We start from the raw sequence: 53,083 nt of genomic DNA, 5'->3' as shown, positions 1-53,083 counted from the left end.
AACTTACACTTTACTTTATTTACTTTGCAATAATTTGACTTTGGTTTCTAAGAGATTGATATAGACACCTCTTAGCTACATTTTTATGAGTTGTTTTTTTTTTGCAACTCAAAAACTCTGTCATATAATAAACTCTGATAACTGTTTCATACTATGTACACTAACATAAATATCATTGTTTTTTCTTGTTTACTTTATTATACAATGTTATATCTATGTGAGCTTATTTATGTATACAATTTTTTTGAAATTGAACAGAATTTATTTATCTAAACCATAATGCTTGCAAAAGAATTAACTTAAATGAGATGCATGAAAATGATGGAATAAGAAAAATTCAAGCAAAAGAACACGAAAACTACTACAAATGTTTCAGGGATCTTGACTAGTTTATTTTAAAACTACCACAAATGTTTCAGGGATCTTGACTTGTTTTATTCTAATACTATAAAAACACATGCAGTGGTAAAAATATTCTAAATTTTCAGCAGGACACATGTCCTGCGGGACAATGAACTTGCCAGACATTTGAAGTTTAGCAAGACACCTCAAAATTGTCACCAGACATTACTGAAAACAAGAAATCAAGTAGAGACAATTATTAGATAAAACAGAATCATTTTATTTATGGCACTGAAACATTATTTCAAAGCAAGTGGCATCAAGCCTTGTATCTATTAAAAATGACACATCAATCAAACTGGTAGATTTAGTCATCCAGCACTAAAACATCAGCTGATGTAGACTCAGTATCTCTTATTGTCTCTACATGTGTGAGTTTTCATGTGGACTCACAAATTGTCTGGTTTTTACTGTCCTTCCACCAAAATTCTACAGACTTGCACAGTAATTCTGTGCTTGCAAGATTACAGGTCTTATTCTAATTTTATTGTCATCAAGTCATTAAGAGAATCATTTATTAGTTTGGACTGCCAGTCATCCTTAACAACTGCCATCTGGGAAAATCCACGTTCTGGTTCAGCAAATGACACGGAAATCACCTGCATGAGGCATACCAAGGCCAACACTGTTGACCCAGGGAAAGGTTTATCATTGTCAACAGTAATTTGACTTAACATGTGGATTCTGGGTCCACTTAACATGTGGATTTGGCAAGTCTTGTGGCTTTGAGCAGTGTCTCATGTAAGTCAGCTTGGCAAATATCAGCTGCAATGTTGAAACCCTTAGCTTCTAGCAGAGCACCAGAGTGGTCCAATAGTGTCTGAAGTTCATTATGGCCATAAGATGACAATGCTTCCTTGCACCAATAAAATCCTTATCAAATTCTTCAAATCTCTCATTCAGATATGTGACAATTTTACCTATGAAGATGGCAGTTTCTTCAGCCACGGATTGAGCAACTGTCTCTTTTATAGCACTTTTGAGCCTCTGGCCCGCTTAGTGACCACTAATAGCAATCAACTTTCCTCTAAGTAACCACTTGCCAGTTTGTTCACATGTTGTGAGCTCTTTAACAATTTTCTGGGATCTCTCAAAATGATTCAGATTGCCCAGCTTCTCTTTGCAAACAGTGAGTTTGTCAGAAACAATGTTCACAGTAGCAGAATTGTCTTGCATTTTGACACTAAGAGATGTCAAAACAGGCAGAACTGCAAGAGTATGTCCATGTACAGGATGAATTTAAGGCTTGTCAAAGTACTGTATAATCCTGTAGCTTTCTGTCCATGTTCCCCATTTTCATGCAGCTTTACTTGATACAAATGCTCTGCTAAAACTGGCCAGTTATGAGAAACTTATTCCAGGGTGTGCTCTTTGTAGGCCATCCACCAGGTTCCTGTCCCTTTTGTTGGCTTTCTAACAACAATGTTGTTGGCCTTACCAGCTTCTTTGAAACCAGCCCAGTTCTGTGGCAAATTGTCATAAAACTTTCACAGGGTTTCTAAAAAGGTTTGGATACTATCAAGGTAATGAATATCCTTGATGGTCTTCTTAGTACAAATTCAATCTGTGACTAACACAATGGATCCCTATCAAATAAGGTTTTTGCACCTTCAATCTTTTGACAAGTCCTTTATTTGTGCCAAAATTGACAGCTGTCAGGCATACAATTGATTCAAGCCAGTTGGGAAACTTGCCATATATGGACAATGCTGCAAGTACAAAAAATTAGTACCCAATATCAGTTACTTTCTGAATAAAAAAAATGTAAATTTGTACTTCGGAAAATTCAATTGCTCCATTATCTATTGCGCTAGTTTTGCTGAGGTTAGCTCCAATTCTGTCAGTGGTAAATACATGGTTCTTCTTGGTTTAAATCAACTGAAAAATGCTTGAGTTTTCACTGTTGTATATTAATAATGGAATGACTATGTAAACTTGAATTAAAGTATTGTCCATTTTAATTTTTCTAAATTGGGAATTCAGGACAAATCCAGAAAATCCCCATCCCAGGTAATTAAGAAACCTTTACCTGAACTAAGTGCCTTCTCTACTGACTGCATACACAGGAAGTGGGTTACTAAGTAACAGTCACTGTCTAAGTATCTTACGTGAGACTATCTCCTGCTCAATGTTGGCAGTGTCTGTTGAGCCGTCAGCCATAATGCCAAGAATAATGAGGTGTGCAGACGAGATCTGACATTAATTCTAATTGTTTCTGCAATATACTTTGTAAAGATAACTGCTTGTTTGTCATTTGCCAATGTTCTGTTAAGTTCATACCAAAGTTGTGTTCCTACAGCAACAGAAGCTCTTGAAAATCATTGAATGATTTGGCATTCAAAACCATATAAAGGGCAGTCCTAAACAGCACAAGCAAACGATCTTTCTTAGTCTGGTTAAGTTTGCTCAATTCTTTCATTATGGGAGTTATATCAGGTGTTTCTTTTGCAGTCTTAGCTTGACAACTTGGACTGTGAGCACTACTGTTTTCACGCTCCTTAACATCACTTGATCTCAGGTTGGAAGATCATGTTATGAAGGTGTTCTTCTGCCTTCCACTACTTTGGTCATATTCTGACAAATTGAGCAAAACATCAGTCCGGTAGTGTTATTATACTCCAGCCATGGTCAGCCTCTATTCCATTCATCCTGGAAACGACGAGTAGGCTTAGGGCCAATACTAGCAGTAACAGTTTTTGCTTTAACACTTGGGCTTGGATCAACAATCTTGGGTTTTCACTCAGGGTTCCATAATATTGTATTCTGATTCATTAGTCTTGCTCGTGAAGCCAAACTGAAATAGTTTGTGAGACTTTCCCGTTTTTATACTATCAGATGCCATGGTCAGATTGTCGTGAACGTTTGGTAGTGACGTGACTATCCGGGATGGCACGGATAAGGCGATCTAAAAAGCACATTTTGTGAGCATTCACGACCGTTGTTTAAAATTTGTTTGGTTTTATTCTTACATTAAATCTCAAATTTTCCACTCATTATAGAATATACTTTTAAGCAAAATCTTTGGGCTATGCATACACAACTTTTGCCTCACTTAGTTTTGAGGGAGGATGTATTTGTGTCCGATATGTTAGGAATATGACCACCAGTGACTATGTCCAGTAATAGATGGGAAAGTGCCGGTCAAACTTGATTTTTTTAAAGGACATGTCCAGCTTTAGATAGAAAATTTTGAACCCTGATATGTGTCTACTTTATCACTTAGAACCTCACATGATAAACTTGTTTCAAGTTGATCATCTCCATAAATATCAAGCACATCTATTAAACTACAAGTTAAAATAATAATGATAAAAGTGTAAACTGAAATCAGTTACTGTTCACACCAACAAAGCTTTTATAACATAGCTGATAAAATATAGGATAAGATATTTGGTGATTTTCAACACGTTAAACAAAATAATAATTAAACCTGCAACATAAGACACAAGAAACATTCCTTTTAATGCTTCAGTAAAGAAGTACTTTAGGCTCAGTAAAGCAATGAGTTGGTAAACAACAATCTATATTTTTAATGAAGTGATTTAGTTTGGGGAGAACGTACAACGCTTTTCGAAAGAGTGTTGGTCTGTCTTCTTCAGATATGGTATTTAGCAAAGCAGTACATGGTATATATACAAGAGGTACAATAATTTAGAGTAAAAGAAGTGTTTCCATCATATGAAAAGATTATATATGAATGTCAAGGTTGGTAAAGTCTATGGTTGGTGAATGAACGAAGCGAAATATGGTTGATATTGCTAGAGACATTATCACGGTTTGGAGAAATGTCGTTTGGTTTGTTGATCTCTGTAGTTTCTAAAGAGTATATTTTCGTTTTCAGTTGCAGGATAGCGTACGAGTAAAGTGTACAGTTACAAGGTATTTTGTGACAAGGCTCAAATGGCTGGCATGTTAAAAACGATATCTGGAATTCATCCTTACTCATATGACCTTTATATTCTTTTTATGATTTAGTTACAAGAAATGTGATATTTGTCTATTATATTTCACAATACATTCCTATGGGATTCTACGTACATGATATATTTTGTTCCTTCATTAGTAGTTATTTAGGGTTAAAGAATAAGACGTTTATATTATTTCAAGTTTTAATATCATTTTCCATTTATAAAAGAGGCTGGTAATTTCATAAGAAATTTTTGGTATGAAATGGTTTGTTTGTTTCTGTTTTTAATTTCGCGCAAAACTACACAGTAGCTATCTGCGCTGCCATCCCTAATTTAGTAGTGTAAGACTAGAAGAGAGCATGAAATGGTATGCCGGTAGAATGGATTTGGTTGTTATAATATATTGTGTGGTTTTGAACGTTAATACAAGCCCTGTTATATAACTTTGGCCTAAACCTTTAGGTAGTACTACATTTTCTAAGTAGTGCAATTCAGTTCTAAATCTTCTTTGTGAGTTCAGTGATTGTAGGATTCTCTTCCTAAAACTAAAAAATGATCGTTCTATTCATAACTTACATACATGTATTTAAATATCTGTGTGTGTATAACATGGAATAATTCGCAAAGATACTAGTTAAAAATTTCTTAGAAGTCAAATTGTTAATGAAAACAGCTTTATATTATTTTCTCTTCAGGTTTAAAATCAGACAAAAACCAATCACAATGTTACTGAAAAAAAATTGCCTTTGTCAGGATACCACATTTTTTCCTAGAGCAATCAGTGACACCCTCTGTGAGCTCCAAGAAAAATCAGTTCCTCCAGAGATTGTGACAAAAGGGACGCTTAACACTGCATTTCGTAATGCCGTAATAATAGTAAAACGTGTACATGCCATGAATCACGAGAATAATTATACAATCTGCAGGATACAAAACAGAATGAAATACCAACTTGAAAACAAGAAATAAAAGCATTTTTTTACCTTCATTTTATTCTTATATGCTCTTGAAACAAAACACGTTAGAAGACTCTTCACCAAACGTCTAATTTACTAATATATTTCGTGAGTGCAAATCTAACTAAATATGAAGGAATGATATGTTCAGTTGATTAATTTCAGTTTCATTCATTAAAGGAAAACAAAATTACGGAGACAAATATAATGAGATGATTCTTCAGAAAATAATGTAACCGTTAAATTAAAATTGCAATAACAAACAGTTTGAACTAATAAAGATGCCACATCGAAGAACGAGGTTCGCCATGGCCAGGTGGGTTAAGGCATTCGACTCGTAATCTGTGGGTTTCGGGTTCGAATCCCTGTCACACCAAACATGCTCGCCCTTTCAGCTGTGGAAACGCTATAAAGTGAGGTTCAATCCCATTATTCGTTGATAAAGAGTAGCCCAAAAGTTGGCGGTGGGTGGTGATGACTAGCTGCCTTCCCTCTAGTCTTACACTGCTAAATTTGGGACGGCTATCAAAGACAGTCCTTCTGTATCATTGCACGAACGTAAAAAAACAAAAGGACAATACGATGTAGTTATTAAAGTCATAGTTTACCTCGTGTAAAAGCTGCTGTTATTGTGTTTTGAATTTAATTATTTAATCTAGCATATTCCTTACTAGATATCAAAGCAAAACTAGTTTAGATGTTATTTAATTTTGTAGAAATCAGTATTTTTTATCTTGACTTAGGTGAATCTTGGCCAATTAATGATACAATCTGGAATGAAGAAAAAGAATCAGTTCCTTCCGGGATGTTCATACCCAAAAGGTATGTATTCTCAAGTTCCTACCGGGATTTTCATACCCAATAGGTATGTATTCTCAAATAAATCCTGACTTTTATCTAAGTGGTTGCCAGGACGCTCTGCTCACAATACCCGGAAAGCTGTTTTGAGCTCCTGTCACACCAAACACATTCAACCTATTTAGTCGAAAGGGAAAATTAAAATATGACGGTCAATTTCATTATTCGTTGATCTAAGAGTAACCCAATAGTTGACAGTGTAAGGTGTTGACTTGGTGTCTTTCCTTTAGACTACAATTTCTGAAAATATGGTTGGTGTATACAGCCTACGTGTTGTTTCGCGCAAAATTTAAAGAAAACAAATCAAATAGAATAAGTGACGAAAATAAATTAAAATTATAAAAATATTTTAAAATAGTTTCTCAGTAAATATGTAACAGTTCATGTATATTATATATTGTTGTTCTTAGTTGTTTTATCTCACCATAAAACTTGTGTTTTGATAAGAATATGTACTATTGATGATTATAATCTGTTATCAAGCAGAAAAACTGTTAACTTAAAATTCAATGAAAAGTATGTAATCCAATGATTTAATTAGGTTTCATAGTTACTTACATAACCTATGTATTTCTTCAATACATTGCACCTTTGCTGCTTGGCTACAACTAGTTAAACGCTACCTGTCATAATCATCTTTGCGGTCAACATCTTGGAGAGTCGCTTTCACTTATAATTTGTTTTGGGACCTTAATTCTTGTATTTTTGATTCAAGCAGACAAATTTGGTAACATATGTTTTATGTGACCCTGTAATAACCATAATTCGTTATCTATTCCACCATATAAATATTCAAGTACGTTTAATAATCATTTGACAAACCTCAACTACTGTTTTCTCTATACACAATTGCAACCATTTTTCATTATAAGTAACTTTAACGTGGGTATTATAGTAACTTGTGAATGAGAGTAGAAAAGAATATGTTAATTCCATTACATCTGCAATATCCACTATTATCGAGCACCTCTATATAATAGCAGGACTCCACAGTTTGACTCATACACGACAGATCTAGTAGTTATTGAAATACTGTTCATACTGTTATACTGTCTAAACAATAATTGTTTTAGTGTGGATCGTGATATTTACCAATTTTATCTCAGTTGTTAACCATTAACATTAAGGTACTGATTTATCAATATAACACAATTCATTTAAATAAATATTGATCTTCTCTCATACAAGTCACTTTTGTGTAAATACAGTATGACAAATTAATTATTTGTAAGTATTGCTTCTATTCCAGTGACTTTGCCCCGCAGAAGAAATCATTGAAGGAGAGGATTGAGGACGGGTTTAAAATAGTTTTTTTATTGTAAGCATCAAACCAAGCAGGAAAGAGTCTGGTGTCACGACTCGTAAGTTCTAGGTTTTATGAATTAACTAGGATACCGTATTTTCATACTACATATACTCAACGTAATGTATAGCTTTACGAAAAAGTCTGACTGAACTTACCGCTTCTTACGGCCCTTTTAGAAACATACATTTCTTACTACACATATTCATGTAATCGTTTTCACAGTGTACAGTTTAGCCGAAGGATAAACACTAAAGCTTTGCGATAAGTGGCTTTGTGGACAACGTTGTGTGCCTTTTGTGTAATTTTTTCTGATCCGAGTGAAAGCTATACTGACTATTTAACTCTATTTTACCTGAGACTAAATATCTAGAAGGTGAATAACTTGAACATCAATTGACATTTAGTAGGCGTTTTCTTTTGTTTTTGTATGAAACTCTCGTACATTTCATCACGAATATTCTCTGGTTGAAAACTGAGAGTTCTTAATTTCTCAACTCTCTTGGAAAGTCTCTCAGTAGCTTGATACCGATATTTTCAATTGATGGGTATTTTATGCTCACAAGGGCTAAATGGCAAGTCAGAATCACTTAACATTCCTAATTCTAAACAACTGATCAACTACTCATTACCATAAGAAACTTTAGCCGTCTGTTAGGCCCGAAGAATGGGACTGACTGCCATTACTATAACCCGAGCACAACCAAACTTACGGGCTGTATTCAGCTGCATTGTGGCTCGAATATTGACACTGAGAAACGCAACACTGCATACTGAATATCAGTTATTGCTGGCCCGTCCAAGTAGAATATAATAAGTATAAATTTATGTTATCTTTTAATCTCTGAAAGGATCTGTTTGAAGGAAGAGTGATGTGAAAAATGTAACAGATTTTAACATGTCCCTAGGGTAATCGACGATTTCTAATTTAAAATACGTTTATATTAAACACTAACTTGTATTGACTTTGTACATCATAGAGCTTCGTTGGACTTCTTTGAACAACCATGTCGTAGTTTCTTTTTGTTTATTTCTTACTATCATCCGCGTGGCATGACAGTAATTGGATGTCTCACCTTTTTAATTTATGCTTGTATAAAAAGGAAACAACAATCTGTGCTTTAACAACATTTTTTCTCTCCAAAACACACTCTAGTAGCAATGATAATGAAGAAATCGAGTTGGATAGCTCACCAGTTGTGAATCACCCGACTGGTAGTGTCATTAAATTTGAAGAGGATGAAAAACGTGTTATAGAGATAATAAAGTCTAAAAATAAACCTCACGGATTTTGTATTGCTAAGAAGAAGTTAAAGAACAGTAATGGTTAGCAGTCTCTTGTTTGTATCAGAATAGCATTTCTTTTATTATTATTATTACAGTAAAAGATGACCTGGAGAGATCACCCATTTTAATCACTTACACCACTTTATGGTAGTGTGTTGTCTCTCTATAACTTAGTTACTAGACACTAAAATGTTGTCACTTAAGAAACGCTTAACATTGCAATTTGTTCTGCCGTGACGTTGGTGAATCGTGCACATGCCACGAATTACGAGAAAGATAATACAATCTGTAGGATACAACACAGCATGAGGTAAGAACTTGAAAAGCAAGAAATTAAAATATTTGTGACGATTCATTTTGATTTTATCTGTTCTTGGTACAAAACACGTCAGAAGTCCCTTCACCAAACATCAAGATGATTAATATATGTCATGAGTGCAAATCTAGTTTGTTTGTTTGCTGCTGAATTTCGCAAAAAGCTACACGAGGGCTATCTGTGCTACCCGTCCCTAATTTAGCAGTGTAAGACGAGAGGGAAAACAGCTAGTCATCACCACCCACCGCCAACTCTTGGGCTACTCTTTTACCAACGAATAGTGGGATTGACCGTCACATTATAACGCCCCCACGGCTGAAAGGGCGAGCACGTTTAGCGCGACGGGGATGCGAACCCGCGACCCTCAGATTCCGAGTCGCACGCCTTAACACGCTTGATTATGCCGGGCCGAGTGCAAATCAAAGAAAGATGACAGGATTATGTGTTCAATTTATTATTTTTAAATTAATTAATTATAGGGGAAACAAAATTATCATGGCATAATCCGACAGAAAATAACGTGACGGTTAATTTAAAATTACAATAACAACAGTTTTGAACTGATGATGATGATGTCGTATTAAAGGTCCATATGATTTAGTTATTAAAGTCAGGATTTACCTGGTGAAGAAGTTGTTGTTATTGTATTTTGAATTTAATTATTTAGTCAAGCAGGTTTTGCATTGTAACTGAAACAATTTTATCTTAACGTTTAAAATTTCACTTCAATAGTTTTGAGCCCGACTTGGCCAGGTGGTTAATACATTGAAATCGTAATCCCAAAGTTTCGAGCTCGAATCCCTGTCGCACCAAACATGTTTGCCCTTTCAGCTGTGGGGACGCTATAATGCGAGGTTCAATCCCTTTATTCGTTGATAAAAGAGTAGCCCAAAAGTTGGCGGTGGATGGTGATGAACTAGCTGCCTTCCCTCTAGTCTTACACTGCTAAATTAGGGACGGCTAGCAAAGACAGTTTTGGTGTATCTTTGCACGAACGTAAAAAAAAAGGACGATACGATGTAGTTATTAAAGTCATAGTTTACCTCGTGTAAAAGCTGCTGTTATTGTGTTTTGAATTTAATTATTTAATCTAGCATATTCCTTACTAGATATCAAAGCAAAACTAGTTTAGATGTTATTTAATTTTGTAGAAATCAGTATTTTTTATCTTGACTTAGGTGAATCTTGGCCAATTAATGATACAATCTGGAATGAAGAAAAAGAATCAGTTCCTTCCGGGATGTTCATACCCAAAAGGTATGTATTCTCAAATAAATCCTGACTTTTAGCTAAGTGATTGCCAGGACGCTCTGCTCACAATACCCGGAAAGCTGTTTTGAGCTTCTGTCACACCAAACACATTCAACCTATTTAGTCGAAAGGGAAAATTAAAATATGACGGTCAATTTCATTATTCGTTGATCTAAGAGTAACCCAATAGTTGACAGTGTAAGGTGTTGACTTGGTGTCTTTCCTTTAGACTACAATTTCTGAAAATATGGTTGGTGTATACAGCCTACGTGTTCTTTCGCACAAAATTTAAAAGAAACCAAATCAAATAGAATAAGTGACGAAAAAAAATTAAAGTTATAAAAATATTTTAAAATTGTTTTTTAGCAAATATGTAACAGTTCATGTATATTATATATTATTGTTCTTAGTTGTTTTTATCTCACCATAAAACTTGTGTTTTGATAAGAATATGTACTATTGATGATTATAATCTGTTATCAAGCAGAAAAACTGTTAACTTAAAAATTCAATGAAAAGTATGTAATCCAATGATTTAATTAGGTTTCATAGTTACTAACATAATCTATGTATTTCTTCAAGTACATTGAACATTTGCTGCTTGGCTAAAACTAGTTAAACGCTACCTGTCATGACATCTTTGCCGTCAACATCTTGTTGAGTCGTTTTCACTTATAATTTGTTTTGGGACCTAAATTCTTGTATTTTTGATTCAAACAGACAAATTTGGTAACATATGTTTTATGTGACCCTGAAATAGCCATAATTCGTTATCTATTCCACCATATAAATATTCAAGTACGTTTAATAATCATTTGACGAACCTCAACTATTGTTTTTCTCTATACACAATTGCAACCATTTTTCATTATAAGTAACTTTAACGTGGGTATTATAGTAACTTGTGAATGAGAGTAGAGAAGAATATGTTAATTCCATTACATCTGCAATATCCACTATTATCGAGCACCTCTATATAATAGCAGGACTCCACAGTTTCACTGACACACGACAGATCTAGTAGTTATTGAAATACTGTTCATACTGTTATATTGTCTGAACAATAATTGTTTTAGTGTGTATCGTGATATTTACCAATTTTATCTCAGTTGTTAACCATTAACATTAAGGTACTGATTTATCAATATAACACAATTCATTTAAATAAATATTGATCTTCTCTCATACAAGTCACTTTTGTGTAAATATACTATGACAAATTAATTATTTGTAAGTATTGCTTCTATTCCAGTGACTTTGCCCCGCAGAAGAAATCATTGAAGGAGAGGATTGAGGACGGGTTTAAAGAGTTTTTTTGTTGTAAGCATCAAACCAAGCAGGAAAGAGTCTGGTGTCACGACTCGTAAGTTCTAGGTTTTTATGAATTAACTAGGATACCGTATTTTCATACTACATATACTCAACGTAATGTATAGCTTTACGAAAAAAGTCTGACTGAACTTACCGCTTCTTACGGCCCTTTCAGAAACATACATTTCTTACTACACATATCCATGTAATCGTTTTTCACAGTGTACAGTTTAGCCGAAGGATAAACACTAAAGCTATTGTGATAAGTGGCTTTGTGGACAACGTTGTGTGCCTTTTGCCTATTTTTACTCATACGAGTGAAAGCTATACTGACTATTTAACTCTATTTTACCTGAGACTAAATATCTAGAGGGTGAATAACTTGAACATCCAATTGACATTTAGTAGGCGTTTTCTTTTTGTTTTTGTATGAAACTCTCGTACATTTCATCACGAATATTCTCTGGTTGAAAACTGAGAGTTCTTAATTTCTCAACTCTCCTGGAAAGTCTCTCAGTAGCTTGATACCGATATTTTCAATTGATGGGTATTTTATGCTCACAAGGGCTAAATGGCAAGTCAGAATCACTTAACATTAATAAATCTAAACAACTGACCAACTACTCATTACCATAAGAAACTTTAGCCGTCTGTTAGACCCGAAGAATGAGAATGACTGCCATTACTATAACCCGAGCACAACCAAACTTACGGGCTGTATTCAGCTGCATTGTGGCTCGAATATTAGACACTGAGAAACGCAAAACTGCATACTGAATATCAGTTATTGCTGGCCCGTTCAAGTAGAATATAATAAGTATAAATTAATGTTATCTTTTAATCTCTGAAAGGATCTGTTTGAAGGAAGAGTGATGTGAAAAATGTAACAGATTTTAACATGTCCTTAGGGTAATCGACGATTTCTAATTTAAAATACGTTTATATTAAACTTTAACTTGTATTGACTTTGTATATCATAGAGCTTCGTTGGACTTCTTTGAACAACCATGTCGTAGTTTCTTTTTTGTTTATTTCTTACTATCATCCGCGTGGCATGACAGTAATTGGATGTCTCACCTTTTAATTTATGCTTGTATAAAAAGGAAACAACAATCTGTGCTTTAACAACATTTTTTCTCTCCAAAACACACTCTAGTAGCAATGAAGAGATTGAATGGGATAGCTCATCCGTTTGGAATTACACGATTGGTCGTGTTGTTGAATTTAAAAAGGATGAAAAACGTGTTGCAGAGATATTAAAGTCTAAGAACAAACCTCACGGATTTTGTATTGGTAAGAAGATGTTAAAGAACAGTAATGGTTAGCAGTCTCTTGTTTGTATCAGAATAGCATTTCTTTTATTATTATTATTACAGTAAAGATGACCTGAGAGATCACCCATTTTAATCACTTACACCACTTTATGGTAGTGTGTTGTCTGTCTATAACGTAGTTACTAGACACTAAAATGTTGTCACTTAAGAAACGCTTAACATTGGAATTTGTTCTGCCGTGACGTTGGTGAATCGTGCACATGCCACGAATTACGAGAATAATAATACAATCTGTAGGATACAACACAGCATGAAGTAAGAACTTGAAAAGCAAGAAATTAAAATATTTGTGACGATTCATTTAGATTTCATCTGTTCTTGGTACAAAACACGTCAGAGGTCCCTTCACCAAACATCAAGATGATTAATATATGTCGTGAGTGCAAATCTAGTTTGTTTGTTTGCTGCTGAATTTCGCGAAAAGCTACTCGAGGGCTATCTGTGCTACCCGTCCCTAATTTAGCAGTGTAAGACGAGAGGGAAAACAGCTAGTCATCACCACCCACCGCCAACTCTTGGGCTACTCTTTTACCAACGAATAGTGGGATTGACCGTCACATTATAACGCCCCCACGGCTGAAAGGGCGAGCACGTTTAGCGCGACGGGAATGCGAACCCGCGACCTTCAGATTCCGAGTTGCACGCCTTAACACGCTTGGTCATGCCGGGCTGAGTGCAAATCTAAAGAAAGATAATAGGATTAAGAGTTCAATTTTTTATTTTTAAATTAATTAATTATAGGGGAAACAACATTATTATGGCATAATCCGACAGAAAATAACGTGATGGTTAATTTAAAATTACAATAACAACAGTTTTGAACTGATGATGATGATGTCGTATTAAAGGTCCATATGATTTAGTTATTAAAGTCAGGATTTACCTGGTGTAGAAGTTGTTGTTATTGTATTTTGAATTTAACTATTTAGTCAAGCAGGTTTTGCATCGTAACTGAAACAATTTTATCTTAACGTTTAAAATTTCACTTCAATAGTTTTGAGACCGACTTGGCCAGGTGGTTAATACATTGAAATCGTAATCCCAAAGTTTCGAGCTCGAATCCCTGTCGCACCAAACATGTTTGCCCTTTCAGCTGTGGAAACGCTATAAAGTGAGGTTCAATCCCATTATTCGTTGATAAAAGAGTAGCCCAAAAGTTGGCGGTGGGTGGTGATGACTAGCTGCCTTCCCTCTAGTCTTACACTGCTAAATTTGGGACGGCTATCAAAGACAGTCCTTCTGTATCATTGCACGAACGTAAAAAAACAAAAGGACAATACGATGTAGTTATTAAAGTCATAGTTTACCTCGTGTAAAAGCTGCTGTTATTGTGTTTTGAATTTAATTATTTAATCTAGCATATTCCTTACTAGATATCAAAGCAAAACTAGTTTAGATGTTATTTAATTTTGTAGAAATCAGTATTTTTTATCTTGACTTAGGTGAATCTTGGCCAATTAATGATACAATCTGGAATGAAGAAAAAGAATCAGTTCCTTCCGGGATGTTCATACCCAAAAGGTATGTATTCTCAAGTTCCTACCGGGATTTTCATACCCAATAGGTATGTATTCTCAAATAAATCCTGACTTTTATCTAAGTGGTTGCCAGGACGCTCTGCTCACAATACCCGGAAAGCTGTTTTGAGCTCCTGTCACACCAAACACATTCAACCTATTTAGTCGAAAGGGAAAATTAAAATATGACGGTCAATTTCATTATTCGTTGATCTAAGAGTAACCCAATAGTTGACAGTGTAAGGTGTTGACTTGGTGTCTTTCCTTTAGACTACAATTTCTGAAAATATGGTTGGTGTATACAGCCAACGTGTTGTTTCGCGCAAAATTTAAAAGAAAACAAATCAAATAGAATAAGTGACGAAAATAAATTAAAATTATAAAAATATTTTAAAATAGTTTCTCAGTAAATATGTAACAGTTCATGTATATTATATATTGTTGTTCTTAGTTGTTTTTATCTCACCATAAAACTTGTGTTTTGATAAGAATATGTACTATTGATGATTATAATCTGTTATCAAGCAGAAAAACTGTTAACTTAAAAATTCAATGAAAAGTATGTAATCCAATGATTTAATTAGGTTTCATAGTTACTTACATAACCTATGTATTTCTTCAATACATTGCACCTTTGCTGCTTGGCTACAACTAGTTAAACGCTACCTGTCATATCATCTTTGCGGTCAACATTTTGTAGAGTCGTTTTCACTTATAATTTGTTTTCGGACCTTAATTCTTGTATTTTTGATTCAAACAGACAAATTTGGTAACATACGTTTTATGTGACCCTGTAATAACCATAATTCGTTGTCTATTCCACCATATAAATATTTAAGTACGTTTAATAATCATTTGACAAACCTCAACTACTGTTTTTCTCTATACACAATTGCAACCATTTTTCATTATAAGTAACTTTAACGTGGGTATTATAGTAACTTGTGAATGAGAGTAGAGAAGAATATGTTAATTCCATTACATCTGCAATATCCACTATTATCGAGCACCTCTGTATTATACCAGGACAACACAGTTTCACTGACACACGACAGATCTAGTAGTTATTGAAATACTGTTCATACTGTTATATTGTCTGAACAATAATTGTTTTAGTGTGTATCGTGATATTTACCAATTTTATCTCAGTTGTTAACCATTAACATTAAGGTACTGATTTATCAATATAACACAATTCATTTAAATAAATATTGATCTTCTGTCATACAAGTCACTTTTGTGTAAATACAGTATGACAAATTAATTATTTGTAACTATTGCTTCTATTCCAGTGACTTTGCCCCGCAGAAGAAATCATTGAAGGAGAGGATTGAGGACGGGTTTAAAAGAGTTTTTTGTTGTAAGCATCAAACCAAGCAGGAAAGAGTCTGGTGTCACGACTCGTAAGTTCTAGGTTTTTATGAATTAACTAGGATACCGTATTTTCATACTACATATACTCAACGTAATGTATAGCTTTACGAAAAAAGTCTGACTGAACTTACCGCTTCTTACGGCCCTTTCAGAAACATACATTTCTTACTACACATATTCATGTAATCGTTTTTCACAGTGTACAGTTTAGCCGAAGGATAAACACTAAAGCTATTGTGATAAGTGGCTTTGTGGACAACGTTGTGTGCCTTTTGCCTATTTTTACTCATACGAGTGAAAGCTATACTGACTATTTAACTCTATTTTACCTGAGACTAAATATCTAGAGGGTGAATAACTTGAACATCCAATTGACATTTAGTAGGCGTTTTCTTTTTGTTTTTGTATGAAACTCTCGTACATTTCATCACGAATATTCTCTGGTTGAAAACTGAGAGTTCTTAATTTCTCAACTCTCTTGGAAAGTCTCTCAGTAGCTTGATACTGATATTTTCAATTGATGGGTATTTTATGCTCACAAGGGCTAAATGGCAAGTCAGAATCACTTAACATTCCTAATTCTAAACAACTGACCAACTACTCATTACCATAAGAAACTTTAGCCGTCTGTTAGGCCCGAAGAATGGGACTGACTGCCATTACTATAACCCGAGCACAACCGAACTTACGGGCTGTATTCAGCTGCATTGTGGCTCGAATATTAGACACTGAGAAACGCAACACTGCATACTGAATATCAGTTATTGCTGGCCCGTCCAAGTAGAATATAATAAGTATAAATTTATGTTATCTTTTAATATCTGAAAGGATCTGTTTGAAGGAAGAGTGATGTGAAAAATGTAACAGATTTTAACATGTCCCTAGGGTAATCGACGATTTCTAATTTAAAATACGTTTATATTAAACACTAACTTGTATTGACTTTGTATATCATACAGCTTCGTTGGACTTCTTTGAAAAACCATGTCGTAGTTTCTTTTTTGTTTATTTCTTACTATCATCCGCGTGGCATGACAGTAATTGGATGTCTCACCTTTTTAATTTATGCATGTATAAAAGGGATACAACAATCTGTGCTTTAACAACATTTTTCTCTCCAAAACACACTCTAGTAACAATGATAATGAAGAAATCGAGTTGGATAGCTCACCAGTTGTGAATTACCCGACTGGTCGTGTCATTAAGTTTGAAGAGGATGAAAAACGTGTTATAGAGATAGTGAAGCCTAAAAATAAACCTTTCGGACTTTGTATTGCTAAGAAGAAGTTAAAGAACAGTAATGGTAAGCAGTCTCTTGTTTGTATCAGAATAGCGTTTCTTTTATTATTATTATTACAGTAAAAGATGACCTAGAGAGATCACCCATTTTAATCATTTACACCACTTTATGGTAGTGTGTTGTCTGTCTATAACTTAGTTACTAGACACTGAAATGTTGTCATTTAAGAAACGCTTAACATTGCAATTTTTACTGCCGTGACGTTAGTTAATCGTGCACATGCCACGAATTATAAGAATAATAATACAATCTGTAGGATACAACACATCATGTTGTCCTAGTTTATATTTCGTTAAGGATAAGGCTGCTCTGAGTTGACCTAAGGTTTGGTTTTGGAGTCTGTTGCTGTCCTGTGTGCTCTGCTATACGATTGCTTTCGCTTCATTGGAAAACACTTCAATAGTTTTGAGCCCGACTTGGCCCGATGGTTAACACATTGAAATCGTAATCCGAGGGTTGCGAGTTCGAATCCCTGTCACACGAAACATACTCGTCCTTTCAGCCGTGGGTCTGTTATAACTGACGGTCAATCCCACTATTCGCTGGTAAAAGAGTAGCTCAAGAGTTGGCTATGGGCGGTGATGACTAGCTGCCTTCCTTGTTGTATTACATTTTAAATTAGGAACGCCTGGCATAGATAGCTCTCGTGAAGCTTTGTGCGAATTTCAAACACAAACAAACTTTATTGGTTTTATACTTTGCGCTTAATATGGTTTTAAAATAAAGTTTTTTAAAACAGTTAGGGTGAGCATAGGGCAGATAGACCTTTGCTAAGATTAAACGCGCACACACACAGATTCACTCCGAATTGTCGTAACAGATTGATTATTGTATGGCTTAGGATATTCTTCACTCAAAGCCACCTATGGAATAACTGCACATAGCAGTTCCAGGTTTTAAACTTATTAATAAGATAGAAGTTAATTACTCAATAAAACCGTTGTCCTTTTCAGCCTACTCCAGAGCAACATCCTGCCCATTTAACAGTTTCAATAGGTAAAAACAATTGTTCGATATGACCTAATATGTTGTCTTTCCTCCTGAAGTTAACAGCCAAGAACAAGTCCATAATTTGAGGGATAAGTAATGTAATAAATATACGAATTGAGCACAGTCAATGAAGACCAATTTGCTCAGAGCACGTTGTATTACCAACAGTTTTATAACAGAGTCTAGAAAAAATTGCGTTATCATGCCTACATAGTTGTGAGTCGCTATTCCATGTGTCTTTCATTGATTTGTTGTTACTTTAAGGAATGTTTTTGTTGTGAAAAGAGAAGAGGAAGGATTTTAACTGGTTAACGCGATCTAAATATTCAAACATTTTCTTTTCTTATTCGGACAATATGTTTTCAAGCTATTTTGTATCCGTGTCTTACCTCATTAACATTGTTAAACAAAGCAAGTTAGCAATTCATAGACGAATTTTAGTAAAGAAGATTGACGCACTAAATAGCAAAAAATTGCTACAAAGTGTACATATATGTATATATTTATTGTTTTAATAGTTTCAGGAGTCTTCGTTACTCGTATAAAAAATTTCGAAACATTTATTTCACTCACTGGAATTCTTGATCCCGGTGACGAAATTCTAGAAATAGATAGCGTTAGTGTCAGCCGAAAAAACATCAAAGAAATCAGAAATATGATAATAAATACCGACAAAATACGCTTCACAACCCGGTCATTTTGAATTTGGAAGGATTTCTCATTGTAAATAGTAATTTGTGTATTTATATATGTTATGTTTGTTGTTTAAAATTGTAAATTAATAAATTAAAAAAAGTTGAAATTGTATTGTTTATTTTATTAAATGTATTGCAAAATGTTGTATTGGATTTTATTGTTCAAATGATGAAATAACACCAACAGAATTCAAGACAGATAATACAAAATTGTCTGCTGGATTTTATTGTTCAAATGATGAAACAACAGAAACAGAATTCAAGACAGACTTGCTACAGAGGAATCAATCCAGAAAGAGATATAATTTTATGAACAAAGCTTCACTGAATATAATCAATATATAATTAATATAATCAGTTTAAATCAGTAATTTACCAGTTAATTAACTTTCCTTACCATTCAATTAAATCATCCTAAAAAAGGATGATACTGTAGAATAATTGAAACGAACTCTTAAATATTAAATTAACTCAATAATGATTTTCGGTTACATGATTACAATAAAATAATCTGGACATATTTATTTTTAACAATTTATTAATTTTCTCACAACGTAGATTGTGCAGTATGACCTACACACAATGACACTCTATTCACATAGTATTTTCGAAAAACATTAGTCAATCTCGGTTGTGTCATCTTCTAAACCAAATTAGAATAATTTAAAAATAATTAAAGCCAGTCGTTATCATTCATACACTTTTCAAGCTTTTTATCTGAACTCTTATGTACTGCTTTTTCAACGTCTGAAGATAACCCATTCCAAAGGCCAACCAAACTCTTAAATAATTAAAACTGCCTTAGCTGAAGATGATTCCTACCAGTCCATAAGTTATACTTGTGTCCCCTAGTTCTGCTATTTTAGTTGGCAAATATGGAAAAAAACAAACGATTATGCAACAGCATCTCCACGTATGATAAAACAATATTTTCTTTTCTTTTTGTGTGCTTTAAAAAAGTCTGTACTCTTAATTTTTTAATTTACAGTCAATCTTTTTTCATATTTTCATTTCTTGTTTCAACAACTTTTTTGATCTTATGAATCTCGTGTCAATTCAAATTTCTTAAATTTATGATGATTTTAATAAATATTATTTCTTAAACTGTTGCAAGTCAACCTGTTTATTGTTTCCTTGTAGCTACCATTTTCATTCTGTAAGGAATATGTTTATCTTGAATATTGAAGAAATTACCTTTAAAAAGTTTATACATGTGATCAGTGTCGCTAAATAACTCAGTTGACCAATTCAGAACAGATTATTCTTGTTGCATCCTTTCAATTTTTATTTTAAATTATGACCCTAATATCGTTGTTATTTATCTCTATTTGCAACAGAACATTTCACCTGATAGAGCACTTAGCATACGCATCTATACGTTCTCCAATTTCCATAATCATTTCTGTATTTGAAGTTAAAAATAAATTTAACATAGCATTGTTTGAAAAGATTCCTTGACTATTTCCTTATGAAGCTCAACAGTTTTAAAAAGCATTTCTCCCTCATGGTTTGACTTTAATATTACCCAATACATATGTTCCCTCATGGTTTCATTCAGAGCTGAAATCTTAATCTGATTGTAAAGATTCTTACTAACTTCATCAGTGCAATTGTGGTTTTTAAGAAATTCCCACTAAAAGGCCTTTCTTTTATATCCACTAATAACAACCAAAATCAATTTTATCTTCACACTGATATCCTTAATTTGACCATATATTACCATTAGGCATATCTTTTAAAAAACGCACTTTATTGTTGAATGAAAAGCGTCGTATGCAACAGACATGTCGAAATTGAAGTGGTTTGAATATTATTGCTATACATTATTCTAATTGTTGAAAGTTTTCATGGGACTAGATATAGTATTATAAATATAATATGTTTAACATTTATTTCACACGATAGGTACATTAATATAATCTCTCATTCCCAGCTTGATGTAAAAGTTTGAGTCTTCTTGCTGAACGTGATGTTGATATTTGTTGCGGTTGATACGTCTGCAGTCTTAACGAGCGTGGGTTGAGCTTGGCAGGATGCTGTCTTCTTTGGTTTGAGTCGCTGCTGAAAGGTAACGTCTACGTAGGTCGGAGAATCATTGTCTTTCTTCTTAGCATTAATTAAAGTATTCCTGCTTGCATCAGAGATAATTGGCATACATGAAGATGAGAAGCTTACTGGAATAGAAGTACTCTGATTGACAGACTTGACATTTTGAAGATTAGTTGATCGATGTTGGGGCGTTCGGCACTAAAATGAAAATACTGTAGGATACATCCGTGTTTAAGTATAAAATCAGCTACCTGTTTGTCTTCGGTCACAACTTTAACAAAGTTAGTTGGCAATGCCGTGGTCTTGGAATGAATTCTGTGAGCAGCATAGAGTTGCGTGAAAGTTGTTGTTTCCAGAGAATGTCGAATTCCAGCAGGAGTTAAGACAAATGAACGTTCTTAATAAATATCGAATACAAGCAACGTGAACTTCAGGCAGGAGAGCATTGAACGTTAATATCTACTTTCCATGGTTTACATACATATGCATGGTCCTGGAGTGTTGAAAGCTGCAGTAACATGTCTCCTCGCTGAAGAATTTTGGTTTTTCTAGGGTCAACTGAGACGCTAGGATTGAACTGATCGATGAAGACAACATGGCAGCGATGACTTCTCACGTCTAAACACTTCAGCTACTTGTCGAAGAATGAAACGAGGTTATTGATGTCAATTCGTCTCTGCATTTATACGCTTCTAACGGTAAACTAACACGTTATGTGATTAGTCTTATTCTTGATAGGTACAAAACTACAGAATGGAATACACAGGAATACCTCGTACAGGGCGGTTAATGCGTGGGAAACACAACCGCATTGATTGAATCAGCATTGAACGGGGAACAGTTTCAACAGGAAAAATAACGATACGTGGGTATCATAAGGGATTTTTTCATAGTAGAAATAATTAAGCCTGATTAGTTAGAAAAATAGAAATAGTTATGAGGTAAAATAAAAGCGATATTAATTTGTAAACTTTTGAATTTTTTGTAATTTTGAAAAAAAAAAAAAAAAATTAAAATGTTACTGATTAAAGAAAATCTATCTCTTCTTGGTTGCACCATTTTCTTTTTCTTTATTTCAATTCTCGGTAACATCGAATGACATTTTATAACCGCACTCCAGGTCTGAATCATGATTCATAATTAAGTATGTATCAGTTTCCACTGCCCGAAACATTGTTTCAAGTTCCAGTAAGATAAATCATTCTTCCTGCTCTTCACTGGTACCTTCGTTACACTCTGGACTTTCTTCTTCTTCCTGATATGCCCGATCTTGGTCTAAATTAAAGAGCGTATCATTGTCGAGAGTTTGAGAATGTGCGTAAATGCACTCTCGGACATTAGCCACAACCAAAGACTCGAAATAAATAGTGTGTCCAATTTTGATGACGTCTTCGGAAACATCCCTAATTTCGGACTCAAAGCTGAAGGAATGACTTGCGCCATCAGGCAAAACGTGCTTCCACGTCGCTCTCATGTTACTCTTGCTAACTTGGAACCATGCTTCGTTGATGTTTTCGACAGCACTTCTGATGTAATTTTTCCAGAATTCAGTCATAGATAGTGCAGCTTCTCTAGTTGTAGCCTTTCTTGCTTGAGAAAATGTTCGCTTAAAATAATAAGCTTTAAACGTCGCAATGACACCTTGATCCGTTGGTTGCAGTGGACATGTTCTATTGAGTGGAAAAAAGTGAATTTTGAGATTTTCGTAAAAAGTCACAATGTCCCGTTAGACGGCTTGGTGCATTACCTAATAAAAACAAAGCTTTAAAGTCCAAAGTCGTGGCTGTAAAAATTTGGCCAATGGATTAAAATAAAGCAATCAATTAATGGTTATAATAACTTTTTACTGATTTAAAAATGAATTTCAATTCCTCTTCACAAAAGTTATAACAAATACCAACTTATTTTATTAATGAAGCTATTTGCTCTGGTTATGTTTCTTACTCTACTTTTAGTTGTGTTGTAAAAATTATACCTGGTACTTATTTCCTACATATACAATATTACAATAATTGCTGTAATATAATGTTTAAGTATATAATTCTTAGGTAAATATACTTCTGACAACTTTAATTCTCATAAAAGATTGCGAGCTCACAATTCCCGTAGCTTGTAATTATTAAAATTGCTTTACTTGAAAGCATGTCCATATTACAGTTACGAGAAGTCTGTTTGTGGCCCCTGACTCAAAAAAGTTTGTGCACCACTGCTGTAAATACTTTACTCTGAACAATGCTAAACTTATGTTATGTTAACTTATAATTTCCTTGTATAAATACCAGAATTTTTAAAGTCAGATACAAGTAACTGACCAATATGACTCATCAAGAGTAAATAACTGACAAATTTTACTCAGAAACAATCATTTGGAATTTTTCTGGATACTTCAAGTCTCAAGTTTTTGAGAAATATTAATATTCAAGGTGATTCTCAATTCACACTTTATTCAGCCAGCCTTTTAAATTTATTACTTTCCATACATGGCTGCATGCTTTTAATATATTCTGCATAATGTACTGTATTAAAAAAAGTGCAAATATTTTAGTTTATAATGTAAAGATTTAAAACAAAATTGTCATCAAAGTACACTAGATGTGAATTCTCCTAGATGTTTCATTTTTTAACGTTTTCGAAGATTTAGAAAAGTTTCTTACACACCAAACATTCACAAATACTTTTTTTTAATTTATATTAATTAGATGAAGTTCTAAAACTTAGGTTTCTTTTAAATATTTAAGTAGTTTTACTTATTCAATTAGCTCTCAGGAAATTAGAATTTTACTAAAAAGTAAATATATTAAACAAGTGGTTATTACTGATACTTCTTCACTTAATATTAACAATTCCATTTACTTTGAATGGCCATAATGTTTATTTTAACTAACAATTCAACATTAACTGTCCACAAAAAGGAGATACAGGGAAAAATCTCAGTCAAGATGCTACCAAAAGAAATTCCAACTAAACTTATAATAGCTTGATACAGCATGTCAGTTTTTATTTATCTTTATTGAGATATTTGCCCAAAATTTACATTTTACAGCACAGAATCAGATTTTTTATTTGTTGTAGATATGTAATGCAACTTTTTTAAGTATTTCAAATTTCATATCTTCTGGTTTTGTAATAGGCTTTGTTCCATCATAACTTTCATCTTTCCATGCCAACATTGCAAGTCCACTAAAGACTTGTTCATAGTGAGTGCTGATGTGAAGAAGTAATTCATTATGTATTCTCTGGTAATCACATCTCAACAAGCTGCCTATCTCAATATTAGTCTCAGTTTAAAAATAAGAAATTCTGTTATAATCAAAGTCAGTTTAAATTAGATTTTATTAAATTAATACCATATATCTCACAGAGGTGCAAGTTTTTACAAAAATCTACTGAAGTGAATCCCATGCTTTCCCATATAATAATATGTGAAAAAAAACAACCGAGACTTTAATTCTAAGTATTTAATTAATTGAGTCAAAAATGTAAATAATGTATGGAACTGCAGATATAAAATAACATACAGTATTGAGAGACTACAAACTTTGACCTTCCTTCTCCCATAAACATCTTACTTCTAAACACTGTCATACGAATTAAATTTGCCAAATACCAGTATTATGTTAAAAGTGTATTAGTATTGTTTGTTTTTAATAAAGTGCTGTATAAATACACAATTATATGGCTAAGTAATAGCAAATATAAGCCAAAGTTGAATGCAAGTAGTACTTACCTGAACATAGGTGAGTGCTTTCTCCATTTCTTCTTTAGAGCAGTGACGAACAAGGTATGAAAATATGTATTTAAAATGGTTCATTAAGAGTTCTTGCTTCTGTATTCTCATCTGTTTGGCCAGTACTTTCAGCAACATTGAAGCTTCAGGAGAAGCTTTAGTAGCAAGTGGAGGCAACATGTAGCGTAAAGTGCTCTATTATTCAAAAGCAACATGGATGTACAAGTGATTTCTAACAGTGATAACAATGTATATATTTCAGTTTTAAAACTACATATACAGCCTTTCCCATTTTAAACCAAAGACTAACATACATATTTATGTGCTTGTTTTACACTTTCAATAAACAATACATTATAAACATGAGCTACTAAATACTTTGATCTTTACCTATGTAACAGGTAAAAAAATATATGTATTTTAAATATGTATTTAATATAAAATAAAAATAATATATAATATAATATAAAATATGTATTTTAAAGTGATAAGTACTTTTTTATGCTTGAACATACAGAAGCTAAGGTTTCAGTAAATTAAAAGAATTCTAAACTTAATGTACAGTATTGTGAAAAAATAGAACTATTAAACAAATAAAAGTAATAAATTGGTAGCAATTTACTGAATTAAATATTTTATGATTATAATAAACTACAGGGTACTTATTGATTATCCTATTCAAGTATCAGTTGAACAAATGTATTTGTACATAATGTTTACTTTGTGTTAATTAATACAACTTCTAAATTTGAGAATGGAATATCATTAGGCAATGTTTTGAAAATATTCTGAATTGAATCTCACTAAAAATTGAAAATCTATAATTAATTTCTACCCTTTTTCTCATTATATATTTATTAGTAAAGTCAAAGTTTGATATATGTAATTGAAAGTGAATCGTTAAAAACTTGGAGTAAAAAAAAACTAAAAGAGCCAAAGCAGGAAAGCATGCATTAATTATAAAGAGCATTGTACATACTAGTGAGCAAACAAATTTAGTCTGTCTGAAACACTTTACACATCAGCTACGTTCTGTCAAAAAAATATTAAGAAAACTATAATACACACTGTAAAACAAAATAGTAATGCTGATGAAAAAACAAGAAATGAAAAAATAATGGTAATACACTTGAAAAGGAAAAAAACTTATTATTAACTAGCCACAGAGCATCTATAACATTAACACTTTTATTTATTTGTGTGGAACTTTTCTCAGAAATTTCTTGAATGACAGCTACAAATTGCATCTCATTGTATGTTGGTTTTTAATTTAGACTAACCTTACCTGTTATTTTGCTTACTCAAACTTTTAATGAAATGACTATGGTATATGATAGCACAATGTCATTGTCACAATTGGACTTCAATTTCAACTTGTGTAAGCTATTTCACACAAACAAAACTTAACCAGTGTGCAATTTCCTAAATGAATGAATATTAAACTAAATACAATTTCCACAAGTATTCTTGACTTATCTAAGTCTAAAATCAGCATACACAGTTTATTCAAAATGACATGCTTATCTCTTCATAAACATGCATTCAAAAGTTTCTACACACTCAACTAAGTTTGTCTCCATTACAACTTTACATTTACTTTACTTTGCAATAATTTGACTTTGGTTTGTAAGAGAGATTGATATAGACACCTCTTAGCTACATTTTTTATGAGTTGTTTTTTTTTGCAACTCAAAAAACTCTGTCATATAATAAACTCTGATAACTGTTTCATACTATGTACACTAACATAAATATCATTGTTTTCTTGTTTACTTTATTATACAATGTTATATCTATGTGAGCTTATTTATGTATACAATTTTTTTGAAATTGAACAGAATTTATTTATCTAAACCATAACGCTTGCAAAAGAATTAACTTAAATGAGATGCATGAAAATGATGGAATAAGAAAAATTCAAGCAAAGAGCACGAAAACTACCACAAATGTTTCGGGGATCTTGAAAACTACCACAAATGTTTCGGGGATCTTGACTTGTTTTATTCTAAAACTATAAAAACACATGCAGTGGTAAAAATATTCTAAATTTTCAGCAGGACACATGTCCTGCGGGACAGTGAAACTTGCCAGACATTTGAAGTTTAGCAAGACACCTCAAAATTGTCACCAGACATTACCGAAAACAAGAAATCAAGTAGAGACAATTATTATATAAAACAGAATCATTTTATTTATGGCACTGAAACATTATTTCAAAGCAAGTGGCATCAAGCCTTGTATCTATTAAAATGACACATCAATCAAACTGGTAGATTTAGTCATCCAGCACTAAAACATCAGCTGATGTAGACTCAGTATCTCTTATTGTCTCTACGTGTGTGAGTTTCATGTGGACTCACAAATTGTCTGGTTTTTTACTGTCCTTCCACCAAAATTCTACAGACTTGCACAGTAATTCTGTGCTTGCAAGATTACAGGTCTTATTCTAATTTTCTTGTCATCAAGTCATTAAGAGAATCATTTATTAGTTTGGACTGCCAGTCATCCTTAACAACTGCCATCTGGGAAAATCCACGTTCTGGTTCAGCAAATGACACGGAAATCACCTGCATGAGGCATACCAAGGCCAACACTGTTGACCCAGGGAAAGGTTTATCATTGTCAACAGTAATTTGACTTAACATGTGGATTCTGGGTCCACTTAACATGTGGATTTGGCAAGTCTTGTGGCTTTGAGCAGTGTCTCATGTAAGTCAGCTTGGCAAATATCAGCTGCAATGTTGAAACCCTTAGCTTCTAGCAGAGCACCAGAGTGGTCCAATAGTGTCTGAAGTTCATTATGGCCATAAGATGACAATGCTTCCTTGCTTTCAGGCTAGTTGCTTGGTTCAAAAATTTGAAAGGCACCAATAAAATCCTTATCAAATTCTTCAAATCTCTCATTCAGATATGTGACAATTTTACCTATGAAGATGGCAGTTTCTTCAGCCACGGATTGAGCAACTGTCTCTTTTATAGCACTTTTTGAGCCTCTGGCCCTTGCGTGACCACTAATAGCAATCAACTTTCCTCTAAGTAACCACTTGCCAGTTTGTTCACATGTTGTGAGCTCTTTAACAATTTTCTGGGATCTCTCAACATGATTCAGATTGCCCAGCTTCTCTTTGCAAACAGTGAGTTTGTCAGAAACAATGTTCACAGTAGCAGAATTGTCTTGCATTTTGACACTAAGAGATGTCAAAACAGGCAGAACTGCCAAGAGTATGTCCATGTACAGGATGAATTTAAGGCTTGTCAAAGTACTGTATAATCCTGTAGCTTTCTGTCCATGTTCCCCATTTTCATGCAGCTTTACTTGATACAAATGCTCTGCTAAAGCTGGCCAGTTATGAGAAACTTACTCCAGGGTGTGCTCTTTGTAGGCCATCCACCAGGTTCCTGTCCCTTTTGTTGGCTTTCTAACAACAATGTTGTTGGCCTTACCAGCTTCTTTGAAACCAGCCCAGTTCTGTGGCAAATTGTCATAAAACTTTCACAGGGTTTCTAAAAAGGTTTGGATACTATCAAGGTAATGAATATCCTTGATGGTCTTCTTAATTGCAAATTCCAATCTGTGACTAACACAATGGATCCCTATCAAATAAGGTTTTTGCACCTTCAATCTTTTGACAAGTCCTTTATTTGTGCCAAAATTGACAGCTGTCAGGCATACAATTGATTCAAGCCAGTTGGGAAACTTGCCATATATGGACAATGCTGCAAGTACAAAAAATTAGTACCCAATATCAGTTACTTTCTGAAAAAAAAAAAAAAAAAAATGTAAATTTGTACTTGGAAAATTCAATTGCTCCATTATCTATTACGCTAGTTTTGCTAGGTTAAGCTCCAATTCTGTCAGTGGTAAATACATGGTTCTTCTTGGTTTAAATCAACTGAAAAATGCTTGAGTTTTCACTGTTGTATATTAATAATGGAATGACTATGTAAACTTGAATTAAAATATTGTCCATTTTAATTTTTCTAAATTGGGAATTCAGGACAAATCCAGAAAATCCCCATCCCAGGTAATTAAGAAACCTTTACCTGAACTAAGTGCCTTCTCTACTGACTGCATACACAGGAAGTGGGTTACTAAGTAACAGTCACTGTCTAAGTATCTTACGTAGACTATCTCCTGCTCAATGTTGGCAGTGTCTGTTGAGCCGTCAGCCATAATGCCAAAGAATAATGAGGTGTGCAGACGAGATCTGACATTAATTCTAATTGTTTCTGCAATATACTTTGTAAAGATAACTGCTTGTTTGTCATTGGCATAATGTTCTGTTAAGTTCATACCAAAGTTGTGTTCCTACAGCAACAGAAGCTCTTGAAAATCATTGAATGATTTGGCATTCAAAGCCATATAAAGGGCAGTCCTAAACAGCACAAGCAAACGATCTTTCTTAGTCTGGTTAAGTTTGCTCAATTCTTTCATTATGGGAGTTATATCAGGTGTTTCTTTTGCAGTCTTAGCTTGACAACTTGGACTGTGAGCACTACTGTTTTCATGCTCCTTAACATCACTTGATCTCAGGTTGGAAGATCATGTTATGAAGGTGTTCTTCTGCCTTCCACTACTTTGGTCATATTCCTGACAAATTGAGCAAAACATCAGTCCGGTAGTGTTATTATACTCCAGCCATGGTCAGCCTCTATTCCATTCATCCTGGAAACGACGAGTAGGCTTAGGGCCAATACTAGCAGTAACAGTTTTGCTTTAACACTTGGGCTTGGATCAACAATCTTGGGTTTTTTCACTCGGGGTTCCATAATATTGTATTCTGATTCATTAGTCTTGCTCGTGAAGCCAAACTGAAATAGTTTGTGAGACTTTCCCGTTTTTATACTATCAGATGCCATGGTCAGATTGTCGTGAACGTTTGGTAGTGACGTGACTATCCGGGATGGCACGGATAAGGCGATCTAAAAAAGCACATTTTGTGAGCATTCACGACCGTTGTTTAAAATTTGTTTGGTTTTATTCTTACATTAAATCTCAAATTTTCCCACTCATTATAGAATATACTTTTAAGCAAAATCTTTGGGCTGTGCATACACAACTTTTGCCTCACTTAGTTTTGAGGGGAGGATGTATTTGTGTCTGATATGTTAGGAATATGACCACCAGTGACTATGTCCAGTGATAGATGGGAAAGTGCCGGTCAAACTTGATTTTTTAAAGGACATGTCCAGCTTTAGATAGAAAATTTTGAACCCTGATATGTGTCTACTTTATCACTTAGAACCTCACATGATAAACTTGTTTCAAGTTGATCATCTCCATAAATATCAAGCACATCTATTAAACTACAAGTTAAATAAAAATAATGATAAAAAGTGTAAACTGAAATCAGTTACTGTTCACACCAACAAAGCTTTTTATAACATAGCTGATTTAAACAAGTTATCAGGTTTGGAATGCTCTAAACCTTTGTTTTCTTGGAATTATTGAAGCTTTTAAAACAGAACAACTTAGTTAACTAAAGCATTTGTTTTCTGTAAGCAGATTTGTAGAGTTACATCCTTGCCTAGTTGGGAGAGATATTTGACATGTCTAAAAAGTATTGATAATGTCTATACATAATTTACCTCCTTATTAACAAAGTGTGGTAATGTTAGAGTAAAATAACGAATATTGGACTAAAATATGTATCTTGACAGAAAATAGAATCACACTTATCTTATTAAAGTCAAATTTTTTTGAGTGGACTTTCTAAACATTACTAGTTTTGTCAAATAACATAGCATTTTTAAACAGCAAATCTTAACTAGTATCATCTTGAATTACTTCAAGAGCATGTTTATTTAAATCTAACACAACATCCTGATTTACACACGTAAGTAATCACATTTCACTTTGAAACACAATGTAAATCAAAAAAGTGTAATCACATTTACAATACAAACCTCTGTTTTCATCTTTTCACAAGCTTTTTCAGTTAACTCACAAATTTTCTTATCAACTGCATTCATTCCTGGAGATTTCCATGAGGAATTTCTGCAAGTATTCTCTTGAAATCTTAATAGAAAAAAATATACACTGAAATTTTCTTATTCATAATTACAAGTACATTAACTCCTTTTGTAAAAAATCATTTTGTTCTAATGTAAGAACTAATAATGTCATTATATTAATGAATTTAATATTAAGTTTTCCATAAACATCCGTTAAAACGAAAAAACTCACTTGTAGAGAAAATTATATATGTAAAAAACAGCTGGTTTTTTACATATATATAATTCTCCATAAACAATTTTCTTGTGAAATATGTCATTTCTTTAACTTCTAAAATGCTACAGCTCAAAATGTGATGAAAAGACTGCTACTGTTTCTTAAAGAAGTACATTTTCCAGTTCATGAACCTTTTCATTCAACTACGTTAACCCTTAAATATCTAGGTGCACTGACTCAATACACTTCTGCTGTTTTACTCTACTGCAAAAAAAACACCTTATTTGTTGATATTGTTTAACTTGAACTTTGCACACTTTATGTGGTTTCAATAAAGCTAAGTATTTTATTTTTATGTTATACTTTTATAAATTCAGAGCTTTTGAAATTAAAAACAAATTATTTAAAAATAATTGAAACTCATGCAGATTTTAAATCTCGTTTTCATGTCTTCTTAAATTATTTTATAATTAACCAGAAAGTTTTATTTTATACACATGTAAATGTTTTACCCAATGTCTCTCAACATTTGCCAGAAGAGACAAACATGCATCCTGAGCGATAAAAAAAAAAGCATGGAATAAAAATATCCTTTAGCATATTGGTTTTTCATAACTTTCAGTCATCATAAACAATTGAATCAATGGTCAGTTTTACCAGAATTGGACTTGAAAAAGTACATATATAAAAAAAGTTTTTCACTACACCAAAATTACAAGCAAGCCAATTTTGTTTTTTATCAGAAGGATTCATTTAATATCTTTCAAACTATCTTATATTAGTTTATATTTAACACTTATTTTTGGGGATTTTTTCCTCCACTCAGTAAGTTACTTAGGTAGATAAAACTAATGCAACAGTCATACTAGCCTTAAAAAATGAAATTAAAAAAAGTATTTTAAAATAGCATTTTCAACAAAACAGTTACCTTTTTAAAAATATCAAAATTGTTCTTTTCCAAAGTAATATTTGTTCATATTAACTAAATTAATATGCAAACAGTACTGTATCAAACAGTGACATATGCCTAATATCTAAGCAAAAAGCACATGTGCATGGTAAATGGAATACTAGATACCTCTTTTTTTTTTTCATCTACTGTCATTTGCTGCAACAATACTGTGTACACTTATTTACTTCTAGTATTGTTTTATATATTCTAAAGCATATTTATAACAATATAGGAGATTTTAGTGTTGTACTTACAGTTATGCAGTTACTCAAATGCACTGTAGTCAAAATCAATGGAAAGAAATACAATAATACATCATATTTACTGAAGTAAAAATTTAATATCTGAGATACTCTTCAAGTATCCTAAATTTAAAATCAAATAACATAAAAATTTGAATACAATCAAATCAGCATGTAAAATTAAAGTTTTGGTATTTATAACTTTATCTTACATTAGGGAAAGTATAAAAATACAAGTAGTTGGTCCATTTGTTTATGGAAAACCTACCGTGTATTCACTACCATTCCTAATTTCAAGCAGCAACTATTGGAAGCTCTCACCACTAACTCTTGGGCTATTCTTTACCAGTAAACATTGGATTGACCATTACATTGTACGTCCCCAAATATAAAAGCGCAAACATATTTTATGAATGGTTTTAATGCTGTTTCTCACTAACTGTGCTTTAACTGCATGATCAAAACTATAGTCTTTTCAGATAGTATACAACTATTGTGTTTACAAGTAACAAAACTGTTTAACTTCTTCCTGCTAGTTGATGATTTGTTTTTATGATGAATGAGGGTATGATACATGTCAACTTTCTAAAACTTTACTGTGCAACTCTGTAACCAAATTTTCAGTATTTTTCACACAAAAGGGACTTCCACATTAATAATGTAGTATTTCACATTAATCAATGTTGACTGTTCAGTCTTAAAGTAACTAAATAAAATTCAAACAATTCAAAACCCAGCCATCTGGTGGGAAGAGAAAAGAGGGTCATACCATCTTCACCTCAATTTCATAAAGAAATCTCCAACACCTCTGATCCATGAACAGACAAATGTGTTTTGTTTTAACACAGTGTGAGAAACTATACAATCAGTCTGGGAATCTGACATCAGGCATCAAAAAGATGCTTGTGTAATGTACATCATATCATATATAATGACAAAATCCACCCCAAGTGCAGGCATACCCTCAAAATAATAAACACTGAAGCATAGCTGATGGGAAAAAACAAACTGTACTGAGCAGCAAGTACTTCCATTAAGACCCACTATACAGGTGGAATAACAAGAGTATAAATGGGAGTTTATGTTGATTAATTCAACTAAAATCCAAAACCCAGACACTATGAACTGACATTCACATTGGGTATGATGATGGATCCTAATCAAAGAAGTGAGATGCAATTTTGACTGCTTGCTCCCAAGTTACATAGTGGAGAATACCTTGTCATCTACATCAGTAGAAATCCACAGCAGAAAAGGCACAGCAGAGATAGTCAGTTTTTTATTTCTACTTAACTCATGCAGTCCATGAGTAAGTATAGTCTAGAATGGACAAACTTATGAAATAAACCTATCAGAAGGATAAAACCTACAAGCATTCCAATGGAACACTATATTTCTAGAGTGTATGTTTCATAGCCATGAAATTATAATGGTTAAATCATCATGTCCTTACACCGTGGCACATACTAGTGTAGGTTCCAATTACTAATGAGCTAGATCCATAAAGAAAAATATGGGAAGATGTCCCTGAAAATAAGAGGTATATATACTAAAAAATAACTTAGCCAGTTACAGTCTCAAAAAACAGTGACAGATGGCAACAAGTGGATTATGGTACCCTGACAAGAAAGAAACAGCTACTTAAAGTAATGAATAAGAAATGAACACATGAGAAGTGGTTGACAGATGAAATACCTCCAATGGACAACAGTTTATACGTGTAGGAAAAAGACAAAGTGCATGATCTGAGTGAAACCACGATAAATAAAAGGCCAACTGATTCACAATTCAACAGATCAGGGAGGAAGGAAAAAAACCCATTGGGAAGGAAATTATAAGAGATGGATTCAATGGAAAACCTTGATGAAGCAACCCAAATCATGTACTGGACTAATAATGTTATCTGGAACCAACTGAGAAGAAATGTGGAAGATGGTAAGAAACAGAAAAGTCGAAAAAACATACTACATGAGACATGAAATGGAGGGAAATAAGATGATCCAGACAAAAGAAACAACTGAAGCAAACCAGCAGAGAAACCCTGATTCTTGCTGCCCAGGAAATCAATTATAGAGATCTGTACCAAAGTGACATGGATGAATAAATATTTTGGGAAGAAGACTGACTGAAGAAGAAAAACTAACATGAGAAACTGGATGTAATCCTGTCTGAACATAATAACAACCAAGACAGAAGAGAGGATTACTTGGGAATTTATAAAACAAATCCAAAAGTCAAGGCAGAAAAATTAGACCAAATCACATGGTGAAAAACTTAAAAATAGAAAATAAGAATGTGTAATGTGTCATACCCTGACATGCAGAAATTGAAAACCCAAATGTGATAAAAGACCCAAGTGATTGAAGTGAGACTGATCAATTTAGTACTTCAAACAGCATCAATCATACAAGACAAATGGATAAAACCCATAGATATGATAGATAAAGGATGAAAAACTGACAATAAAGTTGACAATATCTCAGAATGAAATAAAAAAAACTGAATACAGCATGAAAGATACCCCATATGGTTATAAATGTACAGAAGGATTCCAAAATATAGATCAGTGACAAAAAAGATCTGACTGAAAATCCCTATCAGCAATTGATAAGAAATAAATAGCAGTGTCCTCCCCAAGAAATTCCAAAAAGGAAAGATGCTACATGTGGAGAGAAACAAAGGAAAATGGGAAACCTGCCAACAACAAGGAGGAAAAGGTATATATAAAAAAAAATCCCTAAATATATGTGAAACACCTAAGAAAAAAGGTAAAAGGTAAACATTACTATGGGAGAGTAGATTGGATAAAACAAAACTGAAAAACTAGACAGGGAAGAAATCTAAAGGGCATAAAACCAAGAAGAAAGTCTCTCTGATGGTAAGCTAAGGCAAAAGGAATTAAATCTTATATATGGTGAAGCTTACAAGTGCTCTGTAACCATAGTACCTAAGGTAACTCAAATCAACTGTTATTTGAGATTTCAAATGAGACAAAAATAATTATAAAATAAACAATGCTAGGAAAATGGAATATACTGAAATGGGTTCAGCTGTCATAAAATGAAGGCAAGTGACAACAGAAGCAATTAGGGTGTACCTCATCCCACAGGGACCCACATAAATGAAATAATGGGTAACATATAAAAAGTATGAATTAAACAAAATGAAGGGTAAGAAAATAACAGACATTTGTCAACCATAGACTAATTTTCAGTTTATGAAAATATTAATTTCTACTACAATACTTTACACCTGCTCACTTAATAGCTGGAATCCCATGCTGAAATTGTGAATGGATTGATGCAAAAAGTTACCTAGATGAACAATTTTTGGAAGTTGTCTATAAAGAACCCACAGAGTGTGATAATTAGTGGGTTACTACACTAATTATGTTTCTTTTAGTACTTGCTAATTACAGTATACAACTGATTATTAACACTGCTAGTCATTTCTCCAACTGTTACATCGGTCTTGGTTCTAAAGCATCTGTTTATTTCTGTCATTTCTAAGTCCAGAAACATTTTGGTAAAATTTTTGAGACATGGTCTGAAACTGCCAAAAGAAAGTTAGGTTTCACAGTGAAAGAGGAGACTAGTTATTCAGCTCTGATCACAATATTTTCTGGTTTGCTATTAAGTTTTACAAAAAATGGGTTTGGTTTGCTAATTCCAGATGACCTCAAACAATCATTTTGGTGTTTAGTACTGCTGAAATGCTGTTTGATAACACTGTCACATAGATGAGCAATTGTAGATCAAAAACACAAACTATACATCTTGCATAATTCATACTCTTTGGGGATGATACAATAACACTGAACTTTTTTTTAAACACTTATGCCTGCAGTTTTATTTGCTATAAACATTTCTTTTCTTTGTTGGAATCATTAGGAATGAAACAGAACCACATTTTTCTGCCATTTTCTTCTCAAAAAATCATCAGCACACCCTTGATGCTAACTATTTATGTTCCTTCTTAATAAACTATTTGTAAGACTGAGATGTATAGCTGAAAGAAGTGAATTACTTATCAAAAATTATTAGAATTTAAACTACTACAAAAATTCATACAGGTATAAAATGATAAATAAATCAAAACAATTACATCTAAATCATAAGAATTGGCAGGTCTGAAAGTGGTTAGGATACTTCAGACCATATTTGGAGGTTCAACACCTCTTCAAGAGCAGTGAGCACTGAGCATTTGTCTTTTAGTTAGTGGTAGAAGGAAGGTCCTTACTGTCTTCTATCCCTAAACCTCACACTGGGCACATGTGCACAGAGCAAACCCCAGACCACCTGAAAACATAACATCCAATCAATAGTAGGAAGGAGAAATGCTAATGTGATGAGTAAACTCCAGTCCAAAACTAATGGTGCTAATAAATTTTTTTATGGTCCACAGTGGATGAATGATCCCTACCAACCACATATGTTAGGACTTGTGTTGGCCAGTCTTATGCCAATCCAACACCAGACTGACCAGGAACTAACATCTATACAGCAGTAGAATGAGAAAAATCCAAACAAAGGGGTGAACAGAATGCGGTGAATTTATCAATTTTAAATTCAAGTGACAGTGGGAATTTGTCTTTTCTTATAAGGTAGAAAGAGAGTATTCACCATCTAAACCAACAGAACACTACAGCCCTATTCCCGATTAAGTGAAAGCAATCTCACTCGGAAAGAAAAGCTACTTGATTCACTTCCCTAGTGGCTAGAAACTGGTAAATGGCAAAACTCCTTCAACTGTATGTGAGGGAACAATTCATTAGAATCTGTAGAAATACAACAGCTTAAAACTATGAAGAGTAGGTCAGTCCCAACATTGCTTTACTCATGATAGTCCATGACTTGATGCAATCTGTTACAGGTTTTGTGACACACTCCACCTAATCAGTAAGAATTACAGACCCGTAAAGTAATGTGGTGCAGATTTAAAGCTAAGTACCCCAAATAGGTATCACTTGCTACAGAGCAGAAGCAGGTATGTAAAAAGACTACTATAAAGGTAAGAGATAAAAATAGAGTGAGAATTTACCATTTGAAGTCTATGGATGTTATGGAGAATAGCAACAGGTTGCAAGAAATAGCCCAGTGAGGAAAAGATGTTCACATTATGAAGATAATGTATAACCACCATATAAAATAAGTTTCAGATACCAATTTGCATAATCTTCTCTAATGTACAACAGAAGAGAGCAGCCATGAAAAGGGTGACAAGACAGATCTGGTGAGAGAAAACTTGAAAGAAGTGACAAGAATTATTTGTCAATGATGTATAAACCAGATTAATAAGTTGATAAAGCCAACAGGTAAAGGTTACAAACGAGAAACCCTGTATAAAAAAAAAATGAGTTCCAGGAGATAAAAGACAGAAATAGGAGTAATGGAAAGAAGCAGTGTTGGTAACATAACAACAAAGAGTTTGCATGGGGCAAAAAAAATAATCAGGATCAGATTGGGAACAAAGATGCACACAGATGGAAGTAAAATAGGTGTGAAAGTCCTTACCTCTTCATGCATTGTTATTTCAGTAAAAACATTATGAGTGGGATAAAGAACATATAAATATCAATAGCAAAGCCAACCAATAACAACTACATGCAAACAGAAGCAAAAAATTAGTCATCAAGAAGAGATGGTGTATCAAATGAGAGGACAAAGGTTAAAATGGAGGAAAGTAAAAGTTATGAAGGTCAATAATGAAATTTCAATCTCATAGGGCAATTAAACAGTAAGGATGAAGGACATGAAAGGAATGAAACAGGAGAAAGTATGGGAGAGAAAACAATGTGGGAGAAATGAGAAAATGAAAAGTATCGGATAATGCTACTCTATAGATTAAATTGTAAAAATGGATGAACCATTGTCCAAGAGCTAAGTAAAAAAGCTAGAAGGGTGTGGAACATTCATTTGGAAAAGTCAGAAGTAGTAACATAAACACAAGATAAACTGATAAACTGGCAAAAAGGAAGGGTGAACAGCACAAGAAAGAAGGAAGGCTACCTGTGAAGAGTGTGGCTTTGGCTGGAGGAAAAATGGTTTATTTGTTTTGTATTTCCCACTTATTTAAATGAGAGCTATCTGTGCTGAGGAACAATGGAGAAATGATTTTGCCAAAGAAGGGATTGGGAAAGAAAAGAGGCATGAATGAAAAAGGTTGAAGAGATGAAATCACAACTGTGCTGGCCAGAACAGTGAGTTGAGAAAGACTGACATGGAGGAGTCTGAATAAGAGAGAGAACTCAGAGAAGATGGATAAGCATGCAGGTAAAGACTGAACCCATCTTGACTAAACATATCAAACAGCTGGAGCCAAAAAATCTGGAAATGGAGACCAAAAGATTGGGAGTTTCATATGGAGGTGAGTGGCCCCTTAATAACTGATATAATATGCAAAAAGTTAAACTGTCAGAACAGACCATATTGAAGTGCCACATACATTTATGCATCAGGACATTTTTCAGATTTTACATGTAAATCATATATAACCTCCAGGTAATCATAAAATACTTTACTTTTTCATTTTCACTGTTGTATCTCTATATGGTTTGAGTTGATTTGACTGACCTTGTAACCACTACAAAATTAGGAATTTTTCATTCTAGAAAGACTACAAATTATAACTCAAAACTCCAAATGTTTAGTCTAGATAGCTTAAATCTAATAACATTGTACACTTGTATATATTTATTATTTTTATTATACTGACCTTTACAAAGTGACTTGCTTGGCCATGTTTTTAGTGGACTAGTATTTCATAAAATACAGTCACATTTGAGTGTATTATTACTACTTAGAAACAAGTTCATAAACTAATTTTTCTTAAAACATAGAACAGTAAATAATGAAATACACCAAACAAGTATCTTTTCTAGTTTTGTACTTTGTACTCATTTGCTGTTAATCATAGGTTGCTAAGCCTTATCAAATTTTGCATGTGGAGGATGTGAAACAAAGTAACTTTTCTCAGGTTTTTAATATACATTTTAAGATAACATCAAACTACTATACTGATACAATAAAATTCCACTGTAATTTAGTTTAGTAACTAAGCTGTATTTGAATCTAATAAAATATGAAATCTCCAGCTCTCTAAAGTCTTACCTTATCATTCAAAATCTCCCATGAAAAGATGAATTTTTCACCAATTAGTCAAGAAACCTACTAGAAATAATGCTATTTTAGATTTATTAACATAAAATATGGAAATGATCAAAGGGTGAAAACTGAGGAACATCTGGGTGCTTTATTGGGTTCAATGTTTTGCTGCATATGGAGATAAGGAATAAAGATATTTTAATTATCAATTTAAGAAAAGTACAACAGATTTACTGTTATACATTTATTTTAGTACCTATGCTTGTTTCTCTATAACTTTTGTTTTGCACAAAACATATATTCTTGACTGTGTATTGTGCAAGTCCCATCTGTTCTTAAAATTGGTAAAATGTTCTTCAGTGTAATAACTGACAATGTACCAGGTGTATATGTATTACTAGTGACTGACAGCATTGTTGCCAAATGAACTTTGGTGTATTTTCTAGAGTCTCCTGTAATTGGTGTATAAAAACCAATGTGCAGAGAAACAAATATTATTATTATTGGACAACTACAGTCAGTGTGCTATAGGCCTCAGGAGCTATAACTGTGATAATTGCCTATTAATTGGAAAACTACAGCATTGAACCAGTAATGTTTATAGATTTAGACCATTACAAATGATTCAACTTCAGTGAATTAATGTTTAGAGGACGATTTTATAGATTCATCTCAGATGTTTTTTTGGCCTGACAGGGATCTTCCAAATAACTGTCCTACTGATAATTCATTGGTGAGTGTCAATAATGGACATAATGGTTCTAGTTCACCTGGTGAAGTTCCATGTGCTAGAAATACATTGATCAATGAGCAAGAAAAGAATCTGCAGACTTTATCACTCTTTAAATATGCACTCCCAAAAAAATGAACTGGAAAAAGTTTCATATTACTTTTTCAAAAATGGTGTGCTAATGAGAAAATGGAGAACACCAAATGTACCAGTGTTAGAGGACTGGGCTGTAATTTATCAAATTGCTGTTCCAAAAGTGTATCATTTTGACATAGTGAATGTAGCCCATAAACTCCCCATGGAAGGTTGTTTAGAAGTCAACAATGCATGTGATAAAATTATGAAACATTTATTTTGGCCAAAAATTAGGCAAGATGTTTCCTGGTTTTGTAAAACTTTTCACACCTGTCTGTGTAATAACTGATTGTGTTATTACAAAAAAGATAACATTTGTGCTCAAGCACTTTCACATGCTATGTAGTTTTATTATCATAAGGTTATTTGTATTAATTGTTTTATATATATATATTTTTATAATTTTTGAAGTTATATAATTTTTTAACAATGCATTGTATTTAATAAATTGTTATCAGTGTGCATGTGTGTGAGTGTATGTATATGTAACATCTTAATTAAAATTGTCTAATGCCAATCTTAATTCTCTAAAGAGAGGTGTAACAGATTTACTGTTGTACATTTATTTCAGTGCCTACATATGTTTCTGCATAGCTTTTGTGTGTGTATGTGTTTTGTTTTGTTTTCACAGGATATATATACTTGACAATGCATTGTGCATATCCCACCCGTTCTCGAAATTTGTAGAAGGTGCCTGAGCATAAGAATCAACAATGTACTAGTTATGTATGTCATACTAGTAACTGACTCTATTGTTGCCAAGTGAACTTTGGTGAATATTCTAGGAGTCTTGAGTGAATGGTATATCAAAGTAGACATGCTGAGAGACAAATATTATTATTATTGGACAGCTACAGCCCATATGACATAGCACTCGAAAGATATAACTGTGATTAACACCTATTAATCAGAAAACTGCAGAACCAGTAATGTTTATAGATTTCAACCATTATAAACAATTGAACTTCAGTGAACTAATTTCAGGTGTTAGTATTTTGTAATTCATATAAGACCAATCAAGCTAGCTAGCTTAAGTGATATGTGACACTATCAACTCAGAATTAATATGCTTGTCGTGGACCTAGATTATCAATAAAATATTCAGTTCTAGACCAATTATAAGAATTAGTATTATCTGTAAGTTCTAAAACTTTTGTAGATAAACAATCCTTTGTAATAAACTATTAATAATACCCATTATTATAAACTGTACTTTTCTTGTTATTGTTTGTATACTAAAACATATTTGTGTTAAAAAATGAAAGTTGTGAGTATTAATCTTCCAGGCAAATACCATAAATCTAATACATATTCACATTTAATTAACTTCTGAATTCAAATAAAAATATCTTGTTATTTGATACATTAATATACACAACATAATAAATTGGAAACCTGTCTGAACTAAACAATAATAGATACCTAAGGCAAATTCTGAAGGGGTGAAACAAAAATTATCTTTTGTGAAAGATTTATTTAAAGACACTAATTAGATGTGAAAAATGTTTAAAGACAAATATTTCAATATTCAAGATAAACATATACTTTATAGATCGAAAAGAGTAATTGCAAGTAAAAAAAACCAGGTTGGCTCACAAAGAGTATAAGAGGTAAAATTAAATAAAAGCACCATAAGTTTAAGAAATTTAAACTGACTGGTGCAACAAGAGATTTAGAAGATTACAGAAGATGAAGTTAAAGAAGCAGGAACATCAAAAGGAATTGTGTGAGAAAAGGTTGGCTAAAATGTAAAATTAGCAGTATGAATTTCTTTAAATAAGATAATGGTAAGCAAGTGTTAGGAAGAGGTGATAAAGAAAGGCTCACCATTGATAATTATGAAATGCTAGGTTTTTAAATTTTGCTTTGTCTTTAGTTTTTACTTAACAAGATTTAAGCAGTATTCCACATATTGAAGAGTTGGTAGATGAAAACAAGATGAAACAACATTACTGCATTAATTTACGAGATAGTTAAGAAAAAACTGAGAAGTTTCAAGAATGATAAATATCCTGCACCAGATAGTATTCTTCAAAAGATGGAGGTTACAAAATTAGCTGTGCAAGCCACTTGCTGCAATTTTTATCAGTCCCTGAACAGTGAGTAGGTACCAGAGGACTGGAAATTAGCTAATGTAACTGCTAATTTCAAAGGAGGTGAGAAAAACTGTCCCAGTAATTATGGACCTATTAGTCATATACTGTATTAAAAGATGCTTTGCAAAGTCATTCTGAAAAGCTGACAAATTGATGAGACGGTCAACATGGTTTTACTGAAGGAAAAATCTTGCATTACGAATCTTTGACATTCCTTGAAAAGGTTACTGCCAATGTAAATAAGGGTAAGTGTAGATTTGATATACCTGGATTTTCAGAATACATTTGACAAGGTAATATATAAAAGGCTTGTAAAAAAGTTCTCTCTGTATGTGTGGGGAATAAGTTAGCAAACTGGATAGACGAATGGCTGGACGGAAGAGAAAAAGAAGGTTGTTACCAAGTTCATCCAAAATGTACTAATTTCACAAATGGGGTACCTCAGGGTTCAGTCTTAGAACCTTTATTCTTTTTTATTTAAACAGGCATTGAACTGTTGGAAAGGGTTCTGAGTAGGTGTACTTTAATGACTATGTTGAAGGGGTGAAATCTCTCAAATCAATAAAAGCAATGATATGGCCTTTGATGCATGACCCATCTGAACTGAGTTAAGAATCTAGTTCAAATTGATGTTTATTGTATCAAAATACTAAATCTATAGTTTTGTATGAATTAGGGACTCAAATTACTGATATATATATTACAAAATCAAAACATCATATCTTTTATAATCGTTCAGATATGGTTTATGTACTGAATCATGCATAATGGCCCAATTCACCACTTTCCATTATTGGAAACAATATCTTATATAAGTAAGTATATTATATCTTATATAATATAAGTAAGTAACTAATTTCATTACACAGTTCACTGGTTAGAAAGGAAGGACAAGGCAGTATCTGATGAAAATCCCTAAATATGAGTGGAATGTTTAAGAAAAAGTGTAAGTTAAACATTATCCGTAGGAGAATCGAAAAATAAGACAAAGTTAAAATCTAGGTAGGGGATAAAATGGGTAGGATTAAGAGAGGGTTTTCCCAACACTGGCAACAGAGATCTCAAGGATATAGAATCAAGAAGAAAATTTGCCTGATGGTAAACTAAGGCAAAAGAACAAATGCCACGGTTGGACAAGGCTTGCAAGTACTCACTTCCAAAAGAGAGACAAAAATGCTCATTGTGAAACAATATCTAGAAAAGGAAGGAAATATTATACTGCAAAAACATGTCTATAAAAAATAATAAAACTGAGGTAAGTCTCACATATTCAGCAGTCAAGGTCTAGAAAGGCAAGCCATGATCAGGTGGAAGAAAATTAACATTCATCTCAATGGGTTTTGCTATAGTAGGAGGAAGGCAAACAATATCTGGAGAAAGTAGGATGTACCCTGACCCTCAGAGCTCCTCACAAACAAAAGTAATAGTAAAACATATAAATTATAAAGAACAACAAAAATGAAATAACTGATAAATTGTAAATGTTGAGAAATTGTGTGGTGAAATAAACATATGTATCAGATGTTATGCATTAAAGCAAATAAAATATTTAATTTAATTATTAATTTACCCCTGAGGTAGAAATATAGGTAATTAAAAATAACAGACTCTTTTAAGCCAAATTGAACAGTGAAGATGAAATATATCACTAAACTCTAATTTAAAAATACTAACCTGACAATAAGCATGTAGAATACTAGAAGTCTGTGTGGACCCTGGCTACAGGGTTCCACATAAACCAAGTTAATAGGGAAAAGTATACGAGACAAATAATAATGAAAATTAAACAGAAGTTATTTTTTAAAAGTAAGTAATTATATATAAACATTAAGATATGTATGAGACACGATATATGAAAAAAAAACAATATTGTTAACCCAATAATTGATATACCAGTAAGATAAATTACACGTAATCCTAAAATAACAAAAACCAATGATAAGCCTAATTGAATGGTATAGAATGCAGGATACAACTAAGCCTAAACCTAAACTAAACTCTCAGTACCAATCTACCAAAACTTATGTTATGGAGCCCAAATAACAACAGATAATGATACTAGCAATAAAAATGTTATAAACTCATAACTATAGATGTTTAATCTGCCCAAAGTTGGCAGACTGTATTTAAAATGTGCAGACCACCAAACTCAAGTCAAGGCACAACAAATGTCAGCACTCTGGAGAATCAATATAACAATGAAAAAAAGCTGATTATTTTGCAGTAGAATACCACCACTAGAAACCTGTATAAATGTGCTAATAGAAAATATAACTTCTGAAATGGTAACTTAGAATGTGTAATTCATAATTCAAAATGAACACATTACAACCATACTGACAGAAAGAAATACTTTTTGTAACAAAGTAACAAGTCCATAACTAAATAGAAATATAGAATAATTCCACTTCAAAATAATTCAACAAGTTACAAATATCACTACTGTATAATAAAGAGTAAACCTGTTGAGAGAAATTGATACAAATATGAGAAAAACAACAATAAACACATGAAACGAGAACAAATTAAAAGTCACAACACAAGAACAACCAACCAAGAAGAAATAATTCAGTGAAAGAGAACAGAGGGAGTTGCACATATCAGGAGCATGTGTGTTGCACTACTATTGGTGGGAAGGTTGTCACATGATAATCTGCATGCAAGACACACTTTACCATTTAACTGTTAGGCATGCTTTTTTTTTACATATAGATAAAAGCACCAAACTATTTATTGATGTGAGAGGAAGTAATGTTTGGTATTGGAAGAATAATCATGAAACAACTCTGGTACATCAAAACTAAGGCAATTTTCAGTTTGTTTTTATTCTTACCCAAATCCAAGTCTGAATACTAAGCAAACATTTGATAGTATCTGTGTTAAAATTTCATAATTTTCATTTTTCTCCACTAATTTGAAAATGATAGAATGTGTAAAAAAGAATTTTTGGCATAAACACTGTTATCATAGGTAAAATCATGTTATAAATTTTAATAATTCACAATAAACATTCAATAAAACTTACAAAATTTGATATATTTCTGTATTTATATTAATATTCATTATTTCAATGCCAGAAAGAAATAAAGAGCAAACATCACAACAGAAATTTCTTTCATATATTTTGTGTATTTTTTCATTTTATACTTAAAAGTAAGACAATAAAGCATTGTAATAGAAATGTTTAAATTTACATAGGGAAATACACTATCAAGATTTTAACAATCACAATTGAATAATAAAGATACACCACATGGCCAAAAGTAGGTGAATACCCATATGTGCTTGTTGAACATTTCATTCCAAAACATGGGCATTAATATGGAGTTGATACTGCCTTTGCTGCTATAGCAGTCTCCACAGGAAGGGTTTTCCCTAGATTTTGAAAGATGGATGTGGGAATTCACTCCTATTCAGTCACAAGAGCATTAGCAAGGTTGGGCAAGAAGGCCTGGCTTGCAGTCAGCATTCAATTCATCCCAAAGTTGTTCAGCAGGGTTGATGTCATGGCTCTGTGCAAGCCAGTCAATTTCTTCAACATCGACCTCAGCAAACCATGTCTTTATGGACCTTGCTTTGAGCATGGGGGCATTGTAATGTTGGAAAAAAGGGGCCTTCCCCAAACTGTTGCAAAAATTTTGGAAACACACAACTCTAGAATGTCATTGTATGCTGTAGCATTAAGACTTCCTTTCACTGGAACTAAAGAGCCTAGTTTAAACCATGAAAAACAGCCCCAGACCATTATTTCTCCTCCACAAAACTTTATAATTAACACTATGCATTCAGGCGGGCATTGTTTTCCTGGCATCTGCCAAACCCAGATTCGTTCATCAGACTGCCAGATAGTGAAGCAAGATTCATTACTCCAGAAAACGTGTTTCTACTGATCCAGAATCCAATGGTGGTAACTTTACACCACTCCAGCCAATGCTTGGCATTGCTCATGGTGACCTTACGCTTGCATGTGGCTGCTCGACCATGGAAACCCATTTCATGAAGTTCCCAATGAACAGTTCTTGTGCTTGCATTCCTTACACAGGCAGTTTGGAACTCAGTAGATGTTTATGCATTATGCGCTTCACCACTTGGTGGTCCCATTCTGTGAACTTCTATGGCCTACCTCTTCATGACTACAGTGTTTTTTTTTTTCTAGACGTTTTCGCTTCACAATAAGAGCACTTACAGTTGACCGGGGCAGCTCTAGCAGGGCAGAAATTTGACAAACTCACTTGTTCAAAAAGTAATATCCTATGACAGTGCCATGTTGAAAGACACTGAGCTCTTCAATACAACCCATTCTACTGCCAATGTTTGTCTATGGAGATTGCATGGCTGCATGCTTGACTTTATGCATCTGTTAGCAACGGGTGTGGCTGAAATAGCCAAACCCACTAATTAGAAGGATGTCCGCATACTTTTGGCCATGTAGTGTGTATAACAAATATAGAAAATCACAACTCACTTCAAAGGTTCTTCTCCTTTAATGTCATCGCTAGCTCTCTTTCTTTTGGTGGATAACCTACTTGTAGATGCTTGATGTTGAACAGGTTTTCCTTGAATTGTGGGATTATGGGCAGACAACTGCTTGAGCTCTTCTCTTTGTATATATAATAATGCAGTCTTGACACACTATATATAAACACACACATATTTAATTACAATAATAATTAAGAATATGTAAATTGAAAGAAAAATAAATCACAGAAACTTAAATTATATTTTTTAGAAAGAACACTGTGCAATATTTGAAATGAAGAAACCCAAGTAACAAAAAAAAATTTGATATTAATGTAACCTTATCTTTAAACCACAGTACATATGCACACAATTAAGCTCAGTCAATTGGAACAACCACATGACCTCTTTGTACCCATTCAAGGTCTTTATAGTTTTAAATACTTCCAATTTTCAATAGTGTACATATTTACAAAATTTTGCACACTTTCAGTTAACATCATAAATAATATTTTTTTTGTGAAGTAGTTTTAGTAAAATAAAATAAAGATTTGTCCATGTTTATATTAACCAACCTCATAACCCACCCCAAAACCAAAACAAAATCAATCTAAACAAAATCAATCTAAACTACCCTTTTCTGATTTTCGAATGACTCTAAATTGTAACACAAAACTACATTCATTTACCCTAAGTAGTTTTAAGGTCCTAACAGTGTACATCTATTTGTAATTAAAATTTATTTTTTTATATGCTCTTTGAATCCTGTCTAACTATTATCTGTGTCACTCAAGGCACATACAGCTCACGTTACAGTAATGAATCACATTAACTACAAGATACTTGCACGTGTGGCTTGTGAAACATTTTTATTATATTATTATTATTTTCTTTACATAATCTATTCTTAACTAATCTAAAAAGAGATCCACATTTTTACATTTTGATTAGTTTTAATAATAATAAATAAAGAAGAAACAAGACAAATATGAAATATTGTACTTTGTAGATTGTTGAGAACACTATATACTACTGTTTTTACACTAATGGTAGTAATGCATTAAATAATTTTCATTTAATTAAATAACGGACCAAAGAACATATACTGATAATATGTAAAAAGCAGATAATTTCTCCTAACACTCAATTTTTCTACCTTTCTACCTATGCAACAAAAGCTGTTGCAAATCTGTCCAAGCTAGCCATTAAATTTCCCATGAGAAAGAAGGTTGTTCTCTGAGTAAAACTAATGTTTATTTTTTCAGAATACAACATTATACAATACATCATTTGATAGATCAAAACCTTGACTTTCTGTTGGTTATAAATAATATATAAATAAATCTAAGAGAGAATAATCACCAAAACCTGAAAGAAAGGATATGACAGCTTGATGTGGCAGGAATGGGGTCTGATTTTTTATTTATAGCTTTGTAGCCAAACAAAATTGAAGGCTATAAAAATTATGGTTTGTCTGAGCAATGACAATTTTATTCTGAGTAATTTAAGTTTAATTTTGTACTTTTTGAAAGGGTGGTGAATTAAATAGGGAAGACAAGATACCTAAAGTAAATATGTCATGTGTTATACTAAGAGAAATTCAGGAAGTTTTTTTAAAATATGACCTCGTAGAATTAAAAACTTATAAAGATATGAATCATTAGCTAAAATTTTAAGCTTTTCTAAATAATATAACATAAAAGAAAAAATAGTTTAATAAAAGTTTAAATGTAAGACACTAAACGATACCTTGGGTGAGAAGATTAGTTAACCAAAGACTTTTAAAATGCTGGTCTTTCATTTTTGATTTGTTTATGAATTTTGTGGAAAACTATCCAAGGGCTTTACACGCATAGCTGTCTCCAATTCTGAAGTATAAGACTAAAAGGAAGGTAGCTAAGGAACAGCCAGTGAGATTTGATAGTTACACTTATTGCACCCACAAGCCCCACAGAACACACATTTGCAGTAATGAAACACAGATAATAAAATCTTAGATTCACAGTTTGAGCACATTAATCACTTGGCTGCACCAAACTAATGGTCCATTATGAAAGATTTTACAAAAGCTCCAGATAAAAGAATAATGTGCAGCAGTATAAAATATGAATGTAAATAACAAAAACATGATATGAGTATACACATACTTATCTATTCATTTTCTCAAAGTGTAATAGACATATAAAACTTTGTTAGCTAGTCTAATTTATAATGCAAAATACACTACAGTTCTACAAAACACCTTTATCCAATACATACATACAAGTTTCATATTTTAAAAACCCTTTCAACTCTACAGTTTATCTTACCTGTGAGTTCACCATTTTTCCACAATGATTTAATAGAACTTCACTCAGAGATTCAATCAACTTCTTGGGAACAGAAAAGTTTCTACTTTTAAGGTAGCTCATCAGGTAAGTAAATGTGTCAACAATTGCAACTCCAAGTTTTTCAGTTGTAAGTTGATACAAACCATACCTATCTAAAATCTGAAAGAATCAACTAGTTCACATACATTTAAAGACTCACAGAAATGGTTAAGTGAAATGAAATGTAAATGATAAACCTTAACTTTAAAAACTGTACTAGTGATAAAGTATTTTCTTTTCATAAGCCATTGTGCCAATATCTTATAAAAATAATTCAAAATAAAGAATCTGTAAAGTTTATTTTTCTTTTTTGTCATACTCTTTTCCTTTATATATAAACTCTCAGATCTAAAGTTTGCAATAGTTAATTTATTTGAAACCTACAACTAGCTAGTAGACAAGCAAAAAAAAGTTATAAAATAAAAAATTATTTTAGTTTACTTTCTGTAAATGTAAACATTTTATTGCCTGAAAAAAGACCAAAATAAAACCTGTGTGTTAGCCCGAAACACACTTTCAAAATTCAAATTTAATTCTGAATTTCTTTATGGTTTGGTATCAAACACTTTCAGAATACTTAGAACTAATTTTACTTTGTTTTGTTCCTACGTTTGATCAGTTTAACAATTATGCAACTAGCTTAAGACATATAGCTACTTTAAAAACAAATGTTTTCTTCATGAACACATTGGAAACAAATTATAACAGAAGTTCTTGGAAGGTTTCTGACTTGTTTGAATGAATAACTACATACTATTCTGAATAAAGAAAAATAAACCAGTTCTACTTATAAACAATCTCAAATGTGGGAGGTAAAGAAAAAAATTATTTTTCTAGGTTACACTGAAGGTAGTAATTATCTTCCTTAGTTGGTTGGTTGGTTGATTTGGTGTTTTATGGCACAAAGCAGCTAGGCTATCTGTGCTAAACATCCAGTAAAAGATAAAATTAAAGTAAAATAAAGGAAAATAAAAGAAAATTAAGGTAAAAAAAAAAACAAAGTAAAAAACCATAAACCAATGTTTACATCTAGTCTAAAGCATTAAAACAAAACTACAGTAATACAAGTTGTAGAGGACTTTCTGCAGCATAACTGTAATTATCATAACTCGCTAGGAAGATTAAAAGAGATAAGTACGAAAACCATCATCAGTCACCTGTAGCTGGCCTTTCCAGTCTTGGTTCCAAGTTATTTGATGTTATAGCTATTTTCAAAAGTAAAGTAATTAAAGTTTTAAAGGAAGTGTAGCAAAATTTTAATAGTAACTTGCCAGGATGACTAACAGGTAGTTCAAACAGCAGCGTTAGTCACCTAAGTAGACCTTTCCAGTCCTATTTGAGTTACTTGACTTTACAGTCATTTTCTAATTTCAAATCAAACTAGATAGACTGTGATTCTCCAAAGGGATTCTCATCAAAGAAGGTCTAAAAAAACTTAAATGGCATTAGAAAGACTGATGGCCTTTAAAAAAACTAAAACATTTCCAAGGTGGACAATGTCATTATGGACAAACCTTAGGACAGAATATGGTGAAAATGGCACCATCGTTGATAGTCATAACGATGGCAAGAAAGTAAAATGTGGTATACAGTGACCTGAGTATCACACAGACAACATAATGGTGTATCAGTTCCAGATAAATGAAAACAATGAGTTAAAAACTGTGACCAATGCATAGTCTAGTTAGAACAACTTCCTCCTTCCGATCCTTACGGTAACAAGGACAGCCAAAGTCTAATACAGGGTTGTATTTGGAAAAGCATGTTTTTGCATTGCTCACTCCAAATTGACTGCGAGATGGCACAGAGCCAAGCCTTGAATACAGGACCATAGTCCATGTATCAGACAGGCACAGCGGTGATAGTGCCAGAGCAGATAGACTTAGCTGCAGTGTCGGCAAGCTAGCTCCCATGAATACCAATATGGCCCAGTATCCAGAAAAACTGAATAGAAGTAGATGATAAAGAGAAATGGGCCAGTCAGTTGTGAATATTGGTGACAACAGGGTGTGAACCAATGTGAAGCGATTCTAGGGCCAGCAGAGAACTAAGCGAGTCAGTATAAATCATGCAGTTTGAGTACTGCTTAGCTTCTATGTGATCCAGGGCAAGAGAGATGGCATACAGTTCAGTAGTAAACACAGAAGCTGTAGAGGGGATTCTACGTGCAACCATGGTAGAGTCCACACAGTCACCTGATTTTGAACCATCTGTATAAACAGGAATGGAAAGATGGTTCAAAAGATGTTCAGCAAATAACAAACAGTATTTCCAATCAGGAGTGTCTACTTTTCTCAGATAGCTTTAAGATAATTCACAATTGGGGATGGTAATAAACCATGGTGGGATGGGCTGACTAGTGGATACAGCAATGTTATCCAAGGACAGACCCAATTCATCCAACTATGACTGGATATGAAGGCTAAAAGGAGCAATGGCATTCCGTCTGGTCTGAAAAAGCATGAGCCAACGAGGAAAGAAAACACAACCCTAGATGGGATGCTTTGGTTAGGAACAAAGTTTCAAAGCATATAGTAAAGACAGTTGTAAATGGCAGAGGTGCAAAAGGTTCATGAGACTATGTATAAGCTCTGAACTGGGGAAGTACAGAAACCCCAGTGCAGAGCTGAAGTCCTAATGATGAATAGTGTCCAGCATCTTTAAGGCCAATGGTCTGGCAGAGCCATAGACCAGTGATTCATAGTCGAGGTGGCCGAGCATAATCCAAGTGTGTTAAGATTCGAATTCCCATCACATCAAACATGCTCACCCTTTCAGCCATGGGGCATTATAATGTGACATTCAATCACACTATTTGTGGGTAAAAGAGGAGCCCATGAGTTGGCAGTGGATGGTGATGACTAGCTGCCTTCCCTCTAGTCTTACACTGCTAAATTAGGGACAGCTAGCACAGGTAGCCCTCGAGTAGCTTTGCACGAAATTCAAAACAAGCAAACCATAGTCCAGTGTCGGTCAAATAAGAGCACGATATATCTTTAGCATAGAACATCGATCCACTCCACAAGTGATGGAAGAGAGGACAAGGAGGATGTTCAGTGCTCTTGTACATTTGACCTGTAGCTGCTTGATTTGTGGTATAAAGGTCAGCTTACGGTCAAAGATAAGCCCCAAGAACTTAGTCTCAAAGACCTCAGGCAGCACAACTTCACCGCTATGGAGTTCAGGATCAGGACGAATACCCCATTGGTGACAGAATTGCATGCAAACTGTTTTAGTGAGAGAGAAGGTAAAGCCCTTTGCTGTGATCCACTTCAGTAAACAATTGAGAGCAGTTTGTAGCTGCCGCTCAATATACCTCATGTTCAATGACTGGCATGAGATGTGAAAGTCGTCGATATAGAGCGTGTTTGCAACAGTGAGAGGGAGTTGTTCAGTGATGGCATTAATTTTATACTGAAAAGTGTGACATTCAGAACACAGCCCCAAGAGACTCAAGTTTCTACAGAAAAAATGGTAAAGTGTTGAACCCACATGAACTTGGAATTGCCTGACCATTAACAAATTTTTAATAAATGTGGGCAAATGGCCACGTAACCCATATCTATGCTGTCTCACAAAATGCCATATCTCCATGTTGTATTATAAGCCTTCTCAATGTCAAAGAATATTGATACAAGATGTTTGAGAAAGGCTTTTCTGACTGACGTTTCAAGTCGAATCAGGTGGTCCATGGTGGAGTGCTGTCATCGAAACCCACAATGGGTGGGAGAGAGGAGGTTGTGTCATTCAAGAACCAAACTAGACAAGCATTAACCATCCTTTCTGAGGTTTTACAGAGACAGCTCACTAGATAGTAGTTTGAAGGAATCTTGGGATCATTCCCAGGCTAAGAAAAGGTAGGACAGTTGCCTGGTACCAGGCATCAGGAAAACATTCTCCTGCCAGACCTGGTCAAAACAATCAGAAGAATAGTAAGAGAAGCAGGAGATAGATGGTGCAGCATTTCATAGTGTACATCATCAGGTCCAACTGATGTACTTCCAGACTGATGAAGGGCCAGTTTGAGTTTCACCAGTGTAAAGGGATGATTAGAATCATAGAGATATTCAGCTCAAAAGGACAGAAGTGTTTGCTCTTCCTGAGTCTTGATGGCTAAAAGGTGGAGGAAGAAGCAGAAGTGCTAGATTCCCAACAAAAGTTTTCACCTAGAGTATCAGCAATGCTCCAGGTATCAGCTACTTCCTGACCATCAGGGAGCAAGATCGAGAGGGGATGGAATTATACTGC

The 53,083-nt window shown here is 33.4% G+C and overlaps 1 protein-coding gene across 1 annotated transcript; it reads right to left on the bottom strand.

Annotated features, from left to right (window-relative positions):
* Positions 1 to 21,042: 21,042 nt before the first annotated feature.
* LOC143242712 (uncharacterized) lies at positions 21,043 to 49,019 on the bottom strand. The gene is made up of 5 exons (XM_076486186.1): positions 48,776 to 49,019; positions 46,474 to 46,640; positions 30,486 to 30,597; positions 24,579 to 24,773; positions 21,043 to 22,521 (listed from the first exon to the last, which is right to left on the bottom strand). The coding sequence occupies exons 1-5, from the start codon at positions 48,875 to 48,877 to the stop codon at positions 22,474 to 22,476; spliced, it is 624 nt and encodes a 207-aa protein (XP_076342301.1). The 5' UTR covers positions 48,878 to 49,019; the 3' UTR covers positions 21,043 to 22,473.
* Between the last annotated feature and the right edge of the window lie 4,064 nt (positions 49,020 to 53,083).

The sequence above is a fragment of the Tachypleus tridentatus genome, unplaced genomic scaffold, assembly GCF_004210375.1.
Source record: "Tachypleus tridentatus isolate NWPU-2018 unplaced genomic scaffold, ASM421037v1 Hic_cluster_2, whole genome shotgun sequence".
Taxonomy (NCBI): domain Eukaryota; kingdom Metazoa; phylum Arthropoda; class Merostomata; order Xiphosura; family Limulidae; genus Tachypleus; species Tachypleus tridentatus.
This window is presented reverse-complemented; position numbering and strand designations above follow the sequence as displayed.

Coding starts and splice junctions, on each gene's coding strand:
- LOC143242712 (XM_076486186.1), bottom strand. CDS start 48,877: ATGAGCTACCTTAAAAGTAGAAACTTTTCTGTTCCCAAGAAGTTGATT. Junction 24,774..30,485: donor GTGAAAAGATGAAAACAGAG/GTTTGTATTGTA, acceptor TTTGAATAATAG/AGCACTTTACGCTACATGTT. Junction 22,522..24,578: donor AAGCACTCACCTATGTTCAG/GTAAGTACTACT, acceptor TCCACTCAATAG/AACATGTCCACTGCAACCAA.